Source organism: Malus domestica, chromosome 09 (genome assembly GCF_042453785.1).
Source record: "Malus domestica chromosome 09, GDT2T_hap1".
In the NCBI taxonomy this organism is placed as follows: Eukaryota; Viridiplantae; Streptophyta; class Magnoliopsida; order Rosales; family Rosaceae; genus Malus; species Malus domestica.
Genome location: NC_091669.1, coordinates 31,051,197 through 31,123,285, shown reverse-complemented (window position 1 = coordinate 31,123,285; position 72,089 = coordinate 31,051,197). Strand labels below are relative to the sequence as shown.

The 72,089-nt window shown below is 39.5% G+C and overlaps 2 protein-coding genes and 1 long non-coding RNA gene across 8 annotated transcripts; 1 reads left to right on the top strand and 2 right to left on the bottom strand.

Moving 5' to 3' along the window:
• The first annotated feature begins 35,615 nt into the window (after positions 1-35,615).
• LOC103444124 (ethylene-responsive transcription factor ERF054) lies at positions 35,616-38,264 on the top strand. Its single transcript, XM_008383039.4, has one exon. The coding sequence runs from the start codon at positions 36,161-36,163 to the stop codon at positions 37,511-37,513; it is 1,353 nt and encodes a 450-aa protein (XP_008381261.3). The 5' UTR covers positions 35,616-36,160; the 3' UTR covers positions 37,514-38,264.
• Positions 38,265-47,818: 9,554 nt separating this feature from the next.
• Positions 47,819-53,700, bottom strand: LOC103444123 (protein STABILIZED1-like). Of its 6 annotated transcripts, none has more exons than XR_011571075.1 (3): positions 50,518-53,700; positions 48,715-48,828; positions 47,819-48,632 (listed from the first exon to the last, which is right to left on the bottom strand). XR_011571075.1 is itself a non-coding variant. In XM_029108541.2 (2 exons), exon 1 carries the CDS (start codon positions 53,616-53,618, stop codon positions 50,538-50,540), a length of 3,081 nt encoding a protein of 1,026 aa, XP_028964374.1. In that variant the 5' UTR covers positions 53,619-53,700; the 3' UTR covers positions 47,819-48,828; positions 50,518-50,537. The 6 variants fall into 6 exon arrangements, 3 of the variants coding, with proteins under 3 accessions (XP_028964374.1, XP_028964373.1, XP_070660939.1); XR_003776313.2 differs by having other exon boundaries at positions 47,819-47,937; positions 48,041-48,821; XR_003776315.2 differs by having other exon boundaries at positions 48,715-48,821.
• Positions 53,701-65,422: 11,722 nt separating this feature from the next.
• Positions 65,423-66,859, bottom strand: LOC139188013 (uncharacterized). Its single transcript, XR_011571084.1, has 3 exons — positions 66,776-66,859; positions 66,262-66,325; positions 65,423-65,497 (listed from the first exon to the last, which is right to left on the bottom strand). It is a non-coding gene; the product is annotated as an uncharacterized lncRNA (long non-coding RNA).
• Between the last annotated feature and the right edge of the window lie 5,230 nt (positions 66,860-72,089).

Sequence of the window (72,089 nt, the reverse complement as noted above, 5' to 3'; positions counted from 1 at the left end):
ACTTGTCAATATCAGAAACCAATCACAACACGACACGTGTCAATGTCAGAACAAAGCTAGAAACTTTCTTCTATAAAATGAGATCATTCTCCCACAATATTTCCTAATGTCATTTGTACTAAATCGTTCACTAGTACTCACTAAAGGAGAGCTTGAACCTATGTACTTGTGTAAGCCCTCTACAATTAATGAGAACTCCTCTACTCTGTGGACATAGCCAATCTAGGTGAACCACGTACATCTTGTGTTTGCTTTCCTGTCTCTATCCATTTACATACTTATCCACACTAGTGACCGGAGCAATCTAGCGAATGTCACAAACTTAACACTTTTTGTTATACCAAAGTCCTAACTGATTTTGTGCATCAACACCATTCTCATTAATATCAAACATAAACTTTGATTTAACAAGCCTACTAACTGAGACTAAGTTCATTCTCATGGAGGGTATATAAGCAACATCAACCAAATCCAGCAAAAAACTAGAAAATAACTCAAGTCTAACTACTCCAATGAACTCCACTGTAACTCTAACTCCATTGCCCACGAACTGACACCTCATCCTTGTTTGGCACCCTCTTACTAATGTACCCTTGCAATGAGTTTGTTACATGAATTGTAGCACCAGTATCAAGCCACTAAGTATCATAAGATATCTTAACCAAGTTCGATTCAAAACAAACTGAAATTTTATGCACCATACCTTTGTCTTTCTTACTTTCTTTGTTTTCCTTCCAACGTTTATACCTAGTGCACTTTTTTTTATGTGCTACCTTTTTGCAAAAGAAACATTTCATTCTAACACCCTTATGAATTCTCAGATGGTTATTGCCCTTATTGACCCTTCCTGCAGCCCTTTTGTTGTTTTTCTTGTCTTTCTTATTGGGAGGATTGACACTCTCCACTGCATTGACTTGTTTCTTTCCCTTATTTTGTCAAATATTTTGCTCTTCATGCACACAAATATCAATCAACAAGTTTAGGTCCCATTTTTCTTTCTGAGCTATGTAAGTACTCTTCAACTGAGAGTACTCAGGAGGTAAGGAATTGAAAGCACGATGCACTAGAAAAGGGTCATCTATTTTGATGTTAAGTGCATTGAGCTATGCAACTGCATCAACAATTAAGAGAATGTGCTCTCTCACATCACTACTAAGGTATTTAGTGGTTATAAGAGTGTTCATGAGTGTTCCAGTTTCTCCCTTCTTAGATTCCTTGAACTTTGCTTCAATGGAGTCAAGGTATACCTTAGCATTATCTGATTCAGTAATTGCCTCTCAAACTAGATTAGACATTGATCTTTTGATTACCAGTAACGCCTTTCTGTTAGCCTTAATCCACTTTTCATACTCATTCTTATTTTATGCAGTTGTATCTTCAGTAGACTTGGTTGGTTCATTCTCTCTTAAAGCTAGATCGAAATCCATGAGCCCTAGAGTTATTTCAATATCTTGCCTTCACTTCTTATAATTGGTTCCATTGAGTGTTTGAATTGAACTCAATGAACTAATAACTGAAAAATTTCGAATGAAAATAAGCATTCAAGACTATATTTTGTATAACTGAAACAACTCAACCCTTGTTTGGTTTTTCAAGTTTAATCAGTATTAGTGCAACACATATAAGTTGCATAAGTAATGGTACAACATGAAAGCTATCCACCTTTGTTTGGCAACTAACTTTCACAGCTTATGCATCTTCCATGTTCTCATTGAGCTATTAGTAACCGAACCAATGTCGATTAGTCACACCTTTATTTGGGGATATAGCCTCATTGTTATGGCTACTGATATAAGCTGATCAATTTAAACCTTGAATGTTTAGCAGTTCTTGAATGATTGGAACGAATTTGTTGTGTTTCAATCATTCAATTACATCTCAAAAAACATTGATCATGATATAACTTTCAACATGTTATGAACTTTAAAACCTTCGATTATCAAACATGCAACAATTAGGACTTCCACAGCAAACAATCTCTTAGTTGTGATAAGCCAAAGACAATTCTTTACATCAGTCATGCTTGGTAGACAATTTAGGGTTTCTTTGGATGCAAGCACAACATTCATGGCTCTCGTTTGCAATTTTTTTATGCATATTACTTAGTCTTATATTTAGTCGAGATTATTATAGATATGCAAGGAAAGTATCTCTATCCTTATACATGCAAGCATTAATCATAGCAGCGGAAAAGAAATCAAAATAAAAAATTTTAAAGAAGCATCAGTTCAATCATATTGCATGCATGATTTCATGTACTTCAGTTCTTTATGGATTAACGTTGGCTCTGATACCAACTATTAAACCTAATACGTTCATGTATAATAAAACACCATTAAACTAACCTTAATGGTGCAACAATGTTAAGTTCGAGGACTAAATAAACTAATATGAGATTTCATGAACTAAAATTAAACTATGAATAAAGTTCAGAGAATATTGCTACAATTAAGCCTTAATAATATCATTCTGAAACCTATGATTATTCTTCCTCTCACAACTTCATTTCATAGTTAAAAGCAATCAAAGCGCTTTTTTGAAGATGTTTAGACCCAAAATATTGGTTTGGGCCGAGTGTAGAATCATTCTCGGCCCGGAAGGATTTATTTTAAAACTACTAGGGGTTGTCTTGTTCATGGGCCGCATGGTTAAGGCCGTTTGAATCCTAGTAGGAAAAGGAACAGCCTGGATAAAGAAGAGGCGGGGGAAGTTCTGCAGTTAATAGAAATCCTGGTGTGATAAGGAGTCCCGATGAGATGAAGAGATTGAGAAACATTTTGAATACGCCCTGATAGAAAGGTTAGGTCCAAAATCCTGATGGGAGTAGAAGTACTCGAGATGGTGTTTGATTAGAAGAAGAAGTCCTAATCCGAGTAGGGTTTAACTACTCGGATTAACTCTACTTATGAAGTATCTGATGCTATAAATAGAAGAGGTTGTGCATTGTTCAACCCCCTCAAATTCAACACACAACTGCCTTGCGCAAACTCTCTCAACAACTTTGAGATTTTTTATTTTCTCTTTTTGTTGACACATCTTCCGCTGGCATCAACAACACTGTGAAAGCAACCGGTGATATCTTCAGTCAGCATAGATAGCTCTGTCGCCGTAGAATCAGCCGATCTCGCAGCATCTTCCGTTGGCATCAACAACACTGCGGCGAGGACAGTTGGTTACCTATCCAAGTCTCGGTCGAGAAGGATTTCCGAATCCTTATTGATCGAGGTCATCTCATTAGCCTTCTCGGCGAAGTGAGATGTTACAGCTTACTGAGCTTGGCACATCGCACGCCGAGTTATTTTATGATTGGATACTCTCAAGTGGGATTTAGAGTTCGGCATTCAGACGGCCGAACCACGTTCACTATTAAGACTTATATCCGCTTTGAGTATTTGTGCCCTTACACTTTAATGTCGATTCGGCGTGAGTTTACTCTGACAAATACCATCACTGTGATCGAATTCGACGACGACAATTCGTGAACTTCGTAAGAATAGTAGCCTTGTCTTCAGGTTCGAGAACCCAAGAGGTCGAGACGTGTTCCTTCCTCGACCGCAATCGCAAGACGCAGAAGTCAGCCGCGCACCCAACGCAACATCAACAAATTTTACTCCTCGGCCGAGTTCGGCCGACGAGTTGGCACGCCCCGCATTCACCGAAGGACGTAGTTAGCTCGCAGATTACTCGGCCTGCGCGCCACGTAGGCTTGGTAGTTTTTAGGGTCAACATTTTGGCACGTCCAGTGGGACCTAGTGCTAAACTACAAAGTTCATGCCAATTGAAGCGCGATCGGTAAAAAAGAAAACAGCTATGGGAAAATCAACAACCGATTTGCCAATTCAGAACATAGGACAAAGTGTGCCACATGCATAGAATCCTCTTAACGTCGTGATACCTGAGTCCACAAGCGCAACTCGTCAAGAAAGGGAAGTTAATCTTGGCGGTCAGCTTCGCAGTCTAGAAGTCCCTAACAGAAACACCTGCGTTCTCAATGAAGGGATAGTGGAGGATTGTGACGAGAATGGTGGTGAAGGATTTGATCCATGAACAAGATCGTTTCTTCAAAAATGACTTGACGAGCAGTGTCGGACGGTTGAACAAACGCTTAGTCGAGGAATCGATAAACTGCATGACGTGATACGCAGTACCAGTGAGACACAAACCAGATTGCTCAAAATACTGGTTAGTAAGGTCAGCGACGGTAGGTCTTTCGATCTTTTCCAGAACTTGCCACCAAGAAATAATCTGTTACCAATTGTACAGGCCGAGTCAATCCCTGCTCGGCTCAAACCAATCGACTCAAAAAAGAGAGGAGGATCGAATAGTAGGCTAGGCGGATCCAACCATAGAGTAGAAGCCACACCCGTTGATATGACCGAGGTTCAGCGGATGATCGATTCGGCCATGAAAAAAGGGTCGAAGGTCCCTAAATTTATCCATCCGTATCTAGCTTATGTGGAACAACTCGAATACCCTAAAGGTTTCAAAATCCCAGATTTTAGCCTTTTTGCCGGTGAATCATCCCTGTCTTCATTGGAACATGTGGCTCGTTTTACCGCGCAATGCGGAGATGTTAATAGTGACTTTCATAAGCTACGGCTGTTTAACTTTTCGTTGACCGGCTCAGCATTTGCCTGGTATATTAACCTCCCTCCTAATTCCATCCAAAGTTGGGATGAGTTGGTCGAGAAATTTCACGAGCAGATTTATCGGCCAGGGATGGAAATGTTAGTTTCTTCATTAGCAAGGATGGCTCAAGCATCTGATGAGTCACCAATGGATTATCTTACCAAATTCAAATCGGCCAAGAATTGGTGCCGAGTGCCTCTACCAGAAGTTGAATTTGTCAGACTCGCTTTGAACGGCCTCGATGTGGAATACAAAAAGAAATTCTTGGGGGCAAACTTTCGGGATATGTATGAACTAGCTTAGCATGTCGAGCAATATGATTATTTGCTCCGAGAAGAGAAGATCTCGAAATCCCCATCCTGGGGGACGATATACAACAATCCCAGCGTTAGTTATGCATCGACCGAAGGTGAAGAGTCTCAGTACATCAACGTGGACGCAGCCGAGATAGTAATAGATAAACCATACATTTGCAAGGCGTTGACTCAAATTAATTCCAAGGATGCCAAAATTCGCTCGACCACGGAAGGAACATCGAAGACTTCAAAAGTTTACACCTTTGATATTATAAAGGCCGAAGCAATTTTTTGATCAATTACATTCCCACGACTGATGAGCTTAAAGGAAAGACATATTGTAAATATCATAACTCGACCAAGCATGCCACAAAAAATTGTGTCGTATTTCACGATGACATCCAAAGTTGGATTGACAAAGGCAAGCTAAAGTTTCCTGAAAAATACATGTCGGTTAATACGGATCCATTCCCTTAAGCGACAGTCGGCATGGTAGACGCCCGCTTGCCCAAAAGCAAAGGAAAAGAGAAGGTCGAATTTACCCTGATACAACACATCCGGAAGCAAAGCTCCTAGCCTCGATTCAAGATAGATCTATTTTCCAACGTGCCACCTACCGAGCTATCAGGACCAGCCATAGTCGAACCAATGTCGAACTATAACAACGAAGAAAATGATGGGCCAATAGTATCACAGATCCCAAAGAAAGGTAACCTCGACTCAAGATCGACTTGTTTTCTAATGCACCACCCACCGAACTCTCAGGACCTGCCATAGTCGAGTCCATGTCAGACTCCAGCGAAGATAGGAATGGCGGGCCGATAATTCTGTGTAGCAATTGTAAGGCACGCGTTGTATTAACCGCGCCCAAGGGGAAACTGTCTCCGATGCAGATGCCAACATCACAACACCAATCGGCGGTTACAGCAAAACCTTCAAAGGAAACTAGTGAAGGCCAGCTTTAGAATGTATTCGACAGGCTCGGCCTAAGAATATAGACAAATAGACCTACATCGGTCAGACGACGCCTTGATTTCGATGCACTGTTTTACAACAAGGATTATTATTCCCGTAATTCCAGTAGTTTGAGCTCATTAGCAAATAAAAAAACCTTCAGGCCACCTGAACCACGTGACCAACGTTGGTACAGCTACAATTCTCCTACCGGCATGTATACCGCGCTATCCAAATCCCAGAAACATCGACGTCAGCGTACAAATTGCTTGGCTCGACGACAAGCTGCCCAGCCTGTCTCGGCCACTAAATGGCAGCCGAAAGAGACGGCAGGAAGCGAAAATGATCGGCTAACCCCAACAATCATGGCTGAATTACAAGGGCAGAAGGAAACTAATCGAGACTTCGAAACTACCATTGAAGCAGCCGAGAAGCGCATCAAGGTTCTTCTTCGGCCCGGCGAAACGAAAGCTCATTTCGAGCAATTTAAGAAAGAGACCGAAAGCCAACTGCCTCCGTTACCGTTGAAAGAACCTCTAATCAAAGTTCAACGGAATCTGCTTCCCCCATTCCTCGATGAATCATTAGAATATATGAAAGAATTTCACAAGAAATATTCCGCCAATGATTTATATGGGTTGCCCAAGGCCTGCCATGAAGCTCTTGACCTGGCATTAACCTGCCCCGATGCTGAGCAGATCATCCAAAAAACCATCGATCCGACGGTGAAAGCCAAATTTCAACACATTTAAGAGGCTAGGGTTCTCGGCTTTGAGGTTGATCCATACACGGACATTGACACAGCCGAGCTTCCTTTTTCTCTCGACGACCTTCAACACCTTCGATATCATTTCGAAGTCTTTTCGGCTGTTTCCTTGTTCAGTTTAACGACCGATGAGACAGAACGGGTGGCACGTCTGGACGCTTACCTGGACACTAGGAACGCCCGGATCGCCTAAGAAGAACGAGCTCGCCAAATACGACAGAAGCAGAATTCGACGCTAGATGCATGCAAGTCCGAAGACGACAGTCAACAGGATACAGCATCGGATTGTATGACGTAAGCGCCTAAACATGTTGAGACACATAGAAAATTGGCCGCTAATGGGCCCTTCAGTCCTTGAAAATATGGAAATCAGCATGGTCCATGTCCTTCCTGCCAAATTTCAGTTGTCTACACACCAACCAAGTTCCTTGGACGGCGATGTGGTCGCCGAGGAGGCAACACAGGTTGATTTCGTCACTACTCCTGAAGACAAGTCAACTAACGGTGATGATAAACTTAAAATAACCTTGGACATCTTGTTTCCCCGTTCCTCCTCGACTAATCTTCAACATTTAAAACCATTGTATGTCACAGCTTATATTAAAGGCTACCCAATCTCCAAGATTTTCGTCGATTGTGAAGCGACAGTCAATATAATGCCTGTCTCTGTCATGAAAGCATTACGACGATCCACCGACAAACTCATTCCTTCAGGAATCACCATGAGTAGCTTTGTCGGTGACAAGTCTCAGACCAAATGGGTGCTCCCTCTAGAGGTCAACATTGCAGGTCACAATCACACGATCGTATTTTTTATCGTCGACTCAAAAACTGAATATAATGCTTTGCTCGGTAGGGATTGGATTCATTAAACGAATTGCATTCCTTATTCTTTATACCAAGTCCTCATTTTTTGGGATGGTAAATCGGTCGTGGTCCACCCAGCTGATACTCAGCCGTTTGAAACCAACATGATTCAGGCCCGCTATTATGATGATCACGTCGGCTATATTACCTTACAAGGTTTTAATGCAGAAGGACGATCGACTTGGATCTCAGTCCAGAAAGCCATCGAGGTAGGCGTCGAGACTGTCCACTAGGATTTGGCGAGACTCGGTTTGACTAATTTGCTCCTAACCACTGATGATTGACATCAACAGCGAAAGGCGTCGGGCCGCGATTTCATCCACGATGGAACGCCTGCTGGCCCATTGGTATGCTATTTCTAAGCACCCGCATTTAGGCATCAACTTAATCGAATTCCTGGCCAAGGAAGATAACGGCCCAGTACTATTGTTGGACAAAGTTCAGGCCGTACTGGCCGAACTCGAAGTCAGTCGGCCCCAAGTTAAAGATCCTCTAGAGGAAATTAATGTTAGGACAGTCGACGAGCCTCGGCCATTGTTTATTAGTGCGTTACTACCCCATACCATGAAAGTTGAACTCCGTCAACTACTTCACGAGTTCAAAGACTGTTTTGCGTGGAGCTATAATGAGATGTCTGGCCTTGACCGAGCATGAATTACGTATCAAACCTGGATGCAAGCCTTTTCGACAACCTCCTCGGTAGTTTTCGATCGAAGTACATCTTGGCATTAAAGATGAAATTGTTCGACTCTTGAATGCCGGATTCATCCGCACTGCCCGATATGTCGACTGGTTGGCCAATATCATACCAGTATTAAAGAAAAATGGGGCCCTACGCATCTGCATTGATTTTTGAAATTTGAATCTGGCAACGCTTAAGGATGCATATCCCATGTCGATTTCAGATTTGCTAATCGACGCCGCAGCTAACCATGAGATATTGTCATTCATGGATGGACATGCCGATTATAACCAGATATTCATTGCCGAGGCCGATGTTCATAAAACTACTTTTTGCTGCCCGGGGGCACTTGGAACCTACGAGTGGGTAGTCATGCCATTCGGTCTAAAAAATGCTGGGGCCACATATCAACGAGCGATGAACACTATTTTTCATGACATGATTAGCACAACCGTAGAAGTATATATTGATGACGTCGTGGTTAAATCGAAAAGTCGCCGAACGCATATTGATACCGATGATGGGCAAAAACAAGCTATTTTCTATCTCAGCAGACACCTCAACCCTCCAGAGATCAATTATTCACCTGTCGAGAAACTCTGTTTGGCTTTGTTCTTCGTCGCATCAAAACTCCGGCACTATATGCTCCCATCCGTTACACAGGTCATCGCCCAGACAGATGTTATTCGCTATATACTTAATCGGCCAATAGTCAAAAGGTCGAATCGGGAAATGGACGCTGGCACTATCCGAGTTCAGTTTGCAGTACGTTCCACAAAAAGCCGTCAAAGGACAAGTGCTTGCCGATTTCTTAGCCCACCACCCTTCTCCATATGGGTTCGGGGGCACCGATGTTGAAATCGGAATGGTGGAAGCACGGGACAATTATTGGACGATGTATTTCGATGGTTCCAGCACGTCAACATCGGTCGGTGTGGGGATCGTAGTCTAGTCTCCCCACCAACACCGTTGGTTCTTTTCCCTCAAGTTGGATTTCGATTGTACCAACAATCAAGCCGAGTATGAAGTTCTTGTTATTGGCCTTAGCGTACTTCATGACTTGCACGCTGCCTGCGTCCTTGTCTTCGGGATTCAGAACTTGTGATTACCCAACTTAATGGCACTTTTCGATGCATGAGTTGTACTCTGGCACCTTATCACATGGTAGCCAGTTACTTGGTCGAGTCATTTGACGGTATCACATTCAATCATATTTCTCGTGGGCGGAACACCGTCGCAGACGAACTCGCTCAGATAGCCTTCGAAGCAAAACTACTGGGGGGCAAGAGTAGACCAATGATACCCATTTTACGGCAATCATGTCCAGCTCTGGTTAATCAACAAGTCCTTCAGTGAAACTAAGTCATCCGTACACAGGTAATGTCTTTACCTTCGTTATTGGAACGGGAGGATCCTGTAGAGGTGTGCGCAGTCGAAACGCTACCAAGCGACTGGAGGAGGTCAATTATGCAATACCTTGATAACCCCAGAGGCAAACACGACAGGAAAACAAAGGTACATGCCATAAACTATGTCTCATACCAGAATGAGTTGTATCTAAAAAGCGAGGACAATTTATTATTATTATGCCTTGGCCCGCAAGAAGCTGCCCAAGCAATCACAAAGCTACGTGAAGGAATTTGTGGAGCCCATCAATCAGGACGTAAAATGCATTGGTTACTTCGCCGGCACAGTTACTTTTGGCCAAGCATGTTGAAAGATTGCATTAAGTATGCACAAGGATGTATCCAGTGTCAAATTCATGGACCTATCTAAAGGTTCCCGGCTGAATTACTTCATTCGGTCACTAAACCTTGGCCGTTCAAAGGATGGGCAATGGACGTAAGTGGAAAAATCACACCATCCTCTGGAGCAGCAAAACATGCATGGTTACTCGTGGCAACGGATTATTTCACTAAGTGGGTTGAAGCAAAATCATACGCTGAATTAACATACAAGGAGGTTTGCGATTTTATGGAGGAACATATTGTGACCAGGTTCGGCATACCAGAAACGATCATAATTGATAATGGCACAGTTTTCACAGCCGAAAGGTTTAAAGAGTATACAGCAAGCTTGAAAATTCAGCTTGACCTGTCCACACCATACTATCCACAAGCAAATGGACAAGCCGAAGCAAGTAATAAGGTTTTGATCGGTATTCTCGAAAAAGTGATAAAAGAAAGACCGGGCTTGTGGCATTTAAAATTGAATGAAGCCTTATGGGCATACCGGACTTCACCTCGGTCGGCAACAGGGACCACCCCATATGCGCTAACCTATGGACATGACGTGATGTTGCTAGTCGAGCTAAGTGTAAATTCGTTACGCGTGATCGAGCAGAGTGGTTTATCCAGTGCCGAATACACCCAGGCCATGTTACAAGAGTTAAAAGATTTGGAAGAAGATCGGCTTGACGCTTACAACCTCTTAATGGCACAAAAGAAAATTACCGATCAAGCATATAATCAAAGGGTCAAACAAAAAACGTTCAGCGAGGGGGAATTAGTTTGGCAAACTGTCCTACCCGTGGGGATTAAAGACCCTAAGTTCGGAAAATGGTCGCTGAACTGGGAAGGACCGTTCGTCATCCATAAAGTCCTCGGCAAGGGGGCATACCATCTTAAAGATCAAACCGATGTTATTCACAGGTTGCCAATTAATGGAAAGTTTTTAAAGAAATATTACCCAGTCACATGAGAGATGAAAGAATAAAAGTTTTCTTTTATTTCATGAATAAGATGGGTTACAGTCAAAATAGTCTAAGGCGACGAAGGAAGAAGAGTTCCAGGAAGTGCCTTCAGCTTCAGCAACCGCACCTCGCCCATTATGACCTCAGCTTGCCTGTTCTTCTTGTCCATTTTCAACTGCTCGATTCGCTTTGTGCTCGCCGCATATTCGGTTAAACAATCTTTACCGCCTGACTCGAAGTCCTTCGTAAGCTCAGAAGCAATAACCGACCTTCGTTTTGCCAATTCGGCCATTTGATGGTCAAGGTCGGCCAAGGCTACTCCTTTCACTTTTAAAGCATCGATCTTCGGACGAATAGTGTCTTGGACAGCCACGGTAGCTTTTAGATCTTGTTCAGCCCTCAAAGCGTTCTCGAGGACACTAAAGGTTTCCCGAACTCGCTCCAAGGTAGACGACGCTTGAACGATAGCCTCGACGCTCATTCGACCATCGGCCCCAAGGTCGTTTAGGCATGCACCCAACAAATCAAGACCTTTGTGCTCAAGGACTTGCGACGCCGAGAGAGACAAGACTTCTTGCAATCGAACCAGAGCAGTTGAATCAGCTGGTTCAGTTGTAGTGGTCGAATGACCAGCCGCTCCGATAGTGCTTGACAAGAGAGCTTTGAACTCAACTTCCCATGAAGGCTGCACACAAAAATCAGTTTAAGCTCAAGGAAATCACGAAAAAGATAGCAAGAAGGTTTTGTTTTAAACCTGTCGAAAGGAAACTTCGGCCATGTCTTCAGATTCCACTGGTTGAAGGTGACTCGCCAGTGGAATCTCGTTGCTCCCGTCACTCTCTTCTAGAACGACTGCCGCGTGTTTTGGATTTTTAGGATGAGTTCTCTCGGCCAATGGGACTGCCTCTTCCAGGGCAAGTGCAGCGGCCGACCCTAAAACCACAGACACCTTGACCAGTAGAGCATCAGCTGGTTTAGCGACCTTAGAAACATGCCGTACTTGGGCTGTTTCTTCGGCCGGAGTTGGCCTTTTCTCCACCGAGGCTTGGGCGATGGGGGGAGAAGGGGAAACACTAGGAATCGTCGTTCCCGTAGTTTGACTAGAGATAACATGAATCTCCCGTTCTCCTTTTTTCGCCAGCTTTTTGACCCATTTGACAGGCCGATGGGGTTCAATGGCCGGCTCGGCCTCCTGACGAGCCGTTTGCTCAACAAGGCTTGCGCAGTGGTCTTAGCCCTCTTAAAGGCGATCGATTTTTTCTCAACCGCTGCCACAACGACCACTTCCACCTTTTTCAATGACCGATTACCTGAGAAAGTAAAAGCAAATCAGTAGAATTCAAAGTTGAAGGAAAAAGGTAGAAATAAACCATTAGCTTGGGATTGGGGGCCAAGGCCTTCTTAGGTCGATCGCCTTAGACCTTGTCCAGAACGGTTTCGACCGGAACACCAAAAAAGTGTTGGGTATACTCTTTCCACCAATCACCGAAAGTGTCAGTGCAAAGAGATTTTGGAACGGTTGGTCGAAGGCGGAATTTCTGGCATTGTACCTGAAACTCCCTTTTGGCGTCCTTACATTCATTCTCTGAAGAACCAGGTTCGCGTCCACGGCCTAGGATGGATAGTGAGGAGAGAAGGCAGACCGGGCAACCTTGGAGGTAACTAAGCTGTCGAGTGAGGAAGTTGGGATGATACACTTCCCAGCCCGCTCGACGACCATCACAGTCGAGGGGCAGGTCGCGGGTAAGCACGAATGATCCCCAGGACTAACGAAGGTCAGCATCTTCATCCGCGCCCCACGCTAATGTAAGGAGCTTGATTGATGAAGGGTATTCTCGACGACGACATATCAAGAGTTTGTCGTCAGAAAGGTCGTCAAGGGTAAAAAATTATCTAAATACCTCTTCGGCTTGGTGAGGAGGTGTTGGCCGGGAAGCCAAATGAGGTCCGAGCGCTTTCATAGGTGAGAAATCAACAATCTCTGGCCAAAGAGAGGCGAAGTAAACTTGTCGCCAGAGTTGAAAGACCTAAGGGGACCGTTTTGGTACGGGTCGATCTTGTGTTGGGTCGTTCGGCCAAGCAGCGCAAGAGATGGGCGAAAACGGCTGAGCTAAGTGCTAGAGTGTGACCGCTAGCTAGGGCTTCGGCCATTGGTATGTTTTCGACCAGGCACTTGTTAGATTTGGTACAATAGATGTATTTGTTGTACCAATAGAAGAGGAAAGCCTCGTGTTCCCCTTCTGGCAGAGCCTCTTCTCCTCGGCCGACAAAATGGAGATAGAGGGTGTTGTAGTTGAAGAAGTTTTTTTTAAGCTTGTGAACTTCTTCTTTCGAGGGTGCTTGATCCTCACCGCTCAATGTCTCAAGAGCCCGTTTTTCGAAGAGTGTCTTCAGGTCAAGGTTCGACGGGTACCCAGAGAGGGCAGCATCAATTGGGATTCCAGATGGGGAAGTCCCCAAAATAACGGTAATGTTGAGAATGGTGGGACCAACGGGACTGAAACAGAGGACCATGGTGTTAGTGGCCGAACACCAGAAGTATAAGGCTACGAGGAGGAGCTCCTTGTCCAGGACGACATCCATAGATGAAAGATGAATGGCGTCATAGATTGTAGTGGTCGAGGGCTAAGACCCTTGAGGCCTTGAGGCCTTGCCAAATCCCACTTCAACCATTCAAATCCTTATAGTAGGGATGATAGGCATTGTTCTTGGAGAAGTCTGGTGAAAGCTAGTGGCGCCGCCGCTTTGAAAAGAGGACCAAGAATTTGGTGAGGGGTGCTCATATCATTTTCAAAATGTATGGTCTTGATTGAACTCCGATCAATGATTTTCTGCCATTGGTCATATTCCTTAGAAAGCTTGGAGATAAAGGAGGCCATCGTGAGTGGTTTGAAGGAATGAAAAGAAAAGAATCTTCTGGGTTAGGGCGAAGACGAAGACCTACAAAAAAGGGGATTTCTGGAGAACAATGGCAAGAAGTTTCAGAGAATTTGAAAGCGTAAGGTACAAATGGAAAATTTTGGTATTTATAGGCTTATGGAAAGGAAGAAGATCAAACGTTTGAAATTCAAAATAAGGGGTAAAATCAACCGAAGAATTCGCTAATCATTATGAACATTCAGGGAATCCGATTGAAAGGACTGAGGATTTCGTGTTTTGGGGGACGTACGATTACGTGTGGCGGCAAGATTTATGGTGAAAGGACATTTTAGCGTCTGCACAATGTTTGAGGGTTCGTGGATCAAGGTGGCGTGGTTGTGTTAAGCAATAGGGTCGTGATAATGAAACAGTTCAGTAAGCCACACGCTTTAAGCATCATTATTAAAGGGAAGTTGGGTTAGAAGATGCCACGTGGTGGACTGGTTGGCAGGATCAAGGACATGCAATCATGCTCCATTAATGCACCTTGGAAATAGAGTATTCGGATTCTTAGGTTTAGATTCGCTTCTTCAAGGTCAGAGCTTGACCAGGGAACTCAAGCCGAAGACCTCAGAAGCAAGGGGGCAATGTTTAGACCCAAAATATTGGTTTGGACCGAGTGTAGAATCATTCTCAGCCTGGAAGGATTTATTTTAAAACTACTAGGGGTCGTCTTGTTCATGGGCCGCATGGTTAGGGTCGTTTGAATCCTAGTAGGAAAAGCAACGGGCTAGATAAAGAAAAGGCGGGGGAAGTTCTGCGGTTAATATAAATCCTGGTGTGATAAGGAGTCCCGGTGAGATGAGGAGATCGAGACACATTTTGAATACGGCCTGATAGAAAGGTTAGGTCCAAAATCCTAATGGGAGTAGGAGTACTCGAAATGGTGTTTGATTAGAAGAAGAAGTCCTAATCCGAGTAGGGTTTAACTACTCGGATTAACTTTACTTATGAAGTATCTGATGCTATAAATAGAAGAGGCTGTGCATTGTTCAACCCCCTCCAATTCAACACACAACTGCCCTGCGTAAACTCTTTCAACAACTTTGAGATTTTTTATTTTCTCTTTTCGCTGACACATCTTCCGTTGGCATCAACAGCACTGTGAAAGCAACCAGTGATATCTTCAGTCGGCATAGATAGCTCTATCGCCGTAGAATCAGCCGATCTCGCAGCACCTTCGATTGGCATCAACAACACTGTGGCGAGGACGGTTGGTTACCTATCCAAGTCTCGGTCGAGAAGGATTTTCGAATCCTTATTGATCGAGGTCATCTCATTAGCCTTATCGACGAAGTGAGGTGTTACAGCTTACTGAGCTCGGCGCATCGCACGCCGAGTTATTTTATGATTGGATACTCTCAAGTGGGATTTAGAGTTCGGCATTCAGACGGCCGAACCACGTTCATTATTAAGACTTATATCCGCTTTGAGTATTTGTGCCCTTACACTTTGTGTCGATTTGGCGTGAGTTTACTCTGACGAATACCATCACTGTGACCGAATCTGACGACAACGATTCGTGAACTTCGTAAGAATAGTAGCCTTGTCTTCAGGTTCGAGAACCCTAGAGGTCGAGACGTGTTCCTTTCTTGACCGCAATCGCAAGATGCAGAAGTCAGCCGCGCACCCAACGCAACATCAACAAATTTTACTCCTCGGCTGAGTTCGGCCGACGAGTTGGCACGCCCCGCATTCACCGAATGATGTAGTTAGCTCGTAGATTACTCGGCCTGCGCGCCACGTATGCTTGGTAGTTTTTAGGGTCAACAGAAGAAAAATAGAAAGTCATGAACTGAACCCAACATTTATTGCACTGAACAGTAATAACTTATAAGTGAGAGATGCTTTGTCTTTTTTTATTTCCCTATAGTTTGTTTTGTGAAGTTTGTTCATGCAAATATTAATGGTTGTCCAGACCATCTCCAACCCTTGGGGGATAAAGCTTAAAAATTTAAGCCACAAAATTTTAAGCCATAATCCAGAAACTGATTTTCTCCTTCAACTCTTATGGCTTAAAATTTTAGCCCAAGATTATTAAATAATGATTTTAGCCTTTTTTTCTCAGTAATTTTTTTTTTGAAAATAAAATTTATGTAGATTATACTAATTTTTTTATGTAAATTTTAATCTAAAAATATTTAAATTCCGATAAGTAATTAAAAATCATACAAGTACATGGTATTTATAAAGTTTTAAGTGAAATTTGATTTAAATAACTTTCTTAAATTATTTTAGATGTTAGATTTAATTTTGGGCTGTTAAATTTTGTTTTTTTACCATTAGATTTGATATCATTTGATCACTGCCATTAGATTATAAATAAAAAATAAAAAAAGGTTTGAAATATGACATTTTGATGGGTCTAGAATAATTTAAGCTAAGCTTAAATACTGAGGGGAATCTAGCCCAAAGATATATTTTCTCCCTATGGCTTATTTTAGCCCAATGGTTGGAGATGGTTTTGGGGGAGGGTGTTTAAAGATTATATTTTAAGTTTTATCCCGTGAGTTGGAGATGGTCTAAGGGAAATGAGTGGGGTTTAGCCCCATAATGAGCTAGCAATAATGTGGTTCAAATTCACCTCTAGCGAGAATCGAATCTAAGACATCTCTCTTATAAGTGAAGAGAGATACCACTATTGTAACAACCTGTCCCTAATTTTACGATTTTATTAATTTTAAAAGAGTGAATTGACGAAAATGCCCTTAGAGGCGAGAATGTTGACTTTGATCGACCGTCACGTATGAACTATTATTTTACCACATTATCATAGTACTCATTTCTACGAACGTGTGGGCATAAGCATAATCGAATTTGGAGCTACAATGAAGATTGTACAGAACTACGAAGTAGAAGGGCAATTTGGTAATTTCATTTTGGAGGATATTCTATATTGTTTTGTGAGCCATGTAGGGCCTACACCCCACTTATGCCCAATCTTGTGTCTCCTCCTCCAGAAAACTTGATCTATCTCTCTTTCTCTCTCAGTTATCTCTTTCTCATTCTCTGTAAACAGACCACGCTACATCACCACCACCATTCGCTGTTCCAGAGAGCACTCGAGAAGTTTTCCCAGATTTTTCAAGCGACTCGAGAGACTTACAAGTGTTTTTTGGACATATTCTGGCCACGACCGAAAACCGTAATGGTATATTTCGATTCATCGTCCTTTAAGCTTCAATTTGGTATATTAAATAGCTAGTTTTTTAGTGATTTGGGGTTGATTGGAGCTGGTGATTTTTCAGCTTTTTCTTTCGTAGAAAACGGTTGACCCGCGAGTTCATCGGCTCAACCCAACTTGATATACAAAAAAGAAAAAGGGCCTTAAGCCCAAATCTTTGGGTTGTTCCAGCTCGACCTAGTTCCGAAATGGGCTTAAAATATTCTGGAATATTCTTGGAATATTCCTCGTGTTAACTTTTTCGAAATTTTCTTGGAAACCCTAGGCTAATTTCGATGCCCCGAGTTTGTTTTTGACATCCATTTACCGAAATTCTAAAGTTTTAACGTAATTGACCGTCTCGGCAGATAGGTTGACTTTTAAGGGTTGCCCGTTGACTTTTTGTTGACTTTTTACGCAAATTGCCCGGGACCCTTTTTAACGCATCTTGACGCATTGATTCCGAATTCACCATCCGTTTCTCCAAATTCAAATGTTTTAATTGAGTTTTACTAATAGGTCTCTATTATGCTTAGGTACGATTAGCATCGGCAATACGTATTTACTCGTTCGAATGATTGCGACCTCGGAAGTATCTGTGAGTTGGTCTTTTCTTTTATATAGTATATAGTGTGTGTGTGTGTGTGTGTGTGTGTGTGTGTGTGTGTGTGTGTATTAGTTTCGATTTATATATGTTATAAAGAATTTTCTATGACATGCGTAGATTAGCTTAACGTTTGTAAGATTTAACGCATTGATAGAAATTATGAAATTATGCTACGTCCTACGAGATGCACATGTATGCGTATTATTATTGATGCCTTAATGGGATTTATGGTCATGAATAGCATTGCATTGATTAGAATTATCTAATTATCAATTTACCGTGGCATGATCATATTTACGTTATTTGCTCATCGTTGCTGCACCGGTGTTAGTTCTCACTCGAGGCCAGGGCCAATCTTTCACGTGTATGTTCACATCACCCCATATGTTCACATCGCACCGTATGTTCACTTTGGATCCATTGTAGGTGCCAATCCTGTTCTAGATTGATATAGGCAATTAGGACTCGTATATGATGCGCCTAGCACCAGTCTTCACGTGATTGAAGTACTAGATCGTAAATTATTATTACACCCAGTCTTGTTCATGTCAGAATACCTCAGCATGAATTCATGTGTCAACATATGTCAATGAGCATTCGATATGATGTGTTTGTTTATTCGAGATATTGAGATTACCGGGTGTTATGTGTTTACTTACGAAGTATTATGAAGTATTGCATCCTCAATGATTTTACTGTCTACGATAAGTATTTTCATACTATACCTAGTATGTTATATTTGAAAACTATACTTGTTTTACGGTGAGGGGTTATTACATTTTCAAAAAGGTTTTACAAACTTTATTTTTAGGCTTACTCACCCTTATTTTTCGCCCTTCTAGGTTTTAGCAGCAGAGTTTTTGTGTCGACGAGGATTCTTGGCAAAAGTTGGTATAGAAGAATACTCCTGACGGTATAAACCTTATCCTACTTTATTGTACCTTACTTTTGCTCTAACATCACGTGTGAAATGGGTTCATTCCCGCTCACATGCGCACTCCTATCTTTAGGCACTTTTAGGTTTAAATTTATTCATATTTTTCACATTACTACACTTTATGGCTTAGTCACCTTCTGTTGTTGGCCAGCATAGCTCGATTTGGAGTCAAAGTGAACATTCCGGGTCGGGGTGTGTCAACTATACCATAGTACTAAGTGGCTTTAAGAACTACACTAATTAAGTATACACATAACTTCGTGACACTAGGGTAGCGGTTCTCTATTAGTCCTCTCAGTTTGTACTCATTTCAAATATAAATCCATGCTATATGCACAAACTACATAACAAGATAATCCTTCATGTACAAAATAGGCCAACAAATATCAAATCTAAGTCGCACATTTTCAATTATGAAGTAGTAAGATAATTCAGGATGTACTAGGATCTTTCAACTATCCTGAATCATCATTGGAATTAGGTGCTCATGAAAAACATTGGGATGCTTCTAAACTAGTTATTTTGTTGTATTTTGGGGACCAGCCACCACAAAAAGTTACTAGATCACATCACACCAGTTAAGTATTCATTTTGTTGTATTTATAAGTTTATGCTTGTTGGTACATACTTTCCAACATTCTCCACTAATGATCGCAAGGCTTATCTGGGCTTGGAACAAGTAGATATTCCATTATGCAATAAAAAACAATGTTCCAACTATTACCTATCAATGGCATGAATTATATAATTTATATAAATATGTTGTGCTATCTACTAAAGCTCACGGCCTTATTTTTAAGATTAATACTTGCATCTCCCATGTTGGAGATGCACATATTTCGCTATTTGCGAGTATTGTATCTTAACTGAATAAAATTATTGATTGGAACTGTTCAATTTATTAATCATCATTTGAAGATAAATCCTACAAAAAAATCATTCGAATTGGAGATCGTTTAATCATCTGAATGTATCAAATAAATGGACACTTCATTATGAATACATTACTTTGTACCAACACCGTCAATTTGTTCTATACATGAGAATGACTAAATAATCTCCAATTGAAATAAATTTTTTTGTAGGGGTGATCTTCAAATGAAGGTTAAGAAAACGAATGGTTCCAATTATGAAATTTGTATGGTCAAGATACACTATTTGCAAAAGGGAAATGAGCTCATCTCCCAAAGAGGGAATGCAAGTATTATCTTATCTTCAATTTAATATTTTTCTGTTCATTATTTCTCTTTTGTTCTTCCATTAAAATGTTCTTGATTTGGATTGGCTTCCTACTTCAAGAACAAAAATTCTGAATTTTTATCTCTGAGTGAGAGTTTTTCTGACCGTCATGTGAGTGTTTTCCTTATTGTTAAAATTTGTAGTTGCCAACCTTAGTTGTGGCCATGGTCAGTAGCAACCCTCCCATACTTTTTATCTCTCTTTATTTTCTCTTTTCAATTTCTTCTGCTTGTTTTTCCCCTTCCTTGCCATCTTCCTCGCCCTTGCTCTTCAAACCCAAATTCATTTTCGATCTGCATGTCTCTCATTCTAAACCCTCAACCCCGATTTCTTCTTTCCTCAAATCCTTGATGTCCATCCACTTCCATGTCTCTCATCAATCCTCCTCAATTTGAATCTTCCATTTCCCTCACTCCCTTTTTGTGTTAGCTATGTCCTTCATCATTTCAACCTCAATTCTGATATGCAATCACTTTTCTTCACCGCATTTGGTTGCAGTTCTTTCGGAAGGTGAATAGAGCTTGGCTTGTGTATACATACCACCACCTTCCAATTGTTTGCATTTATTGGCACTGTCGCTAGTGGGTTGTCCACTAACTTCTTTCGATCTATGGTTGCCTTTTGTGTGGTGTGTGATGCAGGACGTTGAAGTCTCCATTTTCCTCTTATTTGGGATCTGGATTCTTGGAGGCAGTCGGAGGCATTGAATCGTGATGATGGGGATGCTTTGTTCAAGCGACGACGGTGTTTGCAGAAGGCTAGGTTTTTTGTTTGGTGTATTTCTGTTTTTGGGCTCCAACTTGTGTTTTGGGCCCTCTGTTGTGTTGCTTTAGGTTTGGGGTTTATTTCTTTTGTTATGCTCTGTATTTGAACCTCTTTTGCGTAGCTTGCTTACTTAGTGCTTACGCTATGGATAGAAAAGCTTAGTGTGAAACGCTAAGGAAGAAAGACAATTTGTATCACTTCTTTTCTAGATTGATTGAAATTTTGTTGTTGTGTCAGAAGAGAAGAATGATAAATGTACTTATTTGGTATACTTTAAGGACACTCTCGGTACCGCTATTGAAGATTCCACTTAAATTCAATCTCAATGATCCTATCTTTCACATAATCGACCTTAGTAATAAAATTTACCTTTGTCCAAAAAAAAAAATCGGAAACATTAAAGTAATTGTTGTGGCCTGTATTTAATAGAGAGGTGTGGCAAGGGGAAGAAAAAGAGATTGGAGAATAGACTTGCGGAATTATGTGTTAATTCCCCAGTCCTTGTGCCTTTATTTATAGTAATAAAGATGAGAGAAACTTGCTCTCCAAGTAATACAAAGTCTATTAGGAAAGATCTTCTAGATCCCAAAGGATTCCTATTATATCTCTACTTAGGATTTACACAATCACATATTGATAAGAACATATGTCACAACACTCCCCCTTGAGTGTGCAAATACTCAAGTAGATAGCGCATCAGACTTTCAGGCAAATGTAGAAGCGGTTAATGAAGTCGTCTCATCTAGTCGGCACAAGTAGCGAATGCGAGTCTCAAAATAAACGGAAGAATGCATGGGTATTAAAACTCACAAAATCTCGCTATGGTAAAACCTAAGGTGGGAAAAAACCCATAGGCTAAGAGAAAAGTGAGAAGTTGCATTAAATCAATACTATAAGTCTTCTGGACGCAAGTAAAAGAGCTCACAAGGGTATGATCAGCCCAGGATGGGTGCCTCATTAAAACTTAGTTAGGTAGCAAAAACCCAGTGGCAAAAATGCTCCTAATAGTAGGGAAAAAGAGTACATTAAGATCAAGTGAGTATACTTCTAGATACTTTCCCTGAGTTTGACAAAACTTCCAAATGAAACTACAAGCATCGCAAATGAGAAAGTTACGCATACCAATTCCTTGGATAAGCTTCTGGAAGGTAGACTTCGGTAGTGACTCTATGTAGATGTCGGCAAGGTTGTCTGGGATTGAACTGCTTGACTTTAATCTTCTAATGCTCATGCTGATGTAGACATAATATGCTTGGCGTTGACTTGTTGGATGTATCATGATCTAGTCGATACATACGACGTTGTCTTCATAAATCGTTGTTGGGACTCAACGATGGATGAAAAGTGCAGGGATTTTAAATATGCTCAACAAGAGTTCTCGACCATATCTTTCACATGATGAGATACAATGAGTCTTAGAATGATTCATAGGTTTCGCAACAAAAGGTCTATCTGGTTAACCTCCAAGATATTATGGTGTTCCTTAATGGTAAAGACTTAACCATTCGGGAACGTACCTTGTGCAGTTAGACATATGGTCTGATTCTGCGAATCCCACAAGGTAGGCATCATTCCGAAGATCAAGGGGGTGTGATCTATTCTGAGATGCATAGTGATAGATAAGCCTAAATCCATAGTAACGAAAAAAATGTCTTTAACACCAAATTAGGTGTTGGCATGTTAGGCACAGTGTTGCTTTATGCCAAAAATTATCAACACATAAGATGTCCGATCTGGTGAATTTGAGCTAAGTATAACAAACGCCCATGGTACTTAAATATAGCTGCCTCATGTTCCAATATAGAACCTTATGCTCCAACCCTCTGTAAAGGTCTCATTTGCATCTAGCATACAGATGATCAGGGTATACTTGGACGTAACACCTTCTGGGTCTAGTTCGAGTGGTGAACCATAATACCATTAGAACTAGCTCGAAACTTCAGGTCGAGGTAATGTTGAGTTCTCCCAAGATCATTCATCTTAAAGTCTGATTTAGGTGCAAGTTAGTAGTCTCAACTCTAGCAATTTCAGATTTTGTACACTCAGGGACATATATCCCTAACTGATCAAATATTCACTTAGACAGGTATACCACATCTGCCCGGATAGTTTTGCATCCGTAAAGTGAAAGCCTCATTAGAACCGAGAGGGTGTTCTTGTGGTCTAGAACTTTTTGAATCAATACATGTAAGTCCTTTGGAAACTCCATGTAGGGTTCGTATCGTGATCCCAGAGATACTATAACCACGTTTGTAATGTTGCAATCAATCACATGGCGTATGAGAGAAACCTTGCACCACAAGGCGTCATATTGCACTATTTCATTCATCTCATTCATCATAGATTGATTCTTTTAGTTGACCAATCAGTTCTACATTGATGCTAATCAAGGGAATGTGGTTCGTTATCGTTGCTTTTCATTTCTGTTGGTGGTTACCATATAAATAACATCATCTATGATAATCTCATTCAAATTCCATATCTCATCCAAACTAGTATATTGGACCAAGAACTTTAGGTCTCGGAGTAATTTGGATTTAATCTCATAAGATGAAAAGGATTGAGACAGCGAACGAGGGGTGGATTCGTTCATGCCATATTCCTCCACTTTTAGGGAAGTGAATCCTCAAACCAAATGATCTATCAAGCTTCTGGCATATGACAGATTGATTGGCTAGCTGCCAATGTATGAGGGTCGGCCATAGTAGCGGCGTTCTTACTTTCAGGACGAAGGTCTGTCATACATATGGTACACATCTTTACATGTACATTTGCAGTTGGTATATGTGATCTTTTCACTTTTGCTAGATCCAAGGGAGTGTCTGGTTATACTCTGACAATCTAGATTGGGATCAAGATGAGACATAGTGGTCCCGTTCACGATAATTCACGTCATTCTTTAGGAACGTTAATGTTCTTTCTCCCCCTAACGACGGGAAGATTGTCTTATAAAAGTGACAAACTACAAAACGAGTAGAAAAAAGATTGCCTGGCAAAGGTTTTTAGTAGCGAATATTAGAAGGAGAATCATAACCGACATAGATTTCCATCCTTCCCTCAAAACCTAACCGACATGCAATATCCATCAAAAGTTAAAGTTTTCGATGTAAATTATCCAACTTATCAAATCAAATAAATTTGATCAGATAATCAGGGTGGTAAGCCCTGAGCTTGTTAATCTGAGTCACCAGTGTGGAGAATGCAGCTTGTGGACAGCAGCCACACGTGTGACGAATGTGCAAAAGCATCAACCAATACTATAGAGTATCTAAATGGTCCACAAGGTGGTTGAATCAACCCACAAATGTCCCATTTTGAATCCTTTGTAGAAAAAGATAGAGGGTGCTAAGGTATAGTATGCGCCCAGGTATAATGTCTTTACTTCTGGTAAAAGGATGCCCAAAATGGCGCATCACGGATCATCCTAGATATCCCAAACATATCTATAGCAAAAATTCCTTTGGAATCGCAGGCTTCCGGTCGGCCACATAGTGGGCCTGAATGGGTGTAATCCACTCGTTAAGCGTTTCATCTTCTTTAGAATATGCATATGGCTATAGTCGTAGGAAGTGCAATATGCCAAGGAATTTTACTCCATTTTTCTACATTGATTTCAATATGGTAATAATACTCTCGAATGTCCTTAAAGCTCTAAAAAGGGCGTTCTTCCGGAACGAATGAGTATAATACTCCATTTTTCTTGAAGTTTTAGGTGCCAAGAATTATGCTTTGGGCATGATACCACCTTTTGGCAGGCCTGATTCTACCATATGTTGTAAAACAAACTCGAAATGAGATTGTGAGAGAGAGAAAGATAGACCCAGACTTGGGTTTGGTAGGCTCCAATTGAAACTGAAGAGGTTTGTTCGGTAGGCCTCTGCCGAAGCAGAGCATTACCGTTCGGTGTGCCTCTCAGAGCATGCCCTTTTGATGCATCCTTGCCAAAGCAGGACACCACTATTTAGTAGACTCCAGCCGAAACTGGGTATATACAGTTCGGTACCTCCCAACCAAATTGTTAGGGTGCCTTTCTCTCACAAGTCTAGTAATAATCAGATCCGAGAATTTGGTAAACTTCTGCTCTCTATACCGCTACTTCAGAAGCAATTTATATATAGAAGGGCGAGAAAGTTTTTCTTCCAGTCAAAATTCGATCGGATATAAACTTCAGAATTGTACCTATTCATGGACGTAAAGGTTTCAATCATGTTTTGCTTCGGGCAAGAAAGCATCTTTGCATGATTTGAAAAGGTCCATAGTGAGTCAAAAAGCTATGCAGTCCTCGGCAGTGAGGTACTTCCGGCATAAGTCTTTGAATAAAGATCATGGCGAAGGCTTATTCAGCTATTCCACACCATAACTGGCTACAATGATTTTGCAACTAGTCGTAGTCAAGCGGGGTGTCACGTCTTGTATCCATATAAAGTAGTTTCTTATTCGAAACTTCCAAATCAGTGAAATCAAACTTGTTATGATTCGACAATACGCCGAATGGCGGAAACAATAATGTGATTGGTGTTTTAAGAAATAAAATTTCCATAAACATCAAATTTAGAACATTTAGGTTCTAAGACATGGTTTGGTTTAAACGGATTTAATCATGGAGAGCTTCGGGTCTCAACATGAGTGTTGCGTGTTAAGAAACTTCAGGTTTCTATGACACTTTTCCGAAACTTCGGGTTTGGAAGTATGAACTTCAAGTTCATAATACCTGCAAACAAACACAATATATGCAAAAAATATGCAACAAAAAATTATGCAAATATGTCTAGAATTTATAATTTAATCATTTGGACTTCGGGCCAAAATTAAAAGTTAGGCGAAAAAATTGAAAACCCATAAAGCCTAAAAATAGGCAATATAATTGGTGGCCCAAGGTATTGAACCAAAGCCTTCATGGGGCTTTAAAAATAAAAATAAAAAATAGGCTTAAGCCTAATATTGGGCTGGGACAGATGCGGGCTGAGTAGGAAGGGTAAGGGCTACAAGCCCAGTTTTACATGTGTGTGGGCTGCATAATGTAAGACCAATGGGACAGAAGCCCATGGTTGGGCTCTGTGGCGTCACAGGCTAAACGAAAAAACAAACCAAGGACAGTGGGCTGGGCTGCTGCAGGCAGACCCTAGGAGAAGCCCATACGGTTTTTGCTGCGGGCCGAAGATGAGCAAGCCCAGTAGGGCTTGGGTTTGGACCAAAAACATCCCAGCAACGCTGGGTGTATTCACCGGAGAAGGAAGTCAGCGCCTCCGTTTCTGGCGACGGTGTCTTCGTCGAGAAACCTTGGGAGTGTGTTCGAGGCATGGTAGTTCATCCAAGAACCAATCATAACGATGGAGGAGTGTCCTCGACGTCGGGGAAGTGTCGAACCCAGAGGATTCGATTTAGGAATCTTCGATTTCAATATTGAATTTCAACGGAAATTCAAAGAACATCGTTGCAGTCGACAATGAAAACCCAAACTAACATGACTGCATGTCGTGAAGTCCAGAAAAAATAACATGGCAAAGCCATGGTCTCGGCTTCCAGCAAGGGTAGGTTTTCTGGGTTGGGGATAATGCCAAAACAGAGTCATTTTCTTGGGTTCTCAGCGCAGCATGGGCTATGCTTGGGTGCATCACAGCTCCGTGTCTCTTTATCGTGGCACGGGTCAAAAAGGCTGCAACTCGCTGGGTTAGGTTCTTTGAAACCCTAGTTTAATTTTTTTTTTCAATTTATTTGCATATATAATGCAATTCATGCATAATCAATATAATTCATAGCAATATCAATTCACATAATTCAGTAGGATTATGATTATAATGCATACACAATTTATGTAGAATCTAAAATTTGAAAAACGTAAGGTTGGATCATGCATTATGGTGAATGTTCATGGTTATCAGGGCTGCAAAAATATCGAGATAAAAACCGTTGTTTTGGAAGAACCTGATTGCATGATGATATTGATGAAATGGTTTGATTCAGAAAATTATTTCTTCACTTTCTGCGTTCCATCTCCAAAGCTTGTATCATGTTCAACATAAGAAAAATAAATAAATTGAATCAATAGAAGTATATGAATTCAATAAAATCAAAGTTTAATCAATTGAAATAAGTGAAACGTAATACTCCCTTGATTGAAGACGAATAAATTCTCTTTAGCACAATGTGAAGAGCGTGCTGATAACGTGTTGTGGCCTATGCTTGAAGAATAGACTTGAGGAATTGTGTGTTAATTCCCCAGTCCTTATGCTTTTATTTATAGTAATAAGGAGGAGAGAAACTTGCTTTCCACGGAATACAAAGTCTATTAGGAAAGATCTTATATATCCCAAAAGATTCCTATTATATCTCTACTTAGAATTTACACAATTACATATTGATAAGAACATATGTGACAACAGTAATATATGTGTGTGTGTGTGTGTGTGTGTGTGTGTGTGTGTAATATAATTATCAACAAACCTCTGGCGGGAAGAACTGTTCATTAAATTGACACTCAGAATTATGTTACCATGCATACACTCAAAACTCTTGCAAGGGAAGCGTGTGGAGACCAGACCACCATTGCTATTGATCAGTCGGCCATAGCCAATCCTCAACTCATCAGCATCAAGAACTTGATTAATTATGCATATTTTATTCAAAATTGAGGCCATTACCAGAATTAATGGTCCAACAAGGATGATTATGGCTTCTTTCGGATTAGTGCAATACACATCCCCTAATTGGCCGATTAGCCAGAGTTGACTTTATAAACCTCATAATTGAGCTCTAGATTGATAAAATAGTATATAATTATAAATATATATTATATGTATATGTATATATGGAATGGACTTGATCAAATGGATTCGAGGAAACCTATGCTTTGCAATTAACTAGCCAATGGCAGCAGAACACAGCTTCCTGCATTCTCCATCAATCGCCATTGTTAGATAATACGTGTGCATCCTACATTGTGTCAGACATTGCTTGCACCAAAGTTTTTGGAGAAGAGATATAGTTAATAATTCGGGAAGGAATTAACTAAAGGTAAATGATTGTTAAACATATATATTAGCTTGGGTCTTCTTGTAAAATTTGGCTTCTATAGCATGCTTTTCCACCATGAGGACTCACACGAACTAAAGGTAAATGATTGTTAATCATACATATTAGCTTGGGTCTTCTTGTAAAATTTGGCTTATATAGCATGCTTTTCCACCATGAGGACTCACGTGGATGGTACACTATGGTCATTATATATATATATGTGTGTGTGTGTGTGTGTGGAAGAAGGTTTTATTTTTTAAGTTGTTAATTTTTTTAACACAAATATCTCATCACTTGTTAGTAATACGTGATATACTAATCGTGTTCCTACACACTGAAAAATTTCTCGTTTATGTGAACGATTTCATGCACTCACCACTCATGAGTATTATATTGATTGACTCTAATAATTAATATAAAACAAATTTTACCCGGATTGCAAACTATAATATGCATCAATCAAATATATAACTATCATAATATCCCATATCAAATAAAGTCTAACATAAGTATTTATTAAGTGATCATGACTATCATGTTGAAGAATGCTAATAACCTTTTCATTTCGATCTTTTTATTTTGTTTTCTTTACTCTCTCTCACCCAGCTATGCTACTTGATAATCGAAACTATTTATGTTTTAGATTATCCTTTGGAGATTATTTATGCAAAAGATTAACATCGTACAGGTCACACGTATGTGTTTGCTGTCCCAAAATTCGTATCTCATTTGCAACTCTTCTCTGATTTACCGATACGTGTCATACTACTTAACTTTATTCTTACTCCGTTTAGGTTTTAATATATTAAAATATGAATAGTGAAAAACAAAAATTAGCGCGACAGCAGTCACCAAAGTCCCGCTGCCACTTAACTTAACCATGCTATCCATGTAATTTTTTATGCTATTGCTATAAGAGAAAACAAGTGATATCCACATCTACCGTTATGGACATTATTCACGTGTTTGGCTCGTGATGAAATTGCGTGCTGAAATATAGGGCATCCATGCCAATTGGTTTTACATTTTGTATTCTCTTGACCAAAAATAAAAAAATAAAAATAAATAATGGATGATCTATCTTACCTCAAGTATATATGTAGCTGCTCTTTCATTTGCTGTTTGGATTTCTTCTATACACCTTCACTAAGGATGATATAATCTTGTCTGCTGATAAATCAAAACAAAAACGTGTTCTAACTCAAATCAGTAGACGATAACACCACCTTAATTTGATTATTATTCAACCATCAGTAGTTGCAGAATACTTTCTCTTCTTTCGTATTGACTTGCATGAGTTTCAAAGGCTGTTGGATTTTTACTTTGCATGCTTTTGGTGCGATGGCAAGTGCCTTCGCCCATGAGCGGTAGGTCTCGGGTTCGAGACTTGGGAGCAGCCTCTCCATAAATAGGGCTAAGGCTAGCCGACATTCACCTCTCCCAGACCCTGCGTAAAGCGGGAGCCTTGTGCACTGGGTACGACCTTTATGCTTTTAACTTTCAGTGCAGATAAGTAATGTAACCTTATCTCGGGGGCCTTTCTGCTACGCTTTTCTCTCCTCATTTTCTCGACTAAAATCAGTACAAATAAAATAAACAGAGAAATTCATCATTTCCGTCCCGCTTTCTTTTTTAATAATAAAAATAGATTTCTGGCAAAGATTTTCTCTCATTTTGTCTAATGAATAGTTTCATATATAGTTAAGTTTATACATTTGGGCATATATGTGACTTCTTTGTATGCCAAATAATAATGCGTGGTTTTTGCTCACAACTGTACGTAGGAATATCGTCAGCCCACTCCATGACAATGCGCATACAATGCATGCCTAATGCTTTACGATTGCTAAACTCTCTATTATTTGCGAGGTACGCAGTCAAAGAAAAAGACTGGCCTTTTTATTGGACCCTAAATCATTAATGGTGGTTTTGAGGAGGAGGAGGAGGAGAAGAAGAGATCTGAAAGCAACCACAATGCATGCTCGAATGAACGCCACGTTTCATTCTCAAGTTCTTTCCTTTCCTTTCCTTTAGGTCAGATCTCATTCCCAAATTCGACAGAGAAAAGCTTCTTTTGGTTATGCTTATGCATATACGTGTAATAATTAAGATGGATAGTTTTTGTTTTATTTTGAGCTATGTTTTGGTGAGATTATTGAAGAGATTGAGGCCAAATTAGTGAGAAATGTGCTGTAAAATGCTGTATATTGGAAGTTAGAAGTGCAATTCATGAATAATACAAAGATACGTGAGAAAAATTATAAATAACTATTTGAAAATATACATTTGTAAGTCTCATATATATGTCGTTGCACCATTCATAAACTGCGTTTATAATCACAAACTTAACTAATTTGGCTTAATTGGAAATTGTTCATCCAAACATTACTTTAGCAGTAGTGTTACTGATATATCAGAAACACGAAAAACATAATATTAATTAAAGAAACGGAATAACTTTTTTATTTTTCTTTTTGGACGGAACGTCATTGTTATCCTCCCCTCTTCCTTAATATGCTGCCTCTTTTATTATTGTTTTTTCCTATTTGACTCTACAAAATAAAAAATCTTTAAGAACATGATATGTATAAAAAGATGAACAACTTTGTTTAGTGGACTTGGACAAATATTCATAGAAAAAAAAAAAGAAGAGAGAGAATGATTAGAGAGAGCAGGGGTAAACCACCGACACGTGCCGATTCTCCACCGACCCTCGGAAGAAACTGTTTTGTGGTTGTTGACCTGTGCAAAGACAAACGGGCTATTTTCTAATGCTTCCACCGAAAGTGAGAGACCCTAACGTGGAGTCGTGGATCACTTGTATTGCATGCGCAAGCACAACTCCCCCATAAATATGATTGCCACTAAACCTCGTTACCTTTCTCTAAAAGTCTGTAGTTCAGTTAACTATGAGTATTTTATTATTTTACTAAAAATTTCGAGTTCAATTCTTCTTCTTCACTATCTCTTGTATAAGAAAAAAAAAAAAAAAAAAAAAAACAACGTCTTTGCATTGCAAATACATAGGCATTTAGTTAAGCAAGTGTAAATATTTGACTATATGTAACAGAAATAATTCCTCATTGTATTTAGACATTTTGAAGATTAAAATGGGAACCAGTTGTGATTTTGACACAACAATCTACTTTTTCAGGGTCAAGAAGGTTCACAGATGTATTTTAGCCTCCCCTTGGTCACAATCATGTGATTTATCAGCGCCAGGAATCAAACTTAAGACGTGCCGTGTAAATACGGGCTTGAATTCGTCCCAACTATTGGACCTCCCCGTGGTAATTGTATCTAGAAATTTTGTTTTAACAAACGATATTATTCACACTAACCAGAGGGGTTGAGCTTAACCTCACAATGAGCTCGCAATAATGTGGTTCAAATTTGCTTTTGACTAGAATCGAACTTAAGACCTCTCACTCACAAATGAAGAAAAATACTACTAGATCATAGTACTAAGTGACTATATCTAAACAATTAAGATGGTGAAATTTTGTAAACATTTAACGGTAAGAACTTGTGTGACGAGTGGACGAAATTACAAGTGAGCATTTCATGTAATTTAACCTGAATACTTTAATCACTGCACATAATTAACAGTGGCCTTAATTGGTTTAGTGTTGAGGCTGACTTTCCTGTATTGGATTTGTTCCATGGATAAATCATAAAATGCTGACTAAATCTTCTTTCAATAAAAAAATATAAGAATATAGACCAAAAACATATATCTAAATAAATAAATAAACTATTAAGTTATGTAATTTAGTTTTAATAAATCATGCATGGCCGGCTGGGGTTGGAATTTTGGTGACGTATCTTTGTTCGAAATGGTTACTTGTTTGACCTTTTTGCCACCCCAAAAATTTTGCTTTACTCCTTCGGGGGTTTCTTATGCACATCCGATAAACATCCAATGAATTCAGTTCTAAGGTAGCAATAACCTAATATAGTAAGAGATCAATAAGTCTAGTCAAAATCAAAGATTAGTTACAGTTTTAAAGGTGCTAAAGTTTTCTTAATTGAGAATAAACGATAGCGAGTTCTATTAATAATTGAAAAGTATAATAGTAGTAGGGTATCGTGGATAATATTCGGGAGAACTTCAAACCCAAACGACTTGTGATCAGAGAATAAGGAATGACTGCTGTAAGAAATGTTTATTCACTCAATACAATTACAATTCTAAACGAAATGTTGTTGATGTTGATGATTAGATTATTACTTAAGTGTTGATTAATGCGTTTATTTCATATTGGTGACACATCATATAAGGATGGTAATCCCTCTTAAGCCAGGAGAATCCTTGAAGAAATCAAGGAAATAATTTTGTTCCTTTTGGAATATGATTATTTGCGGTGCAAACTAATTCCTTGATTACAGAGATTCCCAGGATAATATCCTAATTGGAATACCATTAGGAGTTGATTACTTAAGGGATAAACAGGTCTTTCTTGACGAAACAGATCCCACCTTCCAATCTAAGAGATTCGGAATCTCAAATCCCCAAGGTCCAATTGAGAACCCTGGCCTGATCTGAGCCACTAGGTTTGGTGCCCCATAGCCACTTCGGCCACTACACGGTTGTTTGGATCCAAAATAACATTTTTGGCCGAGGGTGATTATAGGCTCGACCCAATATATAGGACATTAGGTATCTTAGAATATTCTCAAGAAAGCCCAGCCCAATGAGGTTCAACCGAATCCTATAAGAACACAACCTTATCTGAATAGAATGGTTGGCCGAGTCCTAGTATAACAAGGAGTCCTCAAAGGCCAGTTATGCTTCGAATAAGAAAAGATTCCAATAATCAAGGGTTGAATCTAGAGGATAATAGGGTTGAATTTAGAATCCTACATGAACTAGGGTTGGCTGAAACCTATTTGGGTTTGATCAACGAATTATAGTCCGAATGAGACTCTACTTTGGCCATGCGGAACTGCTACTATAAATAGAGAGGGGAGGGCATCATTCAAGGCTCTTCAAATCAACACACAAATCTACCTTGTGCAAATTCTCACTCTACAGGAAACCTCTCAAGCACCTTGAGATATTTTTATTTTACCTTTTTCCGCCAACACATCTTCAGTTTGGATAAACAATAGTGTGTTGGCAACCGACAACATCTTCAATTTGGATAAACAGCACTAGAGGTGTAGAATTAGCCGACCGAGGAGCACCTTCAATTTGGATAAACAACATTGCTTTGAGACTGACCGGTTATCTATCTAAGTCTTGGTCAACAAGGAATCTTTGAGTCCTTATTGGAAGAGGTCATCTCATTAGTCTTCTTGGCGAAGTGTGATGTTACCAGGTTACATAACATTTGGCATATTGAAAGCCGAATTTGATATTTTATGATTGGATACTCACAAGTGCATTTCAGAGTTCAACATTTAGACGGCCAAACCATATGTACAATCAAAACACACATCTCTTTCGAGTACTTATGTCCCTATAGTCTGGTACTGATTCGACGCACTTATATTCTCACGAATATAATTATAGTCACTAAACCCGACGCCGATGATTCTTGAACTTCGCAAAACTAGCAGCCTTGTCTTTAGGTTCTAGAACTCGAAAGCTGAGACATGTTCCTTCCTCGGCGGTAGTGGCAAGATCAAAAGTCAGCAGCGCGCCAAATGCCACATCAACATTCATTCACTCCCCGGCTGAGCTCGGCCGACGAGTTGGCATGCCCTGCATTCAACCGAATGACGTAATTAGCTTATTAGCTATTCGGACTGCGTCCCACATTGAATAGGTAGTTTTTAGGGTCAACAGCAGTCGAGGCCCAAAACTCATGGTCCCACAACTTTTCGCATTGATCTTTTGTCTATACAAATTGGTTGGCGCTGTTGATATATCTAAACCAATGCCTTCTTAATTTCTTTCTAATTCTTTTGAAAGATTGACCACTATTCCAAATCCGGCCTTCAATGTTTTGTACGAGAAGGATCAGAACATAATAATCTAGATGAATTCAATTTTCTCCAATGACCTAATTTTTCACCGTTGGTGTTTTTCTAGATGATTTCAATTTTTTTCGATGACCTAATTCTTTTCACCGTTGTTGTTCAATCTTCATACAAATTATGACTTAAATCTTTAAAAATGATTTCTTCAATTTCTTGGTCACATATTTACCCACCGCTCTTTTTTACAATTTGTGTAGAAAGGAAATTTCCTCAATTTCATATTATCATCAACAAATTAAGCAGTATTTTAATGCTCCAACTGCTACTGATGTGACGATTGATGATCCAAATTAGTTTGTCAATATAAGAATATTTTTTCAAGGTGAAGAATATGAATTTTTAGGGTTGAGTTAAATAAAAGAAGAATTTTGTGAATACTTGCGAGTAACTATTTTGATCCATTAATTTTCTAGTTGAGTAATTATCTTCAATACGAGTTTAGTCCAAGTAGCATTATTTTTTTTTTCATATAAAACGATGTATTTTAGCAATATTTGTATCCTAAAAGAATATGTCACTTAACCGTACATAAGCTAATACAATAAAATATGTTTCTTGATTTGTTTAATTAGACTGACATATTTCACACTCGCATCGCAATTTCTGCTTTTGTGATCATTTCTTGTTTTTGTTCATTGATTTTTTTTTAATTTATTTGGGAGTAGCCATAATTTGGTCGTATTAGGAGTAGCCACAATTTAGTCGATGTGGTTTTAGTGTAAAACTGAAACTGAAACTTATTTCGGTTCAATTCGGAGCGGTTTTGGGGTAAGAACCGTAATGGATTATTATTTGATTTTTGTTTGGTTCGATTTCAAACAGTTTTGGTTTCGGCTTGTGCCTCACTTGTAGCAAGTCACTACTTCGGTTTTGGTTTCATGCAATTCAACAAAAAAGTTTTGGTGTGTTTCTTTGTTTTTCTCTTAGCGGGTTTTGGCTCCGACTCTCCGTTTGTATTCTTTTATTTTCACTTTTCTTTATTTAATAAATTTGGAGATAGGGGAAGGTGGGGGGGGGGGGTCATTTTTTCAGGGAGTTAGCCATTTCTAATTGCTATGAAAGGGAAGGAAGTAGCCTACTTGTAGTTGATGACTAATCCTGGTGTATTGGTTCTTTCTTCCAACATTGTGTGGGTTTAGAGAGTAAGGTTTCTACTTTTGTAGTTTGATAGCCAAGTCTTACGCGTAGCTCGACTAGCCAAATCCATTATCATTTTTTCAAAAAAAAAAAAGTCGCTACTTTGAAATTTTGAATCATCCAACCCTTTTCCTCTCCCTTTTTTGGACACTTATTCTTTGAAGGTTTAGGAGGCCATTGAGCATGTGAACTGGCTTGAGAAGATATATGAGCTTGAGAATGCAATACTTGGATAGACCCTAGACGTTGTGAAAGCGAAAGCAATTGATGAGAAGTCATGGAATATTGTGAACTAAAAGCTTGATATTGTTTTGGAGAAGTAGGAAAGGCAATGCTTGAATTTGAATTGGTCAACTCTACACAATACTAAAACATAAAAATATAACTTACATTAGTTGTTATAAGCTTTAAAAAGTCTAAAATTATTTTGTTATATATGTTGTTCGGTTCAGTTTTAGATTATTAGTAATTGTTCGATGTAGTTCAGTTCAGTTTGAGTTTTGGTTTTGGTTTTTAGCTCAAGTGCCCATCCTAGAATTTCTCTGAATAGAAGAAAATAATATAAAAATAAAAAAAAAGAGTTTAAAGGAAACACGGAAGTTCGAAATCAGAAAGCTTCTTATTATTTCTCGAAACAAAATAGTGTATTAGCTTTTAAAGAAAATGTTATTAGCACTCTTAAAATTTTACACTCTTTACAAATGCATTTTTCTTTCAAATTATAAAAAATATAAAATATAAGATAAAATTTTAAAATGCCAGTAACAACTTTCCGTTTTTAATGCGGTTAAAAAGACATGGAGAGAGATGTAGACGTGCCTTCCCCTTGGGGGAAGGTGGGTGGAGAAATTGGAGTGGAAGCAAGGAAACCCAGAAATACCAAAGCCGTGTGGGTCCCAAACAAATATAACCAATCCCGAGCCTTGTACAAATTCTCTCCCTTTCCTCAAAAAGTCCCGATTCAAATCTTTTATCCCGAGCCTTATAAACCCTTCTTCCTCCTCTGCCTCTCCTCACAAAAGTCCTCTGTCCTAGCTCCCCTGCTTCTTCTTCTTCTTCTGCCACCCAAGAACTTCATATCCGCACGCAAACAATACACCCTACACTTTGTCGGCGCGGATATTCGTTACTTGCCGTCTCCTGCTCGCTCTCTTTGTTGATTTCAAGTTTCTGCATTCAGATAATTCAGATGGGTTCTTCAAGAATCTGCGCTTTAGGCATCCGATTCTGTTTTTTGTTCGATCGGATCAGCTATTGAAATCGAAACCCAGATTCCAAAAATTCAATCTTTTATTTTTTAATTGTTTTTTGTTTATTTTTTCCTTAGGCCAAAACTTTCATCTGGTACTTAAATTTTCATCTCTTCTGTTTTTCTGATTTGAATTCTCGAATCATCGGATTCGATTTCCCTTTTTCTTGCGTGACCCATCTCAATTTGTTTCTTGAATTTCCTATATTTGAGAGTTTCAAAGAGAAAGCGAGCAGGTAAAGCAAGCAAGCGAGCAACAATGTCTTCACCAAAAAAGAGTGGTAAGTCTAAGATGGAGACAAGCGGAGAATGGGAGGCGAACAAAGACAAGGAGCTTGATTTTTCCTTCGAGAGACCGCCATGGAAGCCCGGTTTTAGTGAGGCTTCAACGGCGTCGAATAGGCCTCTCAAGAAAGTCAAGAGCCCTGAAAGGCAAGACCCAATTCAAGCTTCACCTTCTTTAGATCATCATCAAACACCTTCGCCAATCATTGCTCCCCATCCATCTTCTTCCTCTTCAAAAATAGTGTTTCCTTTTTCTTTCGACGGGTCTCAACAGCCTATGATGCAATTCTCCCACCAGTTCAACCCCACAAATTTGCCTATGTTTCCCTCACCAATTCAACAGCAACTGCAACAAAATCCTCAGCAAATGATTTCTTTTGAATCCCAGCAGCAGCAGCCGCAGCAGCAGCAGGGGATGAGTTATCCACCGCCTTTTGTCGGAGAGTCGGTGAGTTGGCAGCAGCACCAGAAAATGCTTCAGCATTGGAGTGACGCTTTAAATTTGAGTCCAAGAGGGAGGGTGATGATGAACAGGTTGGGACCAGATGGCAGGCCAATGTTTCGACCCCCGGCAATGCCTTATAATACTACAAAACTTTACAGGGGAGTGAGGCAACGGCATTGGGGCAAATGGGTAGCTGAAATCCGCCTTCCTCGAAACAGGACTCGCCTCTGGCTTGGCACCTTCGACACAGCTGAAGATGCCGCCATGGCTTACGACCGCGAGGCCTTCAAGTTGAGAGGAGAGAATGCCAGGCTCAATTTCCCTGAGCTTTTTCTCAACAAAGACAAATCAGATGTTTCAGTTTCATCAGCTCCGAGTTCAGCTGCTACTTCGCCTCCAAGGCATGAGGGTTCAAAACCAACCAGGAACCGCAAGCAACCTCAAAAAATCAAGAGCAGCGCTTCGAATATAGAGGCAATGCCACCGCCACCAATTCCACATACCCAAGAAGAGAATAGTACTGACAATGATTCAGGACTGGAGTCGAACGAGGCTAAAGCGATTGACGAAGTTGAGGTGAATATCGATGGTGCTGGAGGAGGGAGTTCACAGCAAAAGGAAATTGTTTGGGGGGATATGGCAGAAGATTGGCTTAATGCAATTCCTGCAGGTTGGGGTCCAGGTAGTCCTGTGTGGGATGATTTGGACAACAATCTTTTGCTGCAATCACATCTCCCTTTTACCAATCCAAACCAGCAGGACTATAACATTAACATTAATCCTCAACAAGCGATTCAGAATTCAGGTTCGGGTTCGGGATCTGGTTCCTCTTCTTCCTCTTCATATCCCACGAAGAACCTCTTTTGGAAGGACCAGGATTGAAAAGTTCATTTATTTTAAATTTGAGCTTTGCACTTCACACTCACATGGTCACTCCTCTAGGTTGTAGAACTAGTTTTAGCCCATTTCGCTCATCATTTCTCACTCGTTCCATTTTTCCGGAACCCTGTCAGAAATTGCATTTCAAACTCCTCCCTTATGCATCTTAGACATCAGTTTAGTCGTCATCCCCCCTCCTACTTTGTCATCACAGCTGGTTGCCGATTTTCGAAAAGCAACCTATGATCCTGGAAGCCTTGTGACTTTTTATTACAAGGGATCTTTGAAGCTTTAAGTTTCGTACCAATCTGCTGCACAAAGGCTGCTTTTTTTGTCTTTTTTTTTCAGGCCTTTCAGCAATGGTGGCAATCTGGTTCATGCTTTTTTTTGGGCCATGCCTTAGTTTTTGTTGCTAGAGAGTAGAACTATAGTCAATCATCTTGTAAAGTAAATAATATAGTATGCGTAGGTAGGAAGGGTCACCGCTGTGTATTGTTCACGAGCATGTTTTTAGTTTTTATTTTGGGTGTGTCGATGTAGTAGATTAGTAAAGGCTGGACCGCAGTAGAGAGAGACGGTTTTGTGATCTCCTTCTCTATCGGTCCGACCATCACGAGCTCTCGTCTTTCAGCTCCTGGGATGGAAAAGCCAAATTATATATAGGATTTGCACATTTTGGATGTGATTATCCTTTGTCATATTATGTATTTGTAGCTGTACTTATACAAAGACTACTCCTCTCTTTTATGCATTATTATCGTGTGTGAGCCTTCAGTTTCTACTGCTTCTCTTGATTTATCTTGTTCTTTCTCATTTTATTGCCCTTGAGAATGCATGTGTGTGCAGGCTTCAAATATAATTGTGTGGATGAGTGGTGGTAATCTTTTAACTTGACAATGTCAACACACTAGAAATATTAGTTTAAAATTCAAAGTGGAGTTTCCTCAACAAAATATGAATAAACCAAATTTTTAAAAAAAAAAAAAAAGGCATTCAAACTATAGTGAATTAAGACTATGAATGATAGGTTTGCATGTTAAATATGACAGCTGATGAAGTGCTATTAAATGATTGAAAGTGTTTTTAGAAAAAAATATATTTTTGAATTCCAAAAATATTTAAAGTACTTTTTACAAGAAGCACCAGTTTTTTCCAATTAACAACTGAGTAAGACATTGTGGCACTAGCTTGCATCTCCCTTTTTCTACCCAAAACAAGCGGCTACTTTTGGATTTTCTCCTCCATTTCAAAATCATTTCACCCAAATTCCTCACTTTAGTCATATTTCTTCATCCAACTTCCCTCCTCAATTACGTGACGCCACATCGATAAGACCCACCCGCCTACCAACAAGGAAATTAAGGTAAGAACTAGGAACACCTCATTGAGCTTATATACTTCACACGCCTAAGTTAAAATTCTAAATCCGCCACTGTTAATGACACAACTAGCAAGGATCTGCTCCAAAATTTCCTTAAAACTCCTCCCTTGCGATGAATGTGACCAATTCTTCCTTTCAAAAAAGAATATGGCCTACTCTTTACCAGCACCGTTTTTCGGTTATATTGCATAATTGCAGATGCACTTGATATTTTGGGAATTCGTCTAACATTTGACCTTAACAAAAGGACCTCGTCAGCACCCGCACCTGCACGACGGTCGTCCAATCACCTACCTAATTTATTTCGAATACATTTGTAACTTTCAGCTTTTAGGTATCAAATTTTTTTAATATGTTTTAGAATATCTTTACGTATTGGGATTTTTAGTAGTTGAATCTTCTCATTGGATCTTTATCCAATATTGGAGGACAAAATGTCTAAGATATCTCATAACATTTCATTGACTTTTTATTAATTCAAAATTTGAATGAGATCAATTGAATTGAGGAATAGTTGAAATGAGAAAGAGTGAGAATCAATTTCTTATTAAAGTTGTTTACTAAAGCGCGATAATGAACGACATTAATTTTATATAAGTTATTTATTATTATTATTATTATTTAACAAACGATATTATCTATACTAAAAAAAATGAGAGAGTGAGATAAGCTTTACAATAAGTTTGACACGCTAATGTGGTTCAACTTCACATTTGGTGAGATTCGAAACTAAAACCTCTCACTTACAAATTAAAAAAAAAAATTTAGACCGTAGTGTTAATGACTAATGATTAACTTGAATGAGAACGAAAATAATACAATTGATAAAAATATTAGAGAAATTCCATAAATAAATAAAAAATGTTAGAAAACGAAGAGCACTTTCGACATTAATTGTTTTGATCTTTTGAGAGGAGTGACTGTGGGGCCGGTCGTCGCCGTCCCATGAGATGAATCCAAATTTCTTACTTGTGACGGCAAGATAACGATCAAGTAGTGACAGAAAACATTATTTAATTACAAATCATATGGCTATTTCCCTATTTAAATTAATGAAAGTTACCCTTAAATTAATATGAAGAAATCAAAATTTCTGAAATAGTGGTGAGAGTGAGCCAGAGCCAGCCATTGTTTGAGGAATCGGATCCTCTCCGGATCCATCAAAATGAAGTCTACTAATCAATGAATTCAAACCGTTGAAATTTGATTCAACGGTTACAATTATTATAACTTTAGGGGGAGGGTTTTCTTATTAGTATCTGTTGGATCAAATTTCAACGATCCAAATTCATTGATTAGTGGACTTAATTTTAAAGAATATGAAAGGGATCCGGTTCCATTGTTTGATAAACAAACCGTTTCATTCAACCATAATCTAAATATTTTAATTTAATTATGTCACAGGGACTGCTTCAAGATAATGATGATTATGTTGCCCATGAGTGTGTAGCTTACACATGTCTTTGAAACTTTTTTATTCCAAAATTATGTACTTCTCCAAATGTTTGTGGAAGATCGACAATGACAGGGAACTAAATTAAGATTTAGAAAACCTTTTGAAAACAAAAATAAGATTTAGACACTTTAAAAATTTCTTCATGCTTTTCTCACAAGTGTATTCCTTTTTAGCTAAATAAAATATGTTTTAAGCGCCAATAATAAGTTTCTTACACCGTCTCTCTTCCAGTTCGTCCCAAAAAAAAACTCTACAACTTTTTCTCCTCCAGTTGTCGGCCCCTTGCTATGGCTTCAGGTCAGTGGTAGACCCCTTTTCTACGTTTTTTTTTCTTTCTCTTTCATGCTTGCCTTATCCAGGCCTCCCTCTTCCCGAACCAGGATTCTCTCCTGAGCATTTCCCTAGGGATCCCGCAATCTTGTCTGTTCATCATGAATCGTGCGGTCAGAAATCATTTAAAATTTAAATTTTAAAATTCAAATATGAATAGTACCTAACGAAAACTGACCGCACGATATAAAATGAACGGACAAGATTGCGGGATCCCTAAGATCCCTAGGGAAATGCTCATGAGAGAATCCTGATTCCCCCTTCCCCATCTCTTCACCTTATGTTTTGGAGCAACCCTCCATAGTTTAATAGAGCTCCATCCCAAGTAGGGATGGAGAACGGTTATGACGGGCGGGTAGCCGCAGTTATTTATCTATAATCGTTTATTCTCATACCCGCATAACCGTTTACCGGTTGGATAATTGTCTAAACTGTGAAATTTCGTTCCTGGATTTCACTGTTATAATCTACGTATTTGTACTATTGAGATTTTATATTATTTCTCGAGAATTTATTTTAAATTGTTTGGATTTAGATTTTAATTAAACTAGTTACGAAAAGTGAATTTTAGAAAATAATTATTTAAAATTCGTTGACCTTTGAGGTCACAAGTAACGTTTTCGAATAGATCTCGAAGCCATGAGAGCATAGGCGAAAGTCGTTTACGAGTCCGAGTTATAACGGTATAGTTACAGACGTTTGAAGTTGTGATACTATAGATTTTAAAAATTATTTAGACTCCCACTTTGTGGGAAAGAGAACCAATCAAATTAGTGGACTTAATTTTAAAGAATTCGAAAGGGATCCGGTTCCATTGTTTGATAAACAAACCGTTTCATATATTTTAATTTAATTATGTCACAGGGACTGCTTCAAGATAATGATGATTATGTTGCCCATGAGTGTGTAGCTTACACATGTCTTTGAAACTTTTTTATTCCAAAATTATGTACTTCTCCAAATGTTTGTGGAAGATCGACAATGACAGAGAACTAAATTAAGATTTAGGGGGTGTATTCAATTGAGAATTTGAGAGATTTTAATGGATTTATAAATTCATGGATTTTTATGGAGTTTAATTGATTTGTAGAGATTCCATATAAAATTTTGATTTAATTCCCTCGAAATCTCATGAGAAGATGTGAGATTTGTGGATGCTTAAAATACATTACGAAATCTCTCAAATTCCCTCTAATTCCTCAACTTTCTCAAATTCTTTAAAATCAATTTCTAATTGAATACACGTGGAATGTTATAAACTTGTTTAAAATCCTAATTGAATACACCCAGATTTCTAAGGATTTTAATAAACTATCCTAAAATTCTAATTGAATACACGTTGAATTTCAGAGAATCACTTAAAATTCTGATTGAATACCCCTAAATTCATTAAAAGAATTAAAATCCCTCAAAATCTCAATTGAATACACCCCCTTTAGAAAACCTTTTGAAAACAAAAATAAGAGTTGACGCTATAAAAATTTCTTCATGCTTTTCTCACAAGTGTATTCCTTTTTAGCTAAATAAAATATGTTTCAAGCGCCAATAATAAGTTTCTTACACCGTCTCTCTTCCAGTTCGTCCCAAAAACAAACTCTACAACTTTTTCTCCTCCAGTTGTCGGCCCCTTGCTATGGCTTCGGGTCAGTGGTAGACCCCTTTTCTACGTATTTTTTTCTTTCTCTTTCATGCCTGCCTTATCCAGGCCTCCCCCTTCCCCATATCTTCACCTTATGTTTTGGAGCAACCCTCCATAGTTTAATAGAGCTCCATCCCAAGTAGGGATGGAGAACGGTTACGACGGGCGGGTAGCCGCTATTATTTATCTATAATCGTTTATTCTCATACCCGCATAACCGTTTACCGGTTGGATAATTGTCTAAACTGTGAAATCTCGTTTCCGGATTTCACTGTTATAATCTACGTATTTGTACTATTGAGATTTTATATTATTTCTCTAGAATTTATTTTAAGTTGTTTGGATTTAGATTTTAATTAAACTAGTTACGAAGAGTGAATTTTAGAAAATAATTATTTAAAATTCGTTGACCTTTGAGGTCACAAGTAACATTTTCGAATAGGTCTCGAAGCCACGAGAGCATAGGCGAAAGTCGTTTACGAGTCCGAGTTATAACGGTATAGTTACAGGCGTTTGAAGTTGTGATACTATAGATTTTAAAAATTATTTAGACTCCCACTTTGTGGGAAAGAGAACCAATCATATTTTTAAAAGGTTAGGAGCTGCCCAATCAGGAGGAGGGGAAGGAGGGGAAAGGAGAGACCCGAAATGGGTCATTTTTTTGACCCGCGAACCACCATTTTTGACCCGGCCATATCTCCTTCATACGAACTCCGTTTTGGGTGATCTTGGTGTCCATGGAAAGCCCTTGATGAGCCCTACATCCTGGTAGTGTTAGATTTCCCAATTTCTTTCCCATTTTTCTAGTTCGAAGCCACAAACCCACGGGTGTTCCGGCGGCTTTATCCCTTTTCCCGGTGGCTCTGGCAAGTTTCACCATCCATGACCACCACCAAAAGACTTCCTTCAACCCCAGGAACAAATCCCAAGCAGTGTTGGAGGCGTCGGAGTTCGATTGGAAGCCGAATCAAAGCACACCCTTTTCTAGGGTTGCGGCGGGTTTAAGTGAAATTGAGGTGTTTTCCGGCCAAATTGGACTTGGCCACAGGTATAAAGTTTGTTTTACTCTTTGAGATATTCATTTCTGTAATTTTTGGTAATTTTTAAAAGTAGTTGAATTTTCCGGCAAGTTGGAGTGGCCAACCATCACTCGCGGCAGCGAGTGCGGCTGTGGCCTGGTCAGTGGACCGACAATGTCCTTTTAAGTTCAATTAGATGCCCTGATTTGATAATTGATATCCTTATAATATGGTTTGATTGTTTGAACTTAATTTCATTACGATACGTGGTTAGGTCAAAATATGATTCGACAATCCGACCGTTGGATCGTCATCAAACCTTAATGCGTGATAGAACATAATATTTTTTTATCATAGAAACTTATGGATCGATAATCCGACGTACGGATCTCCCTAATTGGATTTCTAAGTTGATAAAATTAAATGTCGACCGCCACTTGAATTTTGAAATTGGCGGAGATCCGACCGTCGGATCGTGTTGAGATTTTAGTATGTTGTTATTTGAGCATAATGTGGACTTTGGAAAGTTATGGATCCGAAATCCAATGTGTGGATCTTCCGGATTGAATTGTGGACCCTACCTTTGACCGAGAGTTGACTTTTGGTCAACATGTCTCGAAACGTCCTAATTACTAAAATTAGTACTACGGGGGACTAAGTGAAGTCTAGTGGGCCTAGATTGGTTAGAAAATGACTTGAATATATGTGATATGGTTATTACCTTAATTTCCTATGTTAGTATCCTTTGTGAAGATGAATTGGTTTTATAAATGTGATTTTTATATATTTAGCCAAAGGCCTATGATTATTAAACATGATTTGGCTTGGTACTGATGATGGTTGTGACATATGTGAGTTAAATTATCTTTTTAGTAATGTGATTCATGTGTATGATTATTTTTATGATAATGTGATCCTAGAATCCTATTAGAAGTGTATTGTAGCACTTATATGCTTGGGTGACATATTAGTGGTGACCTTGAGAAGTTGATGGTGTATATGATTACGTTGTAACTCATAGCGGTTGAGATGTGGATAAGTTGAGGTGTTGAATTTACTACACTATGTAGTACTTGTACATTGATGGTCCTGCTTGGTATATCCGCGTTGGGGGACCATATGCATTCTAGAAGTAAGGAGGATTAGTTGTACTTGGTACATTTGATGGGGGAATCATATGCTTGTTTGGATTCCGTTTAGTGATGTTCCGAAATCGTATCCTATTTCGGATTCCGTTAAGTGATGGTCCAGAATCGTATCCAGCTTGTATCTCATCGAGTGGTTCGGTTATATATGCATGGTACTTCGAGATTCCGTTGAGTAATGGTCCGAAATCGTATCTTGGTCTGGATTTCGTTGAGTGGTTCGGAATCCCTTTGGTGTCTTGTCTTGGTCCCTTGGATTTGTTTTCAGCTTCAGAGATGTAGGCTTCGGTCAAACTGTCGCTCTAGCCTTACTTTTCATGGTGTTGTATGAGATTATGATTATGAGCTGTTGTGATTTGTTTCAGACGAACCGTTGGATGTCTGGGTGACTCCTTCGAAGTTGTTAAAGTTCCTTGGTTAAATTTGTAAAATGATATGTTACTGCATTCATTGATTAAACAATTAAATGCTAAGATCACATATCTTTGATTCATGATTAATTAATTGATGTGATTGTGGAATGATGTTGGGTATGATTGAGATTATTATGATTAGAGTAATTGATTAATGTGACTTGAGAATAACATTGTGCTTCGTTGGTTCTTTGATATGTTACATACTATGATTTGCGGTATTATGTGAAACAAAGTGATTTATATGATGGAGGAATTGGAATTTATTTGTGTGAGAATGGGTTACATGCGTGTACGAAAGATGATAATTGTTGTTTGACGTAAGGTTGATGTGTAATATGGTGCATTATGATTTTTCTGTTAGAAGTATTTTACGGAAAGAATAGAGTTGACGATTGGTGAACTACGAATGGCTTGATCCCTTTTGAGGGTACGTAGGCAGTCTAACGAGGAGGTTAGATGCAGCCATAAAGTATAAGAAAAATTATCACGAAATTCGAATCTTGATTTGTGCATTGTCCATATCCCGGAGGCGGGGTATGTGAGTGATACGGGTATTTGGTAACGTCACGTGTCGATCCTGGACGTATGTGGGGATCGGGGCGTGACATAAACTGTTATACCCATACCCATAAATGTTTATAAACGGTTAACCATACCCATAACCATGTACCAATTTAACCGTAACTATTTAGTACCCGTTTATCCATTTATCATTTTTAAACCTGTTTATCCTTTCTTTTTTACCATTTACTCATTTTTCATCCGTCTACATGTTTTTTTAACAACTTGAAAATTAAAAAAGAAAAATTTGTCATAATTTTCTTTTTCTAACAATTAAACACCGTTATAGGTACATTAATCATACATTTTCTCATTTTAATTTTTTAAGTCCTTATACCATTCCAATAATTAAAATAATAGTTTACAGACAATATTTTTAACTGTTAGCAATGAAGATAATATAAAATTTGCTAAGTGTTCTTGGGTTATGAAAATTGTTAAACGATAGTATTTTTGGGTTATTTAACTCAGAATGTGAAATATTAACATAATATATATAATAGACCATGAAATTTAAAGTAGTTAAGGAAAACTATAGCATATTAGCTATAGAAATCATGCACTATAGTCAATAGCATTGATCTAAGTTTTGTCCGATAGGAAACATGGTTTGTGTTAATTTTACATATATAAAATAAATAGGTAAATGATTACTCGTTTATAACCGCGGTTAATACCCATAACCGCCCATTTAAATTTTGCGGGTAAACGGTTATACCTATAACTGTTTATTTATCTAAATGGTTACCCATAACTGGCATCGTGAAATTTAAATGGGCGGGTAACCGTTGTTACTCATAACCGATGGTTATTTGCCCATCCCTAATCCCAAGTCCTCCTCTACATTCTCTTTTTGAGTTTATATCTTATGGTGGGTCGAAACACCTTCCGCTGTGTTAATGCTCAAAATTTGTAGGTTAAAAAACTAAAGCAATTAACCCTCGATCGGCTCAGGAGTAGCTGATTGCTTCGCGAAGCAATCTTTGAAGGTTTTGGGGGAATTCCTGGTCATATGGAAATAAAAATTGCGCCCGAAAAATCCTCCCATGAAGGCATTGTGACCCAGTCCCTCCTTGCATCCCTTACACGTTGCATACTCGTTGTTGAAATGGAATCCCCTCGAGGATTCATTAGAGCTTTGCTTCACCAAGGCGAGGTCGGTCAGTGTGTACTGTCAAGGAAAATTATGGGTTATGGTTCTTTGGGACAATGCTTTTAAACTATTGATATATGAACTAGAATATTTCTCTAAAGTTATTCGGGACAATACCTTTAATTCTTAGAGTTCATTTCACGTCTTTGAGCTTGCAAGTATTACATGTAATACCTTGTCAACATGGATTCCTCTTTGTTGAAGGAAAAAATGTTTATAGTTTCTCAAGTATGTGTACAACTTAACGGCATGAACTTTTAATATCCAACGTGATTACCTTTACATGACAGACTTTAGCATAAAATTAAAAAGTAATGGTAGCAAGTGATTGAGTTTAGAAGTTCTTCACATAAAATTGAAATGCCCCACTACTATTATTGTTTTTCGTATCAGTACGACTTTCATTAAGTTACATATTTAACCGCACATCTGTCTTGTAATAACCACCTTATAGTGATAAAATTGATTTAGTCCTAACTTTATGAGTATATAGAAGTTTTACTATGGGTGTGATATTCACACACCCTATTTTACTTTTCACACCCTTCTAATTTTCGGCCGTCGAATTGGATGAATTGAAGAAAATCAACAGGTAGAAATTAACAAAAAATGAGTAAGAAGTAAAATGAGATGTGTGGATAGCACATCCTTTTTACTATATATAGCTTCCTCCCGCCACTAGTTATTCTGAAATTGGTAAATACAAAAGGGAAGTTAGGCCAAGTTTTGTTGGTGGTCCATGTGGTGAAAAAAAAATACTAATTAAACACATATGATGAACCCATGCTTAGAGTTGAAACCAAAATTTTTGTTAAAAAATTGCACATGCACTTCAGTACTACGATTTGATGGTATTCCTCCACTGAGAAATGAAATATCTTAGATTCGAATCTCGTAAACGATGAAATGATACCAAATTAAATTGCCCATTGTGTGGCTTAACCGACCTCCCCCTCCCCCTAGTGTAAAAATATCGATGCACTGGGAAATGAAAGATCTTAGATTCGAATCTCGTAAACGACGAAATGATACCAAATTAAATTGCCCATTGTGTGGCTTAACCGACCTCCCCCTTCCCCTAGTGTAAAAATATCGATGCACTCAACAACAATAACAACAACAAAGCCTTTTCCCACTAAGTGGGATCGGCTAATTTCAAACAATCGATGCACTCAAAAAAAAAAAAAATAATTGCACATGCACCTCGCTACACGGTTGAAATTGCCAATTTCAAACAATCGACTTAGAGGCCATACATAGGATACAAGTAAATAAATCTGTTCCGCTTGCATACTTGCATCATTTCTTCCTCCCTCTATTCTGTAATCTTGAGTTTGAGCAGAGAAAATCGAAAACTATATGAGACACAAGATTCACTGAAATAGTTATAGGCAAATTGATCGAAAACCAACATCAATTTGAGAGCTGACCTGAGTAAGCAAAAGACAGTTATTTCCCTTGCTCAAAGGACGAAGCTCCACTCCATTGACATGCCAACCTATGTTTTCCATGACTGTCTGTAGGTTATAAACCCCGGCATGACAGTAGCGGTCAGATATAGACAACACAATACCTTCTCTCTTGCCTTGGTAAAGACATCCACATATTCTCATTAGTTTCCAATGCACCATGTTGAAGCCACAACTCAACGTGCAAGGGACAACACTTCATAGCCCTATGAAGCAAAAGTCTCTTATCTTCCTCACCGGCAAGCTCCACGACAGCCTCCCACAGCCTAACAGAATCGGGAATGTGTTCCAAACCTTTCCTCAACACCCTGCTCCTACTCAAATCATCATGCTCCAATTCCGCAGCCTGCCTCCACAGTTTGTCCGAATTGGGAATCGATTTCACTCCCTTCGAAATCAAGGCCTTTGTTTCATCAGGGCTCGCAAGCCTACACGCCTCTAACCACACATCCTCACAACCTTTCCGAATCAATCACCTAGCTACCTGAATGTTCCCAGCCACCACCTCCAGCCTGGCAGCAGCAATCCAACCACGTTGGTGCGTCGGATTCGTCTGTGCCAGCAACCTCGCATTTTCATTATCTGAAATCTCAGCATCACTAGTAGTATTCATATTCTTAAGATCAGTAAGGTACCCTTTCGGCTCCAGTTCCTGTCTTGCCTTGTTTGAAAGTGCAACGGCCACCACCAGAAAGCTCTTGAATGTCTTCTTGTTCCTCAACCGCCAACCCAGAAACAGAATCTGTAAACTTTGAATGGTATTTGTTATTGAACGACTGGATATGAACATTACAAGGATACATATTACGCATGTGTATATATTACAAGGGTTGGGCTGCTAGCTATGTTACTTGAATTTAACGGAAAGACAATCTCCTACAATCATGGGGAATCCTAACAATCTAGGAATCCATTACAATAAAGGAAACAGTACTGCGCGTGTGAAAGGCGTTTCTTTAATACTTTCTGTTTGCTTAAACCGCTTCTAACAGGTTAATGGATTCGGATCTTAAAAGGATAATCAGTTACACAAGGCGTTTCCTTGACAATGTTTAACATATCACTATCCTATTCCTTCAAGCCTTTCAAACTCAAACAAATGCACGTCGATCATCAATCTTACAGGTCGATGAGGCCTCTTTCATTGTACATACTCAAACAAATGCACGTCGATCATCAATCTTACAGGTCGATGAGGCCTCTTTCGTTGTACATACTCCTACTCGTTCTAGTCCTCTTCCATACCCCTAGTCTGATTGGAGGAATTCTATTTGAAATCAATCTCCTCCTACTCCAAACGAAGACGATAATACAAGCCACCCTGATTTCACTAACTTCACAAAGTACCTACAACTATGTCAGAATGAGAAATTTGGTACGATACAGTTCACTTGGCATATACTCAAACCGTGAGAAAGGGAAAGGGAGGAGGGGTGAGCTGCAAAACACAATGGAGGGGCAAAACAGCAGTTTAACCTTTCAGAAAACCCCTACCAGAGGGAACTGGGAACTCCCTTCTATAAACTCAAGCCAAAAACCAAACAATAAGACACAACACAATAGAAAATGCTTATAATATGATAGCAGACCTTAGTACGTCAAAGACAGTTATTTCCCAACAATGGAAGAAGCTCCTGTTAATTGGCATGGCAGTAATACAGAAAGAAAAGTAGCAGTAGGTATAGTCATTCATTTCAGTGCCAAATCCAGGGTTAAATAACGAGGTGATCCAATATGAGAAATACATTCTTACAAGCAACTGTTCATTTGCATACAAAATTCAGGTACGGAATCTAAGAAGCACAGTACCAACTGAATCTTGGATTACAAGGTTTAAGTCAATCAATGCACAAGAAGATTCAAGAAAAACTATACCAACTGAATCTTGGATTACAAGGTTTAAGTCAATCAATACACAAGAAGATTCAAGATCAACTATACCAACTGAATCTTGGATTACAAGGTTTAAGTCAATCAATGCGCAAGAAGATTCAAGATAAACTAGCAAAAGAGCGGAAAATGACGATAAGACAGAACACAGCGTGACACCTTTGGATACAACCACAGAGGGGAAACCATAAGAGCTGCTGTAATCAGAAAAAAAAAATGCAACAGAACCTACAACACTTGAATTTACACGAGAAAAGTGAATAAGAAAGCTAGAGCATCAAGCACACTCAGATTTCAAAAAAAATCTACAAGGGAACACCTGAACATACAAAGGAAGAAAAACGCACAACCATTGTAATTCAAACAATAAATAAAAATATGTTGCCGCATACCATCGTAAATCGAACAATAAATATAGACATGCTACACCATTGTTGATACTGAGAATTTATGCAATGAACTATCAATAAAAGGAGCAAAACTAGAATTACAGCGATGCATGCTTCAACATCAAAATTATTTCTGTATTACAAAGTTTTACAGCAGACCTGGAACAGAAGAGCTTGAACTACTGTTTATTATTTTCAGCTGCACTCTCTTCCTTCCCAAGAGCAACCACCACTTTCTTCAAGATGGCTTCAGTTGGTTGGTGGGAGTTCTCCACGGCCTTTGAAATAGGTTGCCATTTCTCACCATGCTTTGGTTCTGCAGCTATGCACCTTTTAAGTACATCTTTCTGGTTCTCATCGGTCCCATGTTGAAGTTCAAATTTGTAGTATAAAGCCCAGAAATCCCCAATATCTGGCGCTAGTGTCACTGCCCTGTTAAGCCAAGTCCTAGCTTTGTCAACCTTCCTGTCATGCCAAAATAACTTGGACACAGCAGCAATGACATGGGGATCATGATCACATTTCTTGAGGGCATCCATACTCTTCGTCTTCCGTTGTGGACGGGGTACCATCTCAATGGACGCAGCCCACAATATACCACTATTGGGACACTCCTGCAAGGCCTTTGCCATCAAGATATCAGCTTCCTTCTTATTTCCATGCCTTAATTCAGCTCGAACAGCAGCAAGCCACAATTCAGGGTTCTGAGGATTCTTCTTCCTGGCCATCGTCAGAATTGCACGAGCTTTACTCAGACCAGTCATCTTCTCTTCAAGATTAGCAAGAGAAAGCCACAGTGGAATAGAACTGGAGCAGTACTTCAGACCCGAATCATAGGCCTCCTTGGCTTTCTCCAAATGACCAAGGCGTTCCTCTAGCTGTCCAAGCATCAACCATAATTTATAAAAGGAAGGGAAGCGCTTCAACCCATCATCAAGCAACTTCCTCTCTGCATTAATGTTCCCTAATTCTCTCTCAACAATTGCTGATTTCATCCACACTCTTTCAGTGCCTCCCTTTTCTCGGGCTTTGGCAAGAAGCATTCTAGCTCTCTCTGGTTCATGGTTCTCAAATTCAAGTTTAAATGCAGCAAGCCAAATTTCTTCAGAATTGGGAATGGCAGCATAAGCTTCTTGAAGGATGGCACGAGCAGCGGGCACATCCCCAGCAAGCCACTTCTCCTTAGCACCCATAAGCCACAAGACTTCAGCCTGTGGTCGGTATGTCACCGCTTTACGAAGTAAAGCATCAAGAGATTCCCTAGTCCCATGGCTCTTTTCAAGCTGTGCGGCTTTGAGCCATATGCTCTTCTTGGTTAAAAAGACAGTAAGTGCGTGTGCATAAATAGCTCTGGCTGTTTCAATGGAACCCCTTTTCTTGCATTCCTCAGCATCAGCAACCCATGTCCTCTTCCTATCCTCTTCCTCCACACCAATCCCAATTGTGTTCCGAATGATTGCTTGGCAAGTTGCAACAGATCCTGCACGCTCAGCAGCTTCAGCCTCCTTCATCCATGCCTCTCTATCAATCGCCAACCCTTCTCTTTGCAAAGCCCTTATACCCCTTTCAATAATCTTCCCAACCATGGCCGTGTTCCCATTAGCTTCCTCCAACTTCGCTGCTGTGATCCAAATGGCAGGCTCTTTTGATAACTTCTCTCTCGCCCTATTAAGGACCTTCCTCGCATTATCATAAGTTTCTAATCTTGCAAGTGCAAGCCATAACTCAATGTGCAAGGGACAACACTCCACAGCCCTATGAAGCAAAAGTCTTGCATCCTCCTCATTGGCAAGCTCCACCACTGCCTTCCATAGCCTAACAGAATCGGGAATGTGTTCCAAACCTTTCCTCAATACCCTGCTCCTATTCAAATCATCACGCTCCAATTTCGCAGCCTGCATCCACAACTTCACCGAATTGGGAATCGACTTCACACCCTTAGAAATCACAGACTTAGCTTCATCAGGGCTTGAAAGCCTACACGCCTCTAACCACACATCCTCACTCTTAGGACATTCTTCACACCCTTTCTGAATCAATTGTCTAGCTGCCTGAATCTTCCCAGCCACCTCCTCCAGCCTTGCAGCAGCAATCCAACCAGGTGGGTGCTTTGGATTCGTCTGTATAACACTCTTAAGCAACAACCTAGCCTTTTTAATATCTGAAATCTCTGCATCACTAGTAATCTTCATGCTCTTAAGATCAGTAAGGTACCCTTTCGGGTCCACAACCGTCAATCCAGAAACAGAATCAGAAAGCCTATCTAATTTCAATGACAAAACAGTACCTCTACCCTCACCTACAGCAGTCAAATCCGTAACCGGAGTTTGAGACCACGGAGTCTCCGTACCACCAGCTCCCCTACTCTTGGGGTCCAATGCCGTAACATGCTCCTTTTCCTGTCTTGCTTTCTCTAAAAGTGTATCGGGCACCGGTACAAAGCTCTCGAATCTCTTCTTCTTGTTCCTCGACGAATAGTCTCCAATTTCCGGTATGCTCTCCCATTCCTGAGCAGACACAGTGTACAACTTCCTCTTCAGAGTGGCAAACTGCTCCGTGATCTTTGGGTTCGAAGCTCTGTACTTTTCAATCTCTTCTTTCAACCGTGCTTCTCTCCTGTCCTTCCTCCGAGAGTCCATTCTTTGCTCAATGGCTTCCCACACCGCATCAGCCTCCTTGTCCTCATCATCGTATTCCGCCGATGCAAACAACCCAACATCATTCCCTTCGAATTCATCAAACTTCTGATTCTCATCGTACCCTTTATCCTCCCCTTCATCCTCCTCCTCTTCGTCGGGCTTCCCGCGCCCTCGGCCGACCCCAGGCGGCGCAGCAGGAGCAGTAGCGCCTCCGATTGTGGTGGCCGACCTATCAGGCAGGTCGGGCGCGGCACGTGCGGGCCCGATATCAGACCTGGTGGTGAAGCCAGTGGCACCACGGCCGAGCCCTGCGACATAATTCGGGGGAGGCTTGGAGTTGAGGAACTCGAGGCGGGGTTTAGGGACGGCGGGAGGTTGGGTGCCGCCGAATAAGGGGATGTGAAGAGTTAGGGTTGAGAGGGGTAGGATTCCGAGGTCGGAGAGGAGGGCGGAGTCGGATTGGGTGAGTAATTGGAGGCTTTGCGAGATGAATAGGCGCTGCAGAGGAATGGGTATGTGGGAATTTTGCTCGATTTGGAGCTTTAGGGCTTGGAGGGTGGTGGTCTTAGGGTTTAGATTTAGGGTTAGGGTTTTGTGATTGGGGGATGTGATGAACACCATGGCGAGATCGATGTGTGATCCTATGCGCGAGACACGATTACTATTTGGGAGAAGTTGGAGGAATATGAATACGGGTCAAGCGTGAGGCCGAGTCGGTTATATATGGGCGGGCTACAAAGCGGGTTCAGGTCGGATGGGACGAGATTTTTATAGAAAGTCGGTTTAGTCTAATTATTTTATTTTTAACGTGCCTACTCTTCAACTGTGGTTGACAAAGAATTTAAATGTTAACCTATGGCTAATCCTAGAGATCAAATTGTTTCACTCTTTTCGGAGGTACTTGGCCGCCTAGAAGAATTTCTGGTCTTTCTTTTGTTTGGATGCACAAGTGTGCCATCATTTAGCTTAGATTCGTAAAAAATATGTGACTGTAATTTGTATTTACGTCTTTCTTTTGTTTAGATGCGCAAGTGTGTCACCTTTCGGCTTACATTCATAAAAAAGATGTGAGTGTGATTTGTGCTTACGCCCAAGGCTAGGCCGGCTAATTGCCCATTTTTATTTAAGTTGTCAAACATTTTAAGTTCAATGAGCCTTATATACTTGTTGACCCTAAAAACTACCAGGCCTACATGGCGTGCAGGCCGAGTAATCTATGAGCTAACTATGTCCTTCGGTTGTGTGCGTGGCGTGCCAACTCGTCGGCTGAGCTCGGCCGATGAGTAAAATATGTTGATGTCGCGTTGGGTGCATTGCTGACTTATTGATCTTGCGACTATGGCCAAGGAAGGAACTTGTCTCGGCTTTTGAGTTCTAAAGCCTGAAGACAAGGCTGCTAACTTAGATAAGTTCAATATCAAATTCGGCTTCCAATGTGCCGAATGTAGTAACTCATAACACCTTACTTCGCCGAGAAGGTTGATGAGATGACCTCGACCAACAAGGATTCAGAAATCCTTCTCAACCGAGACTTGGATAGGTAACCAGTCGGCCTCGACGCAGTGTTGTTTATGCCAATTGAAGATGCTGTGAGATCGGCTGATTCTACGGCGACAATGCTATTTATGCCAACTGAAAATATTACCAGTTGCCTCCACAGTGCTGTTTATGCCAACTGAAGATGTGTCGGCCAAAAAGAAAATAAAAAAAAATCTCAAAGTTATTGAAAGGGTTTGTGCATGGCAGTTTTGTGTGTTGAATTGGAGGTCTCCTGAATGCTGCACAACCTTCAGTATTTATAGCGGTGCAATCTATTTGATGGCTTTGTAAAACTATTTGCCGTGTAAATTGCCAATAATATTCCTAAGAATATCTTCAAATATTCCCACGGATTACTATTCAAACTTGGTTAAAATCATGCTATTTGGGCTTAGTTTGTGGCCACGTGCATGCAATCTCATCTTCAAATTAGTCTTTTGATTTGATAATGTCTGACAACATCCATCATCAAAAAGACCTAGCCTCCTTAAAGACCTAGCCTCCTTAGGCTTCTTAAATGTCTTCATTATCCAAGATCTTTTATCTTTATCTTAGCATTACCCTATGCTTTCAGTCCAGGTGCATGCAACGAACTTGATATCAAACTTGGAATATAAATCCAAGCTGCTCTAATCCGATGCACTGCTAACAACTCTAAATTAATTTAGACTGTTCCGCTTGCTTGGAAATATAATTTGCATCTTATTTATCCCCGCTTAAGAATATGTCAAGATAACTCATTTTAAAAGATAATTATGATAAAAACCATAATATCCTTTAACAAAAATATCTTCACTTTTTCATCCGACGGTTGAGAACTATGCTTAGTCAACGGCCTTTATTACACGGGCCGATGGTATAAATTTGGGTCCAAACATTGCCCCCAGTTTCCTTGAGCTTCGGCCCGTAAGCCGAATGGTTAAGGAAATTAAGTTTCTCCAGCCGATTAAAATTTGCCGTAGCTCTCGACTGCCAAGGTCGAGAAAATTTTGGAGAGTCGAGAAAAAATAGGGGCCGAGACAAACCACTCCTAGCAGCTCGGCCTATCATCCATCAAAGATGTTGCAATCACTTTTCTGAAACAATTACATTCGGCCAAGTTTGGCCTGTCATTCAACCATCCACTACTGTCATTTGGCTACTATTATCATCGGCCGTCTATTTTAAAGGCCAAGAAAAAAAAAACAAACCTGATTCTTGGTTGTTGGGCCTGCCATAAATCATTGATTCTTAGTAGCTGGGCCTGCCATAAATCATGAATGCTCTGATCACTTCTTGGTAATGGCATCCTGAAAAGCGATATATATATAACCCCTTGACCGGCTGGTGTATATATCTATGGCATCCTGATATGACAAGACATACGCACATATATACATTTATATATATATATATATATGTATATTAATCCCATGAAATGATATGTCGCCCATGACTATAAAATTTCAAACAAATGCCAACAAATGGCTTTTTGTTAAAACCAAGGCTTGAAATGATGTTGTCAACCATACATGCCTTTATCACACTCCTTTCTAACTTGATGACTAAAACTATAGTCGAAGAAACATGTGATGACTAAAGCCATGGTCGAAGAAACATGTGGTCGAGGACAGTTATGGCTGAGGACAGGAACTGCTGACTTAGTGATCAGGACTACTAAAGCCATGGTTGAAGAAACATGTGGTCGAGGACAGGAACTGCTGACTTAGTGATCAGGACTAATCGAAAAATTGGGAAGCCGAGTAATGATCGAGGATTTTATCCTTGATTGTTGCACTCGGCTGTTTTTAGACAAATCGCTTAAGCAGGAACTCCAATATTTTTATCCTTATTTTCTTATGCATTGGCCGAGAGGCCAAATGGCAAAGAAAATGTTTATTCATCTGTTTTTTTTATATATATATATAATGCAATCAAATCTCTGCTTGTCTGCCCCCTATTTTCTTAAGTATCAGCCCAAGCAGCCGAATTGTTAAGAAAATAAGTTATTTATTTAAGAAAAGAAAACAAAAGTGGCCGAAATATAAAGTGGAGAGGGTCAACGATGTTTTATTCCGAGTTGAGATCTTTTTACATTAAAATTTTCACTTTGAGATTTTCCAAAGCCGTAGAAAAGATCATCTCCAAATATGTTCGGCTTGAAGGAATATTTTTTATTAGCCGCCGAATGTGTTGAACAATTATTATGCCCCCCAGGCATAATAATTTCGCCAATTTCGGCTTTTAACTCGAACAACTTAGCCAAACGGGATTTCTCCATATCGGCTTTATCACCAATAATCATATCAATTGGCGTGACATTTTCGGCTAGGCCTATGTCTTCAATTACCATATCAATTGATGTGATTTTATGGTTTGAAGCCGTGTATCGGCCTTGTTCATCATTGGAACCTTCATTTGATGAATTATTTTCTGAGTCAATTTTTGGCTCAGAAACTTGAACTTTTTCTTCTAAGGCTTCCACATTTTCAGTCTCGACCAACAAAACAGGTGGCCTAGGTTCTTCTTCGACCGTCATGACAATCTTCTTAGGTTGAATGTTGTTTGTGGCCGGAGCGAAAAATTGCCCCCCGGCCTTTGGACTTAACCATTTTTCAAATGGAATTGATCTGTAATCAGAAACGTAAGGAAAACGGTCATCATCTAGCCATGCATTAAATCGAGCCATGTCTTCATTTACCCATTGCTCTTGCAGGGTAACAGAAGCTTTTATTCTCAACATGTAAGCAAAGGACTTTTGCATCTCTCTATGGCCATGAAGAATTTTTTTCACTTCCAAAGATCTTTACATTCCTCATTGTGTTTTTTCAATTCCTCTAGAAGCTCGTACAATCAGCTACGTTGAGCCAGATTGGAATCTTAATATATCATATGAACTTCGTAGTATTAGCACTAGGTCCCACCGGGCATGCCAAAATGTTGACCCTAAAAACTACCAGGCCTACGTGGCACTAGACCCAGCAGTTTCTGACACGATACGAAAACGACACGAAAATAACGAGTTTCGGGTCAATACGATAACTTATCGGGTCATTATTGGGTGACCCGTTAAGAACCTGTTAATAATGGGTTCTTAACGGGTATATACATGGGTAACACGTGGGTAACCTGTTTCGACCCGTTAAGAAAAAATTTATTTTGATAATTTTAAAGTTTAATTACTAAAAGATTTCTTATAAAATACAATAGCCATATTAATATATACAATATATTCTATATTAAATATATAGTTTTGTATTATTATTCTATATAAGTTTTTAAAAAACAAAGTTTTAGTCATTATTTATTTTTATTATGAGAGCTCCTTATTATCATTACTAGGATAAATTTTACTTAACATGTTGTTGTCCAAAATTAAAATAAACTAATATAGTATTTGTATAGGCAAGAACTAAGAAGACATACATACAAGTATGAAAAATGTGAAAGAATATATAAACACTCGTGATTTACACTTACATTATCGTTTAGATTTTTAAAATCCTCCAAACCTTCATGAATAATGTTTTTTATTTGAGGGAAAAATTAATAAAATTAATAATAATTATTGTAAAAGTGTAAAAAATGTAAAAAAACAAATATACAATCACTCATAGTGACAAACTTTACAACTTTCATGAAGGGGTCAACTTCGAAATCCAACACTATTATTCATAAACCTTAAATTTATATTTAACCATCAATTGCCATTTACGCTTTATTCTTCTTACTGAATTTCATTTTTAAAATTTTCTTTTTTTGAAAACATGATCATATGGCGGATGTAAGAAGATGAACGGTTAAGATCTTTGATATCACGTTTCGATATTTACGATTAACTGAAATATGAGTCGATGTCATATAATTTGTATAAACTTTATAAACATCAAGCAATATTTTCACTAACCGTAAAACTCTGAATATAATATCAACGATCCAAACCGTTCATCTTCCTGCATCCTCTAATAGATCAAGTTTTCAAAAAAGAAAATCTGAAAAAATAAAATTTGATGAGAACAATGAAGCGTAAATGTAAACAACAATCAACGGTTAAATCTTGATCTATGATTTATATGATTATAGTGGCGAATTTCGAAGTTAAGCTCTTCATGAAAGTTGTAAAGCTTGTGTTTACGAGCGTTTATATATATATATATATATATATATATATTTTTTTTTTTTATATATTTTTTTACACTTCTACATTAATTAAAAAACTATTAAAGACTTTAGGTAAGTGAAAATATACTTAAAAGAAAAATGTGTTTTATGTTTTGGATGTGACAATATGATATGTATATATACTTATTTAGTATTATGTTTTTCATTTGGTTATCTATTGGTTTAAAATATATTTTCCTTAACGGGTAACGGGTCGGGTCATATTACCTGTTAATATTATCGGGTTGATTTCGGGTCGGGTCATTTTACCCGTTTATTTTAACGGGTGTTACACGACACGACCTGTTAAGATATCAGGTATGACACAAAAACGACACGAACATGGAAAACATGACACGAATGCCAGGTCTACGTGGCGCGTAGGCTGATTAATCTATGAGCTAACTACATCTTTCGGTTGTGTGTGGAGCGTGCCAACTCATCGACCGAGCTCGGCCGATGAGTAAAATATGTTGATGTCGCGTTGGGTGCGCTACTGACTTCTTGATCTTGCGACTGCGGCCGAAGAAGGAACTTGTCTCGGCCTTCGGGTTCTAGAGCCTGAAGACAAAGCTGCTAACTTAGATAAGTTCAATACCAAATTCGGCTTCCAATGTGCCGAATGTAGTAACTCGTAACACTTCACTTCGTTGAGAAGGCTGATGAGATGACCTCAACCAACAAGGATTCGGAAATCCTTCTCAACCGAGACTTGGATAGGTAACCAGTCAGCCTCGACGTAGTGCTGTTTATGCCAATTGAAGATGCTGTGAGATCGGCTGATTCTACTACGACAGTGCTATTTATGCCAACTGAAGATATCACCGGTTGCCTCCACAGTGTTGTTTATGCCAACTGAAGATGTGTCGGCCAAAAAGAAAATAAAAAAAAATCTCAAAGTTGTTGAGAGGGTTTGCGCAAGGCAGTTTTGTGTGTTGAATTGGAGGTCTCCTGAATGCTGCACAGCCTTCATGTATTTATAGCGGTGCAGTCTATTTGATGGCTTTGTAAAACTATTTGCCGTGTAAATTGCCAATAATATTCCTAAGAATATCTTCAAATATTCCCACGGATTACTATTCAAACTTGGTTAAAATCATGCTATTTGGGCTTAGTTTGTGGCCATGTGCATACAATCTCATCTTCAAATTAGTCTTTTGATTTGATAATGTCTGACAACATCCATCATCAAAAAGACCTAGCCTCCTTAAAGACCTAGCCTCCTTAAAGACCTAGCCTCCTTAGGCTTCTTAAATGTCTTCATTATCCAAGATCTTTTATCTTTATCTTAGCATTACCCTATGCTTTCAGGCTAGGTGCATGCAACGAACTTGATATCAAACTTGGAAGATAAATCCAAGCTGCTCTAATCCGATGCACTGTTAAAAACTCCAAATTAATTTGGACTGTTCCGCTTGCTTGGAATATAATTTGCATCTTATTTATCCCTGCTTAAGAATATGTCAAGATAACTCATTTTAAAAGATAATTATGATAAAAACCATAATATTATCCTTTAACAAAAATATCTTCACTTTTTCATCCGACGGTTGAGAACTATGCTTACTCAACGGCTTTGATTACACGGGCCGATGGTGTAAATTTGGGTCCAAACAATACCGAAACCCATTTAGACCATGAAACATGAAACTAACTCAAAGTCCAATTCAATCATCTTGACTATGCCCAACAATATTTCATACTCATCGTTATTCGATGTAAAATCCATTAGGTTCTAGGTATCGAGGTAGTGGTCATGTAACTCTTACTAATTGATTGTGAATTAAAACTTACTTTTAATTCTCCCTATGAAGAAGATTAATGATTGATAATCTTTAGGGCTTCCACAAACCATGAGTAATACCCAACAGTATTTCATAGCTACCCAAGCTAAGTAAAAGTAGTTGAAGAACCTATTCAGTAACAACTACAATGCAGTAGGGTCCTTGTAATACCCTGGAAAATTTAAGTATATGAAATTAATATTCATAATTATGAATATGTAGAGGAAATCGAAAACAAATCAATTCATGGTTATGAAATTTCGAAGGGGGAAAATATGAAATTCCACATCCGGATTCTATTATTATTTATGCCGTATAATTTTTTGTTAAGTGGAAAATGACAAAAATGGCCCTTTTTGGTTAACGTAATTATAAGAGGACGTATTTTATCCTCATATATTCTATTGTATTTTTTGGCATATTCGGATAGAGCTCGATCTCACGAACACGTAGGCGCATATTGTTTGTGAAACGGAGTTATAACAAATAAGATATGAACGAGCACAGTTAGGGGTGAAATGGTCATTTGACCATAATCTATAAAGTTCCAGATAATCTAGAAACGCCACATGGATGGTTGTGATGGAGGAAGGAAAGAGATGGATGGTGGGGATTTAAAGAAAAGGGGAGAAAATGAGAGAAAGGAGGAAAAAAAGAGGGGGGGAGGGGAAAAGACCAATCACAAAGGAAGGAAATGAGGGAAAGAAAGGGAATGAGAAGGAGAAAACCAACCAACCCGGTTTCTCCACCTGACCCAATTCCTTGATCTGGTCCTACTCCCCCGTCTGATGTCTGTTGAAGGTGATTCTGGTGTCTATGGAAAGCTCTCGACGAGTCCAACATCCCGGTGGTGTTATATTCTTTTAGCCAATTTTACGAATCAAAGCTATAAACCCAAGGTTATTCCAGCTGGCTTTTCCTTTTTTCGATGAATTCTGAAATGATTACATTCAATTACCACCACCTTTTGGAGTTCCCTTGAGGCTTGGAACAAAGCCCATGCGTTGGTTGGAGCGTCGGAATGGTTTTGGAGTCGAATTAAGAACACCCAAAATCAAGGGTTTCCGGAGGATTGAGGGCGATTTGAGGTGTTTCCTGGTCGAATTGGACTTCGGCTCAGGTATGAAGGTTGTTCCTCTCATTGAACTCTGCTTACCAGTAAAATTTGGTAATTTTTAAAGTTAGTCTGAAAATTGGGTTTCCGTTCGCCGGAAACCGTCACCCACGGCAACGCGTGGCCAATGGGCTGATGCTGCCATTTTGTACAAATTTGGATATTCTAAATACGATTTTTGTATCTATTTGGATATGTTTCAATCATTAGAACTAATGTTGAATATTTCATTTATTTGGAATAGAATCGGAAATGGTTAAAGATTGAACGGTGAACTATGAAAGGCCTGATCCCATTCAAGGGTACGTAGGCAGTCTAACAGGGGTTCGATGCAACCTTAAATTATCGAGACAAATCTTTTGTTGAGAAATTGAACTAAGAAAAGGAATTTGGTGAATAATTTGAGATTTAACCTTATGTTTTGGTAAATAAATGTTGATCATAAATTTTGTGAGGGATTAAGAAATTGAAGTAGAAAATCATGATTAATGGTAGTTAACTTAACAAGAGTTTAGTTTGGGCCTATCACCAATATTATTTCCCAAAATAAATATTTCGGGGCGGGGTGTTACAGTCCTTCTGTAATTTAATACTCTAAATGTAACAACCCGTCTCTATTTTATTGGAACGATAGGGGATATTTATTTTAAATATTGTTTTTAAGGCCTTAATAGGTATGCCTAAGGGGCCCACCTTTGGAGTTGTCCCCCAGCCCACTCTTCAGTCTCTCAACTCCCTCTCTCTTATTATTTCCTCATTTTCCCCAATCTCTCTCTCAGTTCTCTACCTCTTTCACTCACTCACCTCTCTCTCTCTCTCTCTCTCGCACTTTCCCTCCTCGAGCTACCCACACCATCGTCGAACCCATCACCCCGACAACGACAACACACTCAACATCATCACCTAGAATTTCTCTCTCGCTTATCCCTGTGAAGCATCGGGACACCCACAACACACCCAAGTCCGGCGACCTGTCGCTTTCAAGTGAAAACCTGGCCACCTTCGGCCATTTCACGACAGATCTCTGGAACCCATCTCCTCCTCTCGTCTTTTGATGTGATAAAAGTTAAGCACACAAATTAAACCCTCTTGTATCAATTGTAGTAAAGAATGTAAGTAGGGATCGTTCTGGACAGGGGATTAGGAGGGCTTGCTAATAACCTCTAAACTGACTCAAAAACATAAAAACAAAGTTAAAAACACTAAACTAGACTCAAAGAATGCAAAACTAAACTCTAAAACACTAAAACAACTCAAAAGCCTCAAAACAAGCTAAAAACGCTCAAATCTGCCTAAAAACACAAACTTGGCAGATTTGGACTCTAAACACCATTCGGGACGAATTTTGGTTTTTCCTTAACTCAAAACACTTAAAAACACAATCTAAAACATATTCTAACTAGTTAGACACTCTAAAATAAAGGGGAATTTGGTTTTGACGAATTTGGAAACAAAACAAGTAACTTAAAGAACTAAGGAAATCTGCACGAATTTGGGTAAAACTATGGATGATAGGCTAGCTAGGAGGTTCTTCTCCACACACGACACACTTGCAAATAAAATGATTTCCAGTTGCTTTTTAATAAACCATGAATTCTCAACGCCCCAGATTAATCGTGAATTGCACTAATTAACCTTTAGATTTTCCTAATTTTATTGAATTGCATACAACAACCCAAAGCATTCCCCACAAGTTCCCTAAATGAATTGCATAATAGAGATACAAACAAAGATCATTAAGTTCTATGAAAATCATAAGCATTGACAAGGCACTTGTAATTATGAATTGCATGAAACTTATGCCAAGAATTTACTTAACGCGATTGTGACTAACAACCTTCACTACTTGTGAATATAAGTTCATAACGATTAGGTGAAACTCCTTTATATCCTAGCATCAGATTTATGCACGAAAATTAAGCATGCACTCTTAACCAACACACACAAATCAGTTTTAATTCAAACGGATAAGTAAATTGAATTCACAACTTATGAATCACAACTGAAAGTAATCAAATCATATTGCAAGCATGAACATGGTTTCAAATTCCCCCTAGCTAAAAGGGGTTTAGTTCCTCATACTCACAAAGCAAAGATAAATAAATTTAGACATTGAAAACAAAAGAAAGAAAACACCTAGACACTTCAGCGATCCAAACTGAACAGCAAGCACGTCTACGAACTTTCCTTCTTCCTCTTTGTTGTGGCACAAGGTTTAGGGTCAGGTTGTGGGGGTTATGGATGGTGTAGAAGGATGAGGTTAAGTCTAGGATAGGTATATGGTGTGGCAAGGGATGTTTTAGGTCAGAAACTATGGAGAATGGTGAGAGATGGCTACGGCAGAGAGTGGTGATGAGTTTTTGGCGTGAATTGTGAATATGGGAGGTGGTGGTGCGACAAAGAATGAAATATGAATATATATAGGCACATAAAACCCTAGGGAAATCAGGTTAGGACTTGGACTTAGCAAAAAATAAGGATTATGGCCCAAACAATCAAAATCCAAAGGGGAAAAGGTATAAGAGGTGCGGCAGATGTGGATATGGCTTCTAGAAAGCCTTGCAAGGCAAGGAAAATGGTTTCTAGAAGGGGATAGGTGCGGCAAAGGCTCCTGGGTGTTCTAGAACCTTTGTTTTGTGTCTTCCAATGGTTAGGAACCTTCAAAGTTGCTGGAACTTAAGGCCATTTAGGTTTAGGAAAGATCAACCCAAAATAGGAAACTTTAGGCTTAACTTTCCTACTTCAAGTAGGAAACCTTGTTTGAGTAGGAATCCTCATTCTTCTAGGAATCCATCTTCAATTAGGACTCCTTCGTTGATTAGGAATCCTTCTTCAATTAGGACTCCTCACATCTTTAACTCTTCAATTTCGTTCATTCCTTTTGCTCCAGACACGTGCCATTCATTCCAAGCTCAATTTTGCTCCAAAAGGCTCCAAAATACACTTCTTTGCATACTTTGCCCTTAAAACCTGAAAACACATGAAAGTGGCTTAAAAGACTAACTTAACTAAGAAAACACAACGTAAATGCACAAGAACAAACTCACTAAGTCGCATAAATATGCTCCTATCAAATTCCCCCACACTTAGCTTTTGCTAGTCCTCGAGCAAAACAAAACGAACTCAAGAAAACAAAACGAAACAAAACAAACAAAACACAACCTAAACCTTCCAACGTTTGCCTCAGGGATTTCCAATGCACATGACATGTTAAAAATCATCATCCCCACAGATTTTAGTCATCTTCACACTTGAGCACATACTTAATCATAGTCACCACTTACTAGTTCACAATTAACCAATTAAAACGATGTTTTGAATGTAGTAACATGCCTTAGAGAATTCGCTCAATTCCTTACAAGATATGCACTCAATTTTCACTCAGATTTTCTAACTACACACCCTATACTAGTTGTATGTGAGAAGATTGATGTAGACATGAAAACGAACGCTCATATATATGTATAACAAAGAAAGCAATTTCTGGAGTTAGTAAGCATGTTTAGATATGATCTCATGAATGGAATGCTACTACTTAGATGCGAGAACCAGTGACACCATATGCTCATACCAAATTCAAACTCCACAAATTGAAACACATAACACTCAAGATAGAAGTCAAGGGTTATATGACACGCCCCGACCCTGATATTCTTTCGAATATCAGGATAGACACGTGCTGGCCGACACTCAAGGTGACGAAAGCCATTAATTGATTAGAAGAAAATATTCATGAATAACATTAGAATTTTAAGAGTAATTAACAACATTCAAGGAAATATCTAGAATGAAACAGACACAGCCTAAAACCATATTTACAAAAATAAAAGAAAGATCATTACAAGATACACACAAGTGGGTGATAGAGTGCTACTAGTAGGGGAATGCCTCGTACGTCCAGTCGTAGTCCTCGTTTCTATGACCTGAATGGGGGCGCAAAACAAAGGTGAGTGGACCAAGTTCATAAATACAATAATAATAAACAGTTATCAACATACTAACCCCCACAGTTTATATAATGAAAACTACTAGCATAATAAATGATGGATTTAATGAAAATCCTAGCATGCCTAAAAATATCTCAAAAGTCATACCGCGGAAACTCATCGCAGAAATCAAAACAGTAAACGCATCATAAATCATCTCGTAAGCGCGGTGTACTGCTAGTAAGATCACCGAATAAATATAACTCCCGGCCCAATGCCTGCTCCGTGGTTTCTGCGCCCGTAGCCATAAATTACCAACTCCCGGCCCAATACCTGCTTCATGTCCCTCAGCCCGTAGCTAGGGATTATTTCTCCCGGCCTAAATGCCAACACCAGTTCCTCGCCCCAGGCGGCATAGTGTCTACTAGGTACGCACAAATATTTACGCATCTCATAAATAACCACTTCATAGCATAGGTTACCGATCATCGTCTACACTATAAAGAGGGGTTCAAAAACATGTTCTAGCATCCTATCGTCATCTATCAGATAGTCTACTAGTTCATGGTTTTTATAGAAAATACGATATATTAAAATATAGCTCAAAATAGGCTAACAATTCATTCCTCACCAAAACACGAGACGATAATCAATAAATTCAGTAACAGGATTGATATAAATCAATTCACAAAATTCGTAGGCATGCTAATCATTTATGCAATTACTATAAAATCATGTAATTTTAGAAGGGGTCCACTCACAAATATTCCTTAGCAGAAGAGTCGCGCGAATAAGGATATAGAATTTCTCCACTAGCAATTTTACCTAAGAACAAGAATGTAATAATTAAATAAAAGAATTTTCTAAAAGATTGGGTTTAACTAAATAAAATAAGGGAAATTGGGTTGGATGGGTTTAGGGTTAAAAAGCCATTAGGGTGACAATTGGGGGTTTGGGTTTTAACTCAACCCATATGCACACACACGGGCACAAGGCCCTAAGGCCTCACTAACAGAAAACAGGGCTTTAAGCCCTTGTTTTAAACCGGCCCAAGGCCACTAAAAACTATAACTAAAAATAAAAACTAAATGGGTTAGGGTACTGGGCTAAGGCAAAACGGGCTTGGGGCCCGAGGAAAGGGGAGAGGCCAGACGGCCTAGTGCCGAGGAAGAAGAAGGCCGGAGCTGCTACAGCTCTGGTCACTTGAAAACGGGGGCTTCAAGCTCCGATCTAGGTACGAACATGAAGAACAAAGAGAGAGGAAGAGATTTCTACCTTCGAAACACCGTAACTCGGTCGGAGGTGACCGGAAAAGCCCTCGGAGTGCACGGGTTCGCTTGAAAAATGGGTGTGCTCACCCCAAAATGTTTCCAAGGTAAAACCTACGTACAAAGAGGAGGTTCAAGCTTCTGAATCACAACCAAACATCAAGCTAGGTACGAGAGTGAGAGATTTGAGACCTACCCCTACTGAAAAAGGAAGAAAACTCGTCGGAGCTTTGCTCCGTGCCGTTTACCTCGCAGGGCAGGGGTCCCTGCTTCGTAAAGAGTCTCTCCTGGTGGTGCTAGGGTCCTCGCGAGTCTAGGGGGAGAGAGAGATACGAGAGTTTGGGGGAAAGAGATACACGGGAGAGTGAGAGAGCTTCGGGAGAGTTGAGGGAGACAGAGAAGAAGAAGGTCACGGGGGTGGGGGACAGAGAAAAGGAAAAGAAATGGGGGTTTGATGATTGACACGTGGCAAATGGGGGTGGTAATAATAAATTATGAAATTATTTGGGGGTGGTTGTAACATTATAACGGGGCTTGGGGTATTGGTTAACAAAGGAAAGATAGGGATAACAAATGTTCTTAAAGCAATAGCAAGCAAAGTAATGAAATCGAAACTTAGAATCCACTTTAGAATGCAAAAATCAACTTTTAAACACAAAGGGAAGATTCATGCAACACTTAGGGCCGAATTCAATGTTTTGGGCCCTTTCTTCAACAAACAACACTTTTAGAACTCTTTTTCATACATTTTTCAACTCTGTTTCACTCTTTTCACAACTTTTCTTTTTTTTTTCTTTCTATTTTTCACGAATTTTTCTTTTCCTTTTCTTTTCTACCCGTGCCTTATTAAGGACTTTGGCACATACACACAACAAGAATCACTTCCCCCACACTTGTTTTCTGCCAAACATTGATCAAAATGAATTCATTTTGAGTCATGCTTTACTATGCTTCAAGAACAAGGGTATGGATGGTCCTAATCTAGGCTAGGTGCGGATAATGTGGGTTAACAAACAATATAAGCTACACAAGGCTCAACGAGGTTAAACCTACAAAACATATGAAATAGGGGGTCACAGCAATTTGGCTTTGGTGGTTCACTAAACAACTTCATCTTGAATATGTGTTATGCAAATCAATAGCATGCTTTGAATGGAATGGGCGTGAGTTCTAGCATTTGGAACTAAATGATGAAACGCATTCTAAGTAGTAACCAAGCAAAGAATAATAAGATCATGCAACGACTTTGGAAAACAATGATGCACAAATTATTAACTCTCCAAACAAACGTTTAGGCTCAAGTCTCACAAGGTGTAGCGTTAATTTGAGTTCATTCCTTCAAGCATGTTATAAAAACTGATTTTTTTCTTTATGATTGCATGTGAATTCATAAATTATAACCACAACCAAGCATACACTAAAAAGTAAATCAAACTTTCATCCATGTTTATAACTCTCTTTAACAGTCATGCAATTAAAAACCAAATCCTCATCATTGTGTTGGAAGGTATCCTAAGACACAAACAAACACACAAAAACAATTCAAAAACAACTCTTTTTGGGTTTTTCAAAACAATTTTTCAAATTTTTATGAGATTTTCGGATTTTTATGTCAAAACACACTAAAATGCATCAAAACAGCTTAAAAACACTTAAAAACAGTAAGGGACAAATTTGGAAGTTATGGGTGATAAAATCCCACGAATTTGCACCAAAAGCACTTATTTACCCCCCCACACTTAAATCAAACATTGTCCTCAATGTTTCAAGCATAAACTCACATAAACAAAACAACATAACTAACTAAGCAAACTAAACATGGCAGAATATAAACAACAAAGAGGAGGGTTTAGGAACGCAAATCTGGAAGTGGAGTGATTCCTAGGTCTCTCGTTGTTGAATGCATGGGGTGCCTCCCAAGAAGCGCTTGCTTTAATGTCTTGCAGCTGGACGAAGAACACATTCACTCCCCATTGGAGCCCACGACATGCAAGGAGATGTCATCCACGACATGCTCCTCAAAGTTTGCATAATAGGGCTTTAAATGGTGCCCATTCACCTTGAATTTGTGTCCCGTTTTCAAGCTTTGGTTTTGGACTGCACCATGAACAAAAACATTAGTAATAACAAACGGTCCAATCCACTTAGAACGTAACTTACCGGGAAACAAACGTAAACGGGAATTGAACAATAGCATTTTCTGCCCTATGGTCTTCTCTTTGTAAATGCGGGCATTCTCATATGCCTCATTCCTTATCTCATCAAGTTCATGTAATTGGAGTTTTCGATGACTTCCCGCTACACCTAGGTCCATGTTGAACTTCTTGACTGCCCAATGAGCTTTATGCTCCAATTCTACGGGGAGATGGCATGGCTTGCCATAGATGAGCCGAAATGGGGACATCCCAATGGGTGTTTTGTACGCTGTACGATATGCCCACAGTACGTCATCTAAACGTAAGCTCCAATCCTTCCTTGTTGGACCCACGGTTTTCCCTAGGATTTGTTTAATCTCTCGGTTAGACACATCGGCTTGGCCATTAGTTTGAGGATGGTAAGGTGTAGAAACCTTATAATTGATATTATACTTCCTCAACAACGCCTCAATGGTCCGATTGCAAAAGTGAGACCCTCCATCACTAATGATCACACGTGGCATGCCAAACCTTGCAAATATGTTAGTTCGAATAAAATCTGCAACCACTTTAGAATCATTAGTCCGGGTGGCTTTTGCTTCCACCCACTTTGACACATAATCAACTGTAAGCAAAATATACATGAAACCATACGAGGAAGGAAAGGGACCCATAAAATCAATACCCCAAACATAAAAAATTTCAACATTAAGGATGGAAACCTGCGGCATTTGATCCTTTGCACTTATATTTCCTGTTCTTTGGCATTTATCACATGTTAAGCAAAAAGTTCTAGCATCCTTAAAGATACTAGGCCAATAGAATCCACATTGTAACACCTTAAGTGTTGTTCTTTGTGTGCCAAAGAGCCCACCACATGCATATGTATGACAAAAGCTTAAAATTGAATGAAATTCAGAATCATGCACACATCGACGTACAATCTGATCGGGACAAAATTTCCATAAATAGGGATCATCTCATACATAAAATTGTGCATCACATCTGAGCTTATCACATTGGTGCCTAGTGAAAGTGCTTGGAATTCGTTTAGACACCAAAAAGTTCACCAAATCGGCATACCAAGGCTCACTTACCTTAATGGATAGCAATTGTTCATCAGAAAATGTTTCAGCAATGGGTAGGGACTCCTCATTATGCACCATTCGGCTTAGGTGGTCAGCCACCACATTTTCACTTCCCTTTTTATCTCGAATCTCAATATTGAACTCTTGAAGAAGCAACATCCATCGAATTAGCCGTGGCTTGGCCTCCTTTTTGGTGAGTAAATATTTCAAAGTTGCATGATCAGTGAAAACAATTACTTTAGTACCAATTAAATATGATCTAAATTTATCTAAAGCAAAGACAACGGCAAGAAGTTCTTTTTCCGTAGTGGAATAGTTTAATTGGGCATTATTCAACGTCCGTGAGGCATATTAGATGACATGCGGCCTCTTGTCTTTCCTTTGTCCTAAAACAGCCCCTAAAGCATAGTCGGATGCATCACACATGAGCTCGAAAGGAAGGCTCCAATCAGGTGGGACTATAATTGGAGCCGTGGTCAACAACTCCTTGAGTTGGTTGAATGATGCCGTGCACTCTCTATTGAAGTCTGTTTGTACCATACTTGACCAATCCCGAAACTACCGAGCACCGGCCAACGCTATACTGTCAAGGACCCAGAAGAGTTCCCCCCGACCAGGAGGCCAATCACTACTCGACACGTGTCAAGATTAGAAGCCAATCAGAGCGCAGCACGTGTCGACATCAAGAACCAATCATAACATGACACATGTCAATGTGACAAAGCTACAAGTTTTTCTATAAATAGGGGTCATTCCCCCACAATATTGCCTAATGCCATTTGTGTTAAATCATTCATAAGAACTCACTAAATTGAGAGCTTGATCCTTTGTACTTGTGTAAGCCCTTCACTATTAATAAGAACTCCTCTACTCCGTGGACGTAGCCAATCTGGGTGAACCACGTACATCCTGTGTTTGCTTCTCTGTCTCTATTCATTTACGTACTTATCCTCACTAGTGACCGAAGCAACCAAGCGAAGGTCACAAAACCCGACACTTTCTGTTGTACCAAAGTCTTCGCTGATTTTGTGCATCAACATTTGGTGCCGTCTGTGGGAAACGACACTTATTCCTACTCTCTTCAGCTGTGTCAAGCTGGTTTCTATCATTCGTACACTTTCTTTTGATCAGGCATCCCTCTCCAGCATGGGAAGCGAAGGAAGCCACAGCACACAGAATGACACCCCCCTTGCACATAGTGCGAAACAACGAAAGAATGAAGGAAAACGAGTTCTTCTTCAAGCTAAAGTCGATGAGTTGGAAGCTCAGAACAACAAGATAGCAATGAGGAATGAGGTCCTCCAGGAGCAATATGAGAAGCTATTCGAGACACTCCACGAAGCTAGGCAAGCTCAGACACGCGAGCTTGTTGCCCCCGTGGAAGTCAACCATCAACTGGGTGCCCTCCAACATGGAGGGTCACATGCATTCGACATAGATATCCCTGATAGGGAACAAATTACCCCTCGATTTGATAATCAACATGAGGCTTCTCTTAACCCAGTTGCTTCGACCCGAACCATGAGAAGCGGAGGGAGACACCTCTTTGCTGAAGGGGCAGAAGGATCGAAAGCCGTCTTTCGCGATTGTCGGGATTTCCTGAAGCAACGTCGAGAGAATTCCATCCATATAAGCTCAAAGATCAATGACCCAAGGATTTCTGAGAGACTCGGTCCCCTGCCACGGCCCGAGCCGGCCACCAACTTGGGGAAGGTGCAACAAGTCCTAGAGAGACATGAGGGTACAGGGGACTCAGAGGTGTTCCGACAGACATACCCTGGAAGCCAGTACAGCGAGTCCAGGGAAAAATCACATGCCCTTGATCAAACCTTCCTAATTCCAAGAGGAGATGGAGATTTACGAAAGAAAGCTCCAGTGGCACATAACTCCGCTCAGGACCCCCTTGTCCTACAACTTCTTGAGGAAGTAAACAAGTTGAAGGCTGAACGTCAGGCTGAAATACCTGACTGGAACCAACCCAGGCCTGGCCCTCTTACAAGGAGGATCCTCAACACCCCCCTTCAAGCAAAGACAAAGCAGAAGCTTGGCTTGCAACTTTATACTGGAAAAGAAGACCCGATTGAGCACCTTAACCTCT

Excerpts from the sequence above, each read along its gene's own strand:
- LOC103444124 (XM_008383039.4), top strand. The coding sequence starts at position 36,161 with ATGTCTTCACCAAAAAAGAGTGGTAAGTCTAAGATGGAGACAAGCGGA.
- LOC103444123 (XM_029108541.2), bottom strand. The coding sequence starts at position 53,618 with ATGGTGTTCATCACATCCCCCAATCACAAAACCCTAACCCTAAATCTA.